Genomic DNA, 69602 nt, shown 5'->3' with positions numbered 1-69602 from the left:
CACGTACGTTATCCTTAACTTACTCCCAAACGAAATTACTGAAGGGATGCAAGTTCGTCCCGGGGGGCTGGTTTCTAGGTGTATGTGGCACACAGTCAAGAGGTGGCCGTTCCACAGCTTCCGTCTGCAGTGTTGGGACTAAGTACTTCGGCTCAGCCTTTTCATGAAAACCGCTGCGGTGCTGTGCTTCAGAGGGGATCGCAGGATGAAGTGTTTAGCCAGGCAAGCTGCTGCTATTCTTAAGCCCGTTCAGTTCTTGTGCCAAGCATATAAAAGACAGCTGGCTGGAGTCCTGGTGGAAACATGCTGGCTGTTGCTGGAGCATTTTCCTCGTTTCCTGTGATGGAACATTGCAACTTGTCCTGTTCCCTGGTAACCGGGGATGCAGTCAGCTGGGTCACTCAGTGTCCTTTCAGGGTTGATTGGTTTTGGATTAGTATTGGTGGTTTTTGTTGCTGCTGTTGTTGGGGTTTTTTTGTTTGTTTGTTTGTTTTTTTGACAGCTAAGTTGTGGTCAGCTTGGACTCCAGCAGTCTATGGGTCTCTGAGGCAGAGCTATAAGCTGTTACCTACCTGACCCCTCCAGAGCTTGGGAACCCAGCCTCAGCAGGTGACAGAGCCTGAAGCTGACAGCCCTATCATCCCTCCGGCGATGGCCGCCACCCAACATGGTGGCTACCTGCTCACTGGACTTCATAGGATGATTTTCCTCCTCATTAGTAGACGCATTCTCCCTATAGCCTGTGGAAACGAAATTGAGGGACCGGGATGCTCAGAAGAAGTTTTGCTATCATAGGCCCAGCTCTTCACAATAAACTGTTTTGCCCCATTTAGTTACACCCTTTCTCCTTTTCTCCAGGGCAGAATCTAGTCTCCTCAGGGAATTTCCTCAGCCTTTGGGCTAGTATGGCCATACCCTGTGCCCTCTCCTTCTGCCCAAGCCAAGCCTAACACCTTTAGTTTCTAATTTTCCACGCCAGCCTTGCACCCATGCTCTCTACTATTCCCCTCTGGGTCTCAACTACCGTCTGTTAGAGTGTGGTTTTCCTCACAAAGCTAGCTTCTAGAGAGTTGGTTCTCAATCTGTGGGTCACAGCCCCTTGGGGAGGTTCAAATGACCCTTTCACTGTGGTCTCAGATCAGATATCCTGCATATCAGATGTTTGCATGATGATCCATAACAGTAGCAAAATAACAGTTAGGAAGGTAGCAACAAAAATAATTTTATGGGCTCTTTGCCTGTTCGCCCTTGCCTCGTCCACACATCTGTTCCTTCACTGCATGAGAGCCCCATTCTTCCGGAATCCAGCACATACTGAAGACCCGCAGACACATTCAGCCTTGTGGACTGAGCAACTGCTGCATTCTCAGACTTTGTGTTCACAGCCCGTCATTGTGGAGTTACCTGGACGATAGCCTGTGTCGCGTCATCCCAACTCTCTGCCCATCCTCCTTGAGAAGACTCTGAAGGCCTCTGTTTCAGTTTGGACAGGGTTTCTGGGAGCCAAGATGGCCGCCTCCACCGCCCAGTGCCGAGTGACAAAAGCGGAGAGCAAGGCGGCGGTGGGGCCGCGCGCGCAGGGGGTGCCCGGGAGCGCGCGACCACGGGGGCGCCCTCGCCAAGTTCCCCGAGTCCAGGCCCGGTGGTTCTCCCGGCGCCGCTGCCTTCGCGGGACGGGCCCAAGGCCGAGCCGGAGCAGGGTCCCAGGCCCGTGCCCGCGCCCGGCCTTTGTTCTGAGGAAAAACACAATGGTGGCCATGGAATTGGGGTCTCCCTTACTCCCAAAGAAGAGCTTGCCTGTCTCTGGGACCCTGGAGCCCATGGCCAGTCAGCTGAGCAGCAAAGTGGCTGCAGAGGTTCCTCATGGCAGCAAACAGGAGCTCCCAGACCTCAAGGCCCAGAGCCTGACCACCTGTGAGGTCTGCGGTGCCTGCTTTGAGACACGAAAGGGCCTGTCCAGCCACGCGCGCTCCCACCTCCGCCAGATGGGTGTGACTGAGTGGTCTATGAACGGCTCACCCATTGACACACTGCGGGAGATCCTGAAGAGACGGACCCAATCCAGGCCAGGTGGACACCTCCACCCACCAGGGCCTAGCCCAAAAGCCCTAGCCAAGGTGGTGGGTAGCGGAGGTCCTGGCAGCTCACCAGAAGCCCGCAGTCCCTTGGATCGTCACATTTCACCCCTGGCCAAGAAGTTGCCACCGCCACCGGGCAGTCCCCTGGGCCACTCACCAACTGCTTCTCCTCCTCCCACGGCCCGGAAGATGTTCTCAGGCCTTGCTACTCCTTCCTTGCCCAAGAAACTGAAACCTGAACAAATGAGAGTGGAGATCAAGCGGGAGATGTTGCCAGGGGCCCTGCATGGGGAGCCACACCCTTCTGAGGGTCCCTGGGGCACGCCTCGAGAAGATATGGCACCTTTGAGCCTATCATCCAGGGCAGAGCCAGTACGTGACATCCGTTGCGAGTTCTGTGGTGAGTTCTTCAAGAACCGCAAGGGCCTTTCCAGCCACGCTCGCTCCCACCTGTGCCAGATGGGTGTGACTGAGTGGTCTGTCAATGGCTCACCTATTGACACACTTCTAGAGATCCTGAAGAAGAAGTCCAAGCTGCGCCTCATCAAGAAAGAGCCTCCAGCTGGAGACCTGGCTCCTGCTCTGGCTGAGGATGGCTCCCCGACAGCAGCTCCTGGGGCTATGCATTCCCCACTGCCTCTGTCACCCCTGGCTAGCCGGCCTGGAAAACCAGGAGCTGGGCCGGCCCAGGTTCCCCTGGAGCTTAGCCTGTCGCCCATCACGGGGGCTAAGCCTTCTACCACCAGCTACCTGGGCCCAGCAGCAACCAAACGGCCCCTACAGGAGGATCGCGTCCTCCCTGCAGATGTCAAGGCCAAGACCTACGTCCATACTGAACTGCCCTTCAAGGCAAAGACTCTCCATGAGAAGACCTCCCACTCCTCCACTGAGGCCTGCTGTGAGCTCTGTGGCCTTTACTTTGAAAACCGCAAAGCCCTAGCCAGCCATGCTGCGGCACACCTTCGGCAGTTCGGTGTGACAGAGTGGAGGGTCAACGTCTCTCCCATCCAGACGCTGAGTGAGTGGATCAAACACCGGCCCCAGAAAGTGGGTGCCTACCAAAGCTACATCCAGAGTGGCCGCCCCTTTACCAAGAAGTTCCGCAGTGCTGGCCATGACAGTGACAAACGGCCACCCCTGGGGTTGACACCTGGGGGCCTGTCCTGGGTTGGCCGAAGTGCTGGGGGGGAACTGAGGCCTGAGGCTGGCAGGGCAGCTGACAGTGGTGAACGGCCTCTGGCAACCAGACCACTCGGGACCTTGAAGTCAGAGGAGCACCAACGGCAAAATATCAACAAGTTTGAACGCAGACAAGCCGGCCCACCAGATGCCTCTGCAGCTCGGGGTGGTGAGGATACCAATGACCTGCAACAGAAGCTGGAAGAGGTGCGGCAGCCCCGACTCCGGGTCCGGCCAGTCCCCTTCCTGGTGCCTCGCCCCCCACAGACATCACTGGTCAAGTTTGTGGGCAACATCTATACCCTCAAGTGCAGGTTCTGTGAAGTGGAATTCCAGGGCCCACTCTCCATCCAGGAAGAGTGGGTGCGGCATTTACAGCGGCACATCCTGGAGATGAACTTCTCCAAAGCAGACCCTCTGCCCGAGGAGCCCCAGGCCCCACAGCACAGACAGCAGCTGTAGAGGCGCCCTAACATACATGCATTCCAGATCCCCTCTTGTGCCACCTGTCACCTCCTGATTCTCTGTGTCCTTTCCCATGTCCCTCTTTCTTTTCCGTTTCCAAAGGAGCAAGCCAAAACCTCAAACCGGCGCCCTTTGGGGGCCGGGCACACTACATCCTGGACGCCGGGAGCCAGCTAGCCACCTTCCCTCAGCCTGAGGACTCTGGGGCCACAAGGGTACCCTCTTTGAGCCTACCTGGTTGGTCCAGCAGGGGCAGTAGCCAGGCCTTTGGTGGTGGCCAATCTGGTTACATGGGAGAACAGCACTTCCCTGTGTCTAGCAACCAGGCAGGGCTATGTCTGCCATCCGTCTCCATTTGCAAAGACCCCACAGACCCCTGTTCCCTTTTGCCCCCATCAATATCTATTCTCACTCATGCACAGGCAAACATACACACACGCTCACCTCGTGAGACCTGGGATCTGCCCTAGCCCCTACAGTTCCCAAGTCAAACAACCACATCATGCCACGGTGCTTGCTCAGGGGAATCCACACTCCCTCTGCTAACTTACTAGGGCTTGGGAGCCCCCACTGAGCCCACAATGCCAAGGAAATTCTTGCTGGTTGTCCCCCCCCCCCCAAAGGGGGCCTTCCTAGCTTGGAAGAGTTCAGAGCTGATAGCTGCCTCCTGCCATGTCAGAGCCTCAGGGGCTCCAGGGCTGGGACAGGAGAGTCCCACCCCTCACTCCACCCTCCCCCTTTTCACTGTTGCTTTCTATGTATAGCTCCCTAGATCTTTCACTTTTTTTTTTTAATAAAAATGCGTTTTGTGTAGAGAATAAAAAAAAATAATAATTTTATGGTTGGGGTCAGCACAACATGAGGAACTGTATTAAAGGGCTGTAGTGTTAGGAAGGCTGAGAACCATTGTTCTAGGGGCTCCCCATGGTATTTCTCCCCCGAGTTCCCATTGCCACCATTTTGTGCCTGAGTGGTACCGCTGGCCACCTATTTATTGCAATGGCCCACTTCTCCGCCACTGTGTTGTCTCTGACAGGAAATAGACCCTGCTGCACCACTACCACTCATGCTTCCGGCGCAGCCACCACTGCTTCCGGCCCAGTCTGCAAAAGCAGGGGCTCAACAGAGATTGATAACCAGGGAAAGAAAAGATGAAGGGACTCCTGTGCTCATCCAAGATCCCGAGGAAAGTAAAAAACAAACCAAAACAACAACCAAACAAAAAACAGGCATCCCACAACTCCAGAGAAGTAAAGGAAGTCTTCAAGCCCTTTGAAGAAATCTAAGAAAAACAGTATCCAAATAAGTAGGTCTTAGTGGTCCACACTTTTAATTCCAGCACTCAGGAGGTAGAGGCAGATGAATCACTAAGTTTGAGGCCAGCCTGGTCTACGGAGTGAGTTCCTGAACAGCTAGGGCTACACGGTAAGACCCTGTCTTAAAAAACCAGGGAGAGGGAGAGACCCAGAGAGAGAGAGAGAGAGAGAGAGAGAGAGAGAGAGAGAGACCCAGACCAAATGGATTAAGGAAGAGAAAGTGCCAGTCAATAACTGTCTGACAGCAAATTGTGGAGCTAATGGTCAGGGGAGTAAGGCAGGCCATGTCTTCATGTCTTTCCCCAACTCCAAGGTGAGGGAGGTAAACCTGACATTTACATCAAGTCAGAAATAGATTTCTTAGCTAATGTGGCCCAGTTCCCAGCAGAAGAAAAAGCGAACTTTCACCGCTGAAGGCTTTCCGCAACTGGGGCCCTCAGTTTGCCACAGACAACATAAAACCAAATATAGGTTTCTACAAAAATCAGTGTACCTGGAAGTAAGTCACCAGAAGAGCTAGCACAAAGAGGAAACAGATGTAGATACCCCTAAAGACTTCATATATACTAGAATAGGAAACAACTATACACAAAGTGCTTAAGGAAATACACCATGAAGCGGAGCATGGCGGTGCATGCCTTTAAACCTAATACTTGTGAGGCAGAGGCATGTGGGTCTCTGGGAGTCCCAGGACAGCCAGAGCTACACAGTGAGACCCTGTCTCAAAGAAAAATAAAAGGAAAGAAAGAAGAAAAGAAAAAAATCCATAATGGAATAATAATAATAATAAAAGGGACAGGCAAAAGGCATGAATAACATCGGGGTATATTTGAAAAACACCAAAGGAAATTCTCAGAAAAATATACGATTGAAATTAAATACTCAGTGGATGGGTTGAATGGTAGATTAGAGCTGGCTGAAAGAGGAATGACTTAACGCAGAAGTTTGCAGCAGAATTAGAATAGGCTGCCTTTCTTCGTGGCTTGCTGGCTGCGTCTGGCTTCCAGGCAGCCTTCCTTCCCAAGGTGCCCGACGTGGAGGCTCCCTGTAATCCAGAAAGTACCATCAGAGCTGCCTGTCTTCCTACTTGAGGATGCATGTGGGACTTAAGTAAGTAATGCCTTGAAGAAGGAGGTGGCAGCCTTGTAGGATGTGGCCCTAAAGTGGTAGCAGTCTGCCAGTAGATAGGAGCTTATAGAAAAACAGACTTGAACACCAAATGCTCTTGGAATCAGATCTCTTCAGGAGATAGTGGTGTTTCTATCATTGGAGTGATACAAGAAAAGACCAGGCCACCAAAGGCTAATGACATCCGAAGCGGTGTGGCAGAGACAATCTCTTTAATCTTCTATTGTAAATAGGACTATCTCTTTCTTTTTCCTTTCCTCCTCCCTCCCTCCCTCCTTCCCTCCCTCTCTCCACTTCTCCCTTCCTTCTTTCCCCCTTTAGTTTTTTGAGACAGGGTCTCATTATGTAGTCCTATCTGGCCTGGAACTCACTATGTAGACCAGACTGGCTTCAACTCAGAGAGATCCATCTACCTCTGTCTCTTTCTCTTGCACTAAGGGAACAAACACCATGCCTTGTTGTAATGAGGCCCCTTGTTTATGTTTCCCAGCTGCTTGGCAGCTTAGACCCAAAATAGTCACACAGAAACTATGTTATTTAAAACAGAGCTTGGCCTGTTAGCTCTAGCTTCTTATTTGCTAACTCTTACATCTTAATTTAATCCATTTCTAGTAATCTGCGTATCGCCATGTAGCTGTGGCTTACCAGCTACAGTTCCATCTGGCTCCAGCAGGGCTACATGGCTACTCTCTGACTCTGTCTTCCTTTCTCCCAGCATTCAGTTTAGTTCCCACCTAGCTCTGTTCCCCTATAGCTTTGCTATAGGCCCCAAACAGTTTCTTTATTAACCAATGATATTCACAGCATACAGAGGGGAATCCCACATCAATGCCTGACAGAAATCTCGATTTTAAACCAATCTATGACTAATCCAAAGAGACTGCAGGTTGGGGTGGACCTCAGTGACAATGACACTGGGTTTGATCCCCAGCTTCCCTCCTCCGAAAGCCAGAGTCTAAAAACCACAGTTCTCAATCTCTCCAAGCAGCTAGGTATAGCTCGTATGATTTAAGCCATTGTTGGACTACGGAGATGGAAAATGTGCTTAGTGCACAAGTTTGGAGACTGAAGTCCAATCCCCAGAACCCATGTAAAAAGCTGGGCATGGCAATGAACACCTGTGATCCTAGCATGAGCTGGGCAGAGAGAGGAGCACTGAGATTTCTCTGGGTTGATGATTCAGAGACCTCACTTTGAGATCCACTGGCCGTGGTGATCCTGGGACTCCTGTGTTTAGGTCACTGCTATATCCTAGCATGCAGACTATCAAATACCTGGTATGCTATAAATGATCATCTGCTCAGTGTCTCAAACACCTTGGGAAAAGTAGTGCTACTCCCCATGTGTTACATGAAGGTAAATGGTTTCAGAGAGATTAAGCACCTACTCCGTGTACACAGCTATTGAAAGTAATATGATCAATAAATATGGGCTGAACCGGGGCTAGAGAGATGGCTCAGCGGTTAAGAGTATTGGCTGCTCTTTTCAGAGGTCATGAGTTCAATTCCCAGCAACCACCTGGTGCTCATAACCATCTGTAAAGGGGTCTGATGCCCTCTTCTGTAATGCAGGTATGTATGCAGACAGAAACTCATACATAACAACAAACAAACAAATAAATTAACAAATATTGCCGGGCAGTGGTGGTGCATGCCTTTAATCCCAGCACTCGGGAGGCAAAGGCAGGGGGATCTCTGTGAGTTTGAGGCCAGCCTGGTCTACAAGAGCAAGTTCCAGGACAGGCACCAAAGCTACAGAGAAACCTTTTCTTGAAAAAAAAAACCCAAATTAACAAATATTTAAAAAGGAAGGAAGGAAGGGAGGGAGGGAGGGAGGGAAGGAGGGAGGGAAAAAAGGAAGGAAGGAAGAAGGGGCAGAACCAGAGCTCAAACCTCTATGTCCATAGACATATACCCTTCATTACATCACACCACATCATCTCTAGCAGGCTGGAGTTCAGTGAAGGCAGCCTGCCATGGAATTCATGGGAGAGGAAGACTTTGGGTGACCCGGCATCTGCAGGTCGATGGTAATGTACCGGTTTGAAGGCACCTCAGTTGCTATGAGCGTGTAGCCGTCTTCTATGCACGACCACCAGGTGGCAGCATTGTCATGACAGGAAGCAACCTGCCGTGCCGGCTCCGGAGTTGATTCTGTGGCTCATGGCCATTTCTCTGGACAGGAATTTTTCCTCTTTTCAGAGAGGAGGTTGGAGCTGTGTAATATCCAAAGAGCTTCAGTTCAGCTCTAAAAGCAGTAAGAAAGGTTTGGAGAGAGATGCTTCCGTGGTTTGACGCACTTGCTGCTCTTACACAGGACCGCAGTTCCTCTCCTAACACCCACGTGGCAATTCACAGCTGTCCACACTCTAGTTTCAGGGAATCCAACGTCCTCTTCTGACTTCCACAGTCACCAGGGAGCATGTGGCGCAGCTACAGACAAGCAGGCAAAACACTCATACACATAATATAAAAATAAAATATTGCCTGGCACATGTCTTTAATGCCAGCACTCGGGAAGCAGATGCAAGCAGATCTCTGTGAATTTGAGGCCAGCCTGGTCTACAGAGGGAGTTCTGGGGCTGGCTCCAAAGCTACAGAGAAACTCTGTCTCGAAAAACAAAACAAAACAAAAACAAAAAAAGAGAAGGAAAAAAGAAAAACAAAAAATAATATTGCATCTATTATAAATAGATGCAATACATCTTTTATTTATTTTAAGGAGGTGCTGGAGAGATGACGCAGTGATCAAGAGCACTTGTTCTTGCAATGCTTAGTTTGGCTCCCAGCACCCACATGGTGTCTCACAGTCATTTGGGATCCAATCCCATCTCCTGACCTCTGGGGGCACCATGCACAGGTGTGTACAGACATACACGCAGACAAGACATTTATACACATAAAATAAAATAAAATAAATAAGTCTTAAAAAAATTAAGAGAAAGCTGCAAGGAACAGATGAAGCCAGTGGAATTCAAATCTTACTTCTCTTGGGCTGAAAAACAGCAAACTCCAGTAGAATTAGCACCAAAAGAAACATAGTACAGGGGTAATAAGATGGCTTAGTGGATAAAAACTCTCGTGTCACACCTGACAACCTGGGTTTGCTTTACAGAATTCACAGGAAAAAACTGACTCCCCAGCACTTACCGTCTGACCCCTTTCTACAATGCACACAGCAATGTGTACCCCTTTCTACAATGCACACAGCAATGTGTACCCCTTTCTACAATGCACACAGCAATGTGTACCCCTTTCTACACATGCACACAGCAATGTGTACCCCTTTCTACACATGCACACAGCAATGTGTACCCCTTTCTACACAAGCACACAGCACATGTGTACCCCTTTCTACACAAGCACACAGCACATGTGTACCCCTTTCTACACATGCACACAGCAATGTGTACCCCTTTCTACACATGCACACAGCACATGTGTACCCCTTTCTACAATGCACACAGCACATGTGTACCCCTTTCTACAATGCACACAGCAATGTGTACCCCTTTCTACAATGCACACAGCACATGTGTACCCCTTTCTACAATGCACACAGCACATGTGTACCCCTTTCTACAATGCACACAGCACATGTGTACCCCTTTCTACAATGCACACAGCACATGTGTACCCCTTTCTACAATGCACACAGCACATGTGTACCCCTTTCTACAATGTACACAGCACATGTGTACCCCTTTCTACACATGCACACAGCACATGTGCACCCCTTTCTACAATGCACACAGCAATGTGTACCCCTTTCTACAATGCACACAGCACATGTGTACCCCTTTCTACAATGCATACAGCAATGTGTACCCCTTTCTACACAAGCACACAGTACATGTGCACCCCTTTCTACAATGCATACAGCAATGTGTACCCCTTTCTACACATGCACACAGCACATGTGTACCCCTTTCTACACATGCACACAGCAATGTGTACCCCTTTCTACACAAGCACACAGTACATGTGCACCCCTTTCTACACATGCACACAGCAATGTGTACCCCTTTCTACACATGCACACAGTACATGTGCACCCCTTTCTACACATGCACACAGTACATATGTACCTTGCACTCGTACACATGTAATAAAATAAAATTTAAAAAAAAACTCTCAAAACTGCAAATGCAAAAGCAAAAAAGCATGTGCCTGCAATCCCAGTTCAGTAAGCAGAGGCAGGAGGACAGAAGTCGAGGCTAATCCCAGCTACACAGAATATCCAAGGATAGTCCCTGTCTTACAAAGGCCTAAGTAAGGGCTTCAGGGACAGCTTAGTGGGCGAGGGTATGTCCCACGATGTTCACAACCCACAGCCTGAGTTCAATCCCAGGGAAGCACATGCTGGAAAGAAACAAACAATTCCCGCAAGCTGTCCTCTGACTTCCATAAGTGCACCGTAGCATCCACACATACACACACACACACACAATAAATAAATAAACAAATGTCATGAAATAATTTTAAATCCTAAACAAAGTACAAAAGTGCCATTAATTTTAAAGATATATTGTCACTATATAATCAATATAATTTATTTTATTTATTTATTTATTTATTTTTCGAGACAGGGTTTCTCTGTGGTTTTGGAGCCTGTCCTGGAACTAGCTCTTGTAGACCAGGCTGGTCTCAAACTCACAGAGATCCACCTGCCTCTGCCTCCCAAGTGCTGGGATTAAAGGCATGTGACACCACCGCCCGGCTTATAATTTATTATTGTGAATTTAAATTGTGTGTTTTTGAGATGCAGGCTCTCCATTAAGTCCTTGCTGTCCTGGAATTCTCTATGTAGAACTGGCTGGCCTCAAACTCACAGCTATCTTCCTGGCTCCGTCTTCCAAGTGCTGGGATTCAGTGCGTGTGCTACCATGTGAGGCTGAGTTTTGGATTTTTTTCTTCATCTTCTTTATTGTCATTCTAGCCCTGACAGTAAGTGCTCAAGATATGCAGTCAGGGGTGGGGGGCCTGCTGGCAGGGATTCGAAGCAGGGACTGCAGGAGCTGGGGACAGGCAGGCTTGTGGGGGCAGGAAGAAGGCCTTGATGCTGCCCTTCTCCTCCTCACATATCTGACAAAGCTTGCCTGGCAGAGAACCAGAGACTCAGTAAGGAAGAAATCATGATTTTAGGGAAATCATGTTTGGGCAATAACAGCTTGAGGGTTGGAGGGGAGGGAGAAGAGCTCTCGGTGTGTAAAGTGTTTGCCTTGCAAGCCTGAAGCCGATTTTCATCAGAACGGAGATAAGCTATGCCTTTCACCTGGGCAGCCTCTGTCTTTACTGTGTTCCTCAGAAGCTGGGTGTCCTCTGCTGTGGGGAGTCTGTCTCCGTGGAGTGTGCAGTGGTACAGGAGCTGGGAACATAGAGACTGAGAAGGGAAGATGACCTGCTGATGAGAGTCGTTTCAAGGACGCCTGGAACTACTTACTTCATTCTCTTCCCCAAGTCTCTCCCCGACCCTAAATGGGCCTCAGAGAGGGCTGGCTGGAGAGATGGCTCAGTGGCTAGTTGCTGACTGATCTCCCAGAGGACCCAGGATCAGTTCCCAGAAACCACACGGCGGATCACAACCATCTGTGACTCCAATCCCAGGGAATCCGAAGCCCTCTGCTGTCCTCCCTGGAAGCTAGGCGCACAGGCATAAATGCAAGCAAAGCATCCATACACACAAAACAAATCAACTGATCAAAAAAGTGTCTAAGAAAGACTGCACAGGAGAATAAGGGGCCTACGCAAGGCAGTGTGCGTGGTTGGAGGCACAGTGAGCTCTACAGAGAGACCTGGATTCCAGTGCTGCTTCTTGTGCTTAGTACCGCTGAGAGCCACAGGGCTGTGTTGACAGGAAACCGGGAGTAATTCACACCCCACCAAAGAGGTGGCATGAGCTCCCCAGGAGGGAATGACAGCTACAGCTGGCCTGTATGAATCCACAGTCAGCTTGTCCCTCCAACTCTCTGGGCAGCGTGTGGAATGAGGCACGGAGATGTTCTGACTCCTGGAGCCGGAGTGAGGAGGCGGGCGGCAGACGTCTTGATTGGCTGCTGGGAAAGTCACTCTGGGGCCCAACTAGAGCTGTTCCTGTGTCCTCCCAGCTGGGTCTGTGCTTCATCTGTGAGACCCCCTTTCAGCCCCCATTTCAAGCATGTAACACATCTGAGTTCCTTATTACGCCGCCCGCTCCTCTCATCCCTCACCCCTGTCGATGTCACCCATTCTCTGTGCTTGCTGGCTTGTTCTCTGGGTTGTTTGACATGGGTGACCATTCATTCTCTCTTTGGGCCTCTATGAGGATTCCTGAGTGTGCCCTGTCCCATCCCTCCTCCCGCTGCTCAGGGTTACTCTCCCATCCAGACTCAAAACAGGGGCTCCTTTCTCATGGTTTCAAAGGCTATCTGCCCGGTGACAGCTCCCAGATGACCAGCTCGTTCTTTTCAAGTTTCACGGTGGTAACTTTCCTACGTTGTCTACTCCATGTCCCAAGCGTGTGCACTGCTGTCACAGCGGAACCTAGCTGGAAGAAAACTCTGGGTCCCACCTATTCCCATTACGCCAGTCCTCCCAACCTCAGGAAATGCCATCACTGTGGACCTCCATCCTTGCCTCCCTCACCCTTCCTCTCTTCCATGACACCCCTCCCGCAGATCTCTCCCTCTCCACTTGAAGCCAGCACTGTCTCCAATCCCTGACTCCCTCTCTAGCCCTCCTGGGACCTATAGGTCCCAATACATCTACTCCCAACATGAAGAAGATCCAGCTTCCCTGCCCAGTACCTCCTCTAGCTAGTATTGTTTTGGAAATCATCTGGCCGGGACTCAAGGCTCAGGATTCGGATCTGTAAAGTCCAAAACCTCCCTCTACTCCCCCCACCCCGGGGGGGTGGGGCTCGCTGCCCTCAGACACACGGCACTTCTTTCTGTTCCTCAAATGTGGCAAGGACATTCTGCTTTTATAAACAACATCACCCTTCTCCATCACTCAAGCGAGAAAACTCAGTAGAGTGTAGATCCCACTTTCTGCCTGTGACCAGGTACGAACAATGGCACCCACTTGACCTGGTACTCTCCCTCCCTTCCTTATTCTGTCTGAGCCTCTCACCACCAAGGCCCTCCCAGTAGCTTCCTAGCTTCGATGAGCCACAGACTTCTGATCTCCACTTCCAGCCCCTGGAACCTGGGCCACAATCAGTACCCGATTCTTGCACAGACTCAACTGTTACCCCCCAAGGACTCCTGTGACTCCAAGGGCCTCGGGGGCCCTCCTGGTCCCTTTCCGTGCTGGAATAGAATTGCTGCTTCACTAGGATTGTTGGATGAATGGATATGGATACCAAAGGAGAGATTCAGGAATTGTCCAGAGAGTCATGCCTTCTTCCTACCTGCCAGATGATACCTCCCGCTGAGAAAAGTGGGGAGCCCCAGGTTGTAAACTGCCTGTGGAGTATGTAGCTCTGGGAGAATCCTGACTGGGGTCTGGACTCAGGAACCCATTCAGCTGCGAGGGAATGACCAGCTTCTCTCTCCCAGAAACAGTGTGGCTACCGAGAGACCTTTTACTACAGGGCCTCCCTAGTCAGTCTCCCCTTTGACCATAACTGGCCCATGAGCCCCTGCGGCTATCTCAGACTCTCAATGGGGCAGCCTCCTACAGTACAAGTTTGATGAAGGTCCTCCTCTGCTCAAGACCTCCCCAGCTACCTGTAGAGGAAAACAAAAGACATGTGGGTGCCTGGGTAGCCATGCTGGCCACAAGGCTCTCCTCCAGCCGCATTAGACCCTGTATCACCATGTAGCCTTTGTTCTGACTGCAGCATCTACCTAGAGCTTGCTTTCTGCAGACAAGTATGTTAGCTGCCTTACCTTCTTCAGTCCTGACCTTGAGTCTGACCTTGTCAACCAGGCCCATTCACTTCCCGTGAACACAGCAACCTGGCCCAATCCTGCTTCTCCAGCATCCTTCCTTTTTGCTTTGGCATGTACCTCTCTGTAGCACCTAATATAATTTGCTTGTTTTCCTGCCTCTAAAATATACTTCTGCATGGATGGGGACATTATGTCCCTATGCATCCCAAGAACCTGGATCAGTGCCAGGCCCAAAGTAGACACATTGGTAGGTGAGCAAAGGAAGAGAAGTTCCATTGCCTGGGACCGACATATCAGATACAGGGCTAGAGCCCAGGCCTGTTCCCTCCCGCAAAAAGACCACCTTTCCAGCTGGGCAGTGGTGGCGCACGCCTTTAATCCTAGCAGGTGAGAGGTAGGCAGATTTCTATAAGTTCGAGGCCAGCCTGGTCTACAGAGTTAGTTCCAGACAGTTAGGGCTGTTACACAGAGAAACCCTGTCTTGAGAAACCAAAAAAGAAAAAAACAAAAAGCAAAAAAAAATCACCTTTCCAGGGCTGGAGATGTTGCTTCATTAAGAGAACGTGCTGCTCCTTCAGAGGATCTGGGTTTGGTGTCAGCACACATGAAGGGCTCACAGGCACCTGTCACTCCAGCTTCAGGGATCGACACTGTCTTCTGGCCTCCTTGGCCTACATACATGTGGTACACACAAACAAAAATAAAAGCAGATCTTTTTCTTTTAAATTTCACCTTTTCAGATCCCTTATCAGGGCCAGACATGTACTGGGCTTTGCTGGGGTCTATATACAATCACCAGCTTGGGAGGTGGTGCATAAGATCTGGGGATAGGGGATGGGGTGCATCATCAGAGACTGAGGGCAAGGAGGCGAGGCCCTGGGACTCTCCACCTGCTTACCCTAGCCAAGGTAAACTGGAAGAAGTCACACTTTGGGGATTCTAAGTGCCAAGACTAGGGAAAAGCAGGCATCTTAGTAAGTCACTCAAACTATCTCATGGGTGACAGACAGCACAGGACCAGACAGACACCAGGAAGGTCCAGAGAAGAAGAGGGCGGTCCTCCCTTTCTCTGTTGAACAGTGTCAAATATTACGGCAGGTCCCACAGTCAGACTGAATACATTTGCTGGGAAAAAAAAAACTGTATCACTCACTGAGCAGACTATGACTTAGGGCATGTGTGCATTTAACCTGTGCAGCGACTCACTGAGATAGGCCTTACCATGCCCATCTTATAGGTGGGGAAACCAAGGCATGGAAGGGTTGGCTCATCTGTTCCAGATCCCACATCTATAAGTGGTGGGACTGAGGCTGTTTCGCCAAAAGAAAAACTGACAGTCACTGGGAATTTCTAGAGGAATTAAAACACACATGTCATGCTGCGGAAGAGTCCTCATCTCACATCAACATAACAAGGATGTGGGTGTGGTAACACACCTTAAATTTCAGCACTGAGGGGAGAGAGGCCTGCAGATTTCCACGAGTCTAAGGTCAATCTGGTCAACAGAGAGCTCCAGGCCAGCCAGGGCTATGTAGGAAGACCTTGCTAATCAAATCAAATCAAATAATTGCTATTTAGCTGAGGATGGTTTTGAACTTCTGATCCTCTTGCCTCTCCCCGCTGAATGCTGGGATTCCAGGCATGTGCCAGCATGTTGGTTTTATGGGGTGCTGGGGTCAAATATTTCAGAGCTTCATGTATGCTGGACAAGGGCTTTGCTAGCTGAGCTCCACCCCCGGGCCCTCACATTCTACCTTTCCCTCTGCTTCCTTGTCTTCAGAAAGAGCTTTCCCTGGACAACTGAAATGGAGTCATAACTGTCTATGGAGGCAGGCAAATTATTCTGTTGCAGTATGTCTTTGTTCTGAACGTGTCGGGCAGATGTCCCTTTGGGCTGGTCCCGGGTCCTTTTAATAAGTCCCAGGAGCTAAGTATTTGGGGGTTTGTGAGGAAAATAGATGCTACAGTCACCCACATTTTCTCTTTTCCAGCCAATTCTTACTGACTCAGGCAATCTGCCGGAACCCCTGTGTTCTTCCCACCAACACACTGCGGGGACCAGTTCCTGCTCTATGGGTCTTGCTGTGTGGAAGGACTCAGTTCCCCTTCCCTTTTTGAGTCAGACTCTTCCCTACAACACTGGAGAACTGGATTCTACCCTCCCCACCCCACCCCCATGAGGGCACAACATCCAAGTCTTCCTGCTTCTGGGAACTGCTTCCCTCCCGGGTAGGCAGGAACCCTTGAAGCAGGGGACTCTCACTGGGCAGTGGGTCTGCAGGACACCTGGTGGGGCTGTGACCTCTGGTTCTTCTAGATGTCTTACAGGAGACTGTTGTCCAGGCCACCCTGGGTGTTGGGACTGGACTCAAGGAGAAGAATCTGGGTTTCATTTCATCACAATCAGCTCAGCATCTATGGACTTTGAAATATTTTTTTTTTTTCGAGACAGGGTTTCTCTGTGCTTTGGAGCCTGTCCTGGAACTAGCTCTTGTAGACCAGGCTGGTCTCTAACTCACAGAGATCCACCTGCCTCTGCCTCCCAAGTGCTGGGATTAAAGGTGTGCGCCACCACAGCCTGGCTGAAATATTTTTTCTTTATTCTAAAATTTAGTTTTACTTTGTATCACAGTTACCAATTCAGCTTGTTTAAAGAATCAAACATTTCAGCTGGGCGGGTGGTGCACGCCTTTAATCCCAGAACTCAGGAGGCAGAGGCAGGTGGATCTCAGTGGGTTCGAGGCCAGCCTGGTCTACAGAGTGAGTTCCAAGACGGTCAGGGTTGTTACACAGAGAAACCCTGTCTTGAAAGACAAACAAACAAGAACAAAAACAAAACAAAGCAAAAGAACAGGTACTTCCATAAGCCTAAAGTTTCCTGTGAAGACAGCGGGCCCTTGCTGACTTTCCACACAGCCTTCACGCGCTCAGCATCTCCCTTTGGTTATTTATCCCGTGGCTCTGAAAACTTTTTGGTACTGTTTCGTCCTGAATTTTTCACTTTAGGCATTTTCTGGATAGCCTTTTTGTTTGTTTTGTTTTTAGAGACAGGGTTTCTCTGTGTAACCCTGGCTGTCCTAGAACTCAATGTGTAGATCAGGCTGGCATCAAACTCACAGAGATCCACCTGCCAGTGCTCCTAACCTCTAGCCCTCTCCCGGCCCTTATTAACATTTTCTTCAGTTACTTTTATCAGGTATTTTCATGACTATAATGAGAAACTAATATCGTCTCTGTGATGATTTGCCTCAGTGAAGACTTTAGGATGGAAATGAGTTTTCCTATAGGATGTTGAAGGCATTACTCCATCAGCGTGGTTTCCAGAGGCATAATTAAGAAGCATAAAAGTGTTTTGAGGCCGGGCAGTGGTGTCTCACACCTTTAATCCCAGCTCTTGGGAGGCAGAAGCAGGAGGATCTCTGAGTTCAAGGTCAATCTGGTCTACAGAGCTAGTTCCAGGACAGTCAGAGCTATTACAGAGAAACCTGTCTCAGAAAAATAAGGGGAGGGGGGATTTTTTTTTTTTTTTTGGTTTTTCGAGACAGGGTTTCTCTGTGGCTTTGGAGCCTGTCCTGGAACTAGCTCGTGTAGACCAGGCTGGCCTCGAACTCACAGAGATCTGCCTGCCTCTGCCTCCCAAGTGCTGGGATTAAAGGCGTGTGCCACCATCGCCCGGCGGGGGGGGGGGGGGGGGGATTTTGATATCAGAATCTTTGAGTATGTCTTATCTTCTCTTTCTGAAAATTTGCAAAATATCCTCAGTGTTTACTTTTCTGAAGCTTCATGGTGATATGCCTTGATGTGAAATTACTTTTTTGTTTGTTTGTTTTTTGAGACAGGGTTTTTCTGTAGCTTTGGAGCCTGTCCTGGAATTAGCTTTTGCAGACCAGGCTGGCCTTGAACTCACAGAGATCTGCCTGCCTCTGCCTCCCAAGTGCTGGGATTAAAGTCTGTGCCACCACTGCCAAGCTTCTATTTTCAATTTTTTTTTGATTTTTCGAGACAGGGTTTCTCCGTAGCTTTTGGTTCCTATCCTGGAACTAGCTCTTTTAGACCAGGCTGGCCTCGAACTCACAGAGATTCGCCTGCCTCTGCCTCCCAAATGCTGGGATTAAAGTCTGTGCCACCACTGCCAAGCTTCTATTTTTAATTTTTTAGAGTTCTTTTTAGAGAGCTGGGATTAAAGGCATGCATCACCACTGCCCATCATAAAATTACTTTTTATCTTGTCCTTGGTACCTACTGGGTCCTTTCAGTTTGGAAATTCATGTCCTTGACTTCTGGGAATTGTAGTAAATTACTTCACTGGTAATTTATTCCCCCTCTATTTTTTTTCTGTTCTCTGTTTCTAGAACTCTGGCATTTGGTTATTTGCCTTCCTAGATTAGTCATTAATTTTATTTTTCAAGGCAGGGTTTCTCTGTGTGTTCCTGTCCCTGGCTGTTGTGGAACTCACTCTGTAGACCAGGCTGGTCTCAAACTCACAGAGATCCACCTGCCTCTGCCTCCCAAGTGCTGGGATTAAAGTGTGTGCCACCACTGCCAAGCTTCTATTTTTAATTTTTTAGAGTTCTTTTTAATTTCTCCAGGAGCACTCACACTTCTTAGGAGTCTCTTTTTGATTCTAGATGCAGCTCCATCCTTCACCACATTGGAAGGCTGACGAGTTTCTTTCTTCCTTGTGTTTTCCCCACCTGTGACTGTTATGCTTGCTTCTTCTACGCTGATGCGTTTCTCATGACCCTCGGTTTTCTGAAGCGGAGGCTGTGGCCCACGAGTGGGGCTTGGCTTATTCAGAGAATGGCCTGCATTGGACCATTTCCAGACTCTTCAAATGTTCTCCCCTGTGATGGTCGTGGCCCCCAAAGAAGTTTCCTTCAGTCTATGACCTGGAGGAAGAAAGCCTAAATCCCGGTATTCTCTCCACAGGAGAAGACAGATTCTTGGCATCAGAGTGTGCATGTGCCTTGCTGTGTCAGGGGAGGAGACTTTCAGTCTGCTTTATGGGAGGAATGAATTAGTCTCTTTTGGGTCACTGTGACCCAGAAACTATCTGTGGGAGGAAAGATTCATTTTGGTCGATGGTGGAAAAGTTGTAGTTCATCATAACAGGGAAGATCGAACCCAGTGGCTCAGGCATGACAGTTGGGGTGGGGGACAATGGTTATTCACATTAGATTAGGAAGCGGAGAGAGAAGGCCCAATTAGGAGCATGTAGAACCTTCAAAAGCCACCCTGTAGTGTTCTATTTCTAACAGCTAGGTCCCAATTTCTAAAAGTTCCACAGCCTTCAGAATAGAGTCACAAGCCAGGGACTAAGCCCTCAAACAAGAGCCCATGGGGAACAATTTAGATTCAAACTGTGTCTTAATTACTGTTTCATTGCTGTGAAAAACACCTCAAAAGAGGCGACTCTTAAAAAAGAAAGCATTTAATTGGAGGCTAGGTTACAGTTTCAGAGGGTTAGTCTGCAAACATCATGGCGGAAAGCAAACAGGCACGGTGCTGGAGCAGTAGCTGAGGGCTTTGTATCCTCATCTGAAGACAGCAGACAGAGAGAGACTGGACCTGCTGTGGGCTTTTGAGACCTCGAAGCTCACCCTGAGTGAACACCTACTCCAACAAGGTCACACCTTCTAATCCTTCTCAAAGAGTTCCACTCTCTGGTGACTAAGCATTCAAATCTATGAGCCTATGGGGGCCTTTCTCCCCCATCACTCATTCAAGCTATCACAGAACAAAAAAAGGGGGGGGGGCACCCAGGGAAACACTCTATTTTCCAGTTTATTCTAGGAGAGCCATATGAAGAGGTAAAAGATACGTGGCGTCAGGCGGTGGTGGCGCAGGCCTTTAATCTCAGCACTTGGGAGGCAGAGGCAGGAGGATCTCTGTGAGTTTCAAGGCCAGACTGGTCTACAAGAGCTAGTTTTAGGACAGGCTCCAAAGTTACAGAGAAACACTGTCTTGAAAAACCTAAAGAGAGAGAGAGAGAGAGAGAGAGAGAGAGAGAGAGAGAGAGATGGCGTGAGGTATGTGAGGTGGGTCCCTGGCACAGCATTGTCTGTTGTAGTGTTGAATATGCCACTCTCTTGAAGTATGGAAGCTATTCAGACCCTGTCCACTAGATTTTTATGGAAGTTCTGCTTCTGAAGATATGATTGAGTTATTTGTCAATGTGATTGTGCTCAATCTTTATCCTTCTCCCCTCTGAACAGATTTCAAGCTCTCGTCCTCTCATCAAACGTTTGCTTCCTCTGGCAGCAAAGCCCTCATCCTAATTAACATATAAAATATACCCTGTCTTGAAAGAACGAAATTGCGCTGGGGATGTAGGTCAGAGCGTTTATCTATCGTGCAAGAAGCCCTGGATTTAATTGTTGCGGGAATCTTTCCAGCATAAGCACTGAACACCAACTAGAGTAGAAGAGAGGGGACAATGCAGTGGACCAAAGCCAGAAGGGACGGTACCTCCCTTTGATACCGGGTCCCGTTTGTATTCTCGTTTTATACTCTAGAACCACAAGGTGGGTTGGGCAAGCAAGCAAATAAGACTTTACAGAACCGTACGTGACAGTCAGCAGGTTAGGGGCAAAGACCCACGGTTCCAGCTATTTCTCTAAGTCTTTCTGTTTCGGGTAGCAAGGGAAGTCACTTTTGGCAACAGGCAGAGCAAGCAGTGAGTGCTTTACCTAAATCACTGATAAACCGATAAACTCGCATGTGATGATAATAACTGGCCTTTTCTACCCCACTCTGCTCCACGGTCCTCAGCACCGCGCCAATGTGGTGTGGCGGTGCACGTATGTAACCCCAGCAGTCAGGAGGTGGAGGCAGGAGGATCCCAAGTTCATCGTTAGCTACACAGTGGGTTTTATGCCAGCCTGGGCTACACAAGACCCTCTCTAAAACAACAAAAAGCCCTTAGCACTCTTGACCCCAAGGCCTTAGTGGTTCTTTTGACAGAGACCAAGAAAAGGGCTAAAGATCTTGCTTCCTATGTACTTACAGTATAGGCACAGATGTGGTTGCTAAACACTTGCCTGTACAGCTAAGTCTCCATGGCACCCCCTTTGAGCCTCCCTTTCCCTGCTCCTTGTCACACTGGCACACATAATCTGAGCCCTGGGAGGCAGAAGAGAGTGGGACAGAATCTGGGCTCCATCTATCCCTGCCTGCATGTATGAGGCTAGGCACACACAGCCTCTCTGCCTCGTGGTCTCCACCCAAAACACGGGGGACAGAACACTCGTCTAAGGCACTGCAAAGATCCTATGGCCAGCTGTGATTCGATCACGGTACCTCACAAAGATGGTTGTGATGGCAAGTGTCAGCTGAGAGCCTTCACACCATGGCATGGGGTAGATAGAAGCAGAGGGGACACCAGTTCAACCTTCATCTCCACTTTGGAGAGGACATGCACATCAGAGAGAAGGGGACTTGCCTGAGCCCCTTTCTTCCCTCACTTATCATGGATACGGTGGGTAAACAAAGGCACTTTCTGCTTCAAAACGATTTCTTGTCTAGGGAGTCTGCCTGTTTCTAGAAGCATCCAAGGAGCCTAATGAATCCAGAGGTCTGCCTAGAAACAAGTGACAAGAGCCCTGGCCAGCCAATAAGATCGTGCCGGACTTCTACCTGGTTAGGGAACTCCCCCTCATCCTGCCCAGGGAGGGCAGCTTTGAGTGAGTGGGGTATTTCCAGATTTGTGGCTTTCACTTCCACATCTACCACGTGGGCGGAGTGACCTGCTGTGGACGAATCAGGTTCCTCCCAGCACCAGCTTCAAGAGGTGATCCTGGGGCTCAAGGGTCCCAGACGAAGAGGAGGAGCGGCGGTGGCAGCAGCAGCAGCAGCAGCAGCAGCGCCTGTCGAGAAGACTAGAAGCCAGAGCCATGGATGACCAGCGCGATCTCATCTCCAACCATGAGCAGCTGCCCATGCTGGGCCAGCGCCCTAGAGCCCCAGAAAGGTATGTGTGAGTACCAGCAGGGAGCCCTCAGTTCTGGAGGGCACAGAGTGTGGGTCTGGGAAGGGACATGGCATTGAATTGCAGGAAGGCTGCCTTTTAAGCACTGACTTTTTGACATATAAACATATATGTAAGGCAGGGTCTCTCTCTCTATAGCCCTGCCTTTCTACATAATGAAACTCACTCTAGACCAGGCTGGCCTCAAACTCACACAGATCCACTTGCCTCTGCCTCCCAAGTTCTGGGATTAAAGGAGTGCACCTTCACACCTGGCTCTGAGTATTCTCGACCCCCTCCCCCCAGCTCCCACCTGCTAAGAGTATTGACTTCCCATATCTGTAAACTGAGGGGTTCCTTGAGGATGTGTTAAGTGTTAAGAGAGCCCTGGGTTCACGCCTCAGAGTTCCACAGACCCTCTGCAGCTGGGCCATGACTCTAGGCTGAGACGTAAGACCATAGTGTTCCTCCCTCGGATGAGTTCTCACTTTTCCTCAATAGATCTGTCTGCTCAGATCTGTAGCCTCAGATTTTGGAAAAGTTCCGATGCCAGTGGAGATACCATTTCTGAGGGTAACAGAAGCAACTTAGTCTTTCCTTAATGGCCAGAAGGCTTGTAGGAGCCTAGATAATCAGTCTGGCTATATCCGCATCCATACCTGAAACAGGATTAGCCTTTCTTCGTGTGTGGACGCTGGCTGCCATCTCAGCGGCTGCCGAAGAGAAGGAACACTTGTTACATGAGTGGCAGGGACTCAGCGCTGTAGCGGGGTTAGACCCATCTGCGAATCTCTTCCTGGCTCTGCATCAAGAGGCTGCCCCAGGCATCCACGTAGCCCAGGGTTCCTCTCCCAGACCCCAGATGACCTCAGCCTTGTGCCCTCCACCCTCCAAAAACCCAAACAGGATTAGAATTCACCTGCCCTCTTGTGCTCCTTCCCCCACCCCAAGCTCTCAAACCTGATTTGCTTGCTGTCTATGGGGGAATCAAAAGCAGAAGTGACGTCAGCTGTTTCCAGGGCAGAAGGGGATTTGAGAGAGCCTCTGAGAGACTGTAGGGGAATTGCGTTCTGGAAAGAAGGTAACCAGATATAGAGCAGGAGAGCAGTGGGGACTTCCAAGGCAACTTTCACTGCTGTCGTCGATGACCACAGAAAGGTCACAGCCTCTTTCTGGGTCTCAGCTTAAAGGTAACAGGTACAGTCCACCTACCGTACGCTCTTCAGCAATCTTGGGTGCCGTTGACTGCCATCAGAATCATAACCAAGCTACAGACACTATCTTCATTCTTACAGATGCTGTAGCTAGGAGTTGGCCTTTTCTATTATTTCCCCCTGCCCTTGTCTTTTTCTTTTTTCTTTGAGACAGGGTTTCTCTGTAGCTTTGAAGCCTGTCCTGAAACTCACTCTGTAGACCAGGCTAGCCTTTGAATTCATAACGATCCACCTGCCTCTGCCTCCTGAGTGCTGGGATTAATGGTGTGTGCTACCACCACCCTGCTCTTTTTTCTTTTCTTTTTCTTATGTCGCTTTGGCTGGAACTCACAGTGTAGCCCAGGCTGGCCTTAAACTAATAGATATTTGCTTCCCTCCCAAGTGTTAGGATTAAAGATGTGTGCCACCATGGCCAGCATTTCCCCCATTTTTACACAAAAGGAATCTGAATCCATCCTGGTAACTAAATTTACAGGTTGTCTCAGCTAGTGAGTGTTGGATAGAGCATTTGAACCATGACTCATCTGAGCTTGTTCTCCTATGTGGGTCCTTTAGAGGCATCATTTGTGGAGAGGGGAGGTGGGAGCCCCCTGACCTCAGGCCACTCAGGGAGGGCTGTGTTCAGAGATGGTGGCTTAAGCTCTCAGGCCATTCCAGGCAGGGTTTGACTTGGGGCATTTTCCGTGAACACTTCTGCCTGGCAACATCTGTGTCATGATTCCTGATAATTCTGATTGGCTTCTGACTTTAGTCAGTTACTTTTTTTTTTCTTAATTACATAAGAAGGAAGTACAAAGGAGGAAGTAAAACCAGAAGGTGACAGAGTTGGCACTCAATCAAAACCAAGGGCCAGACAATCTAGAGACAAAGAGGCTGGGTGTGATTGTGCAAGCCTATAATCTCAGCATTTGAGAAGTGGAGGCAGGAGGATCAGGAGTATAAGGCCAGCCTCATCTACATGAGTCCATCTCATAAAAACAAAATAACAGTAAATTTAATAAAAGAGGAAGGAGGGCAGATGCTAGATTTGAAGTATTATTGATAGAGTAAATGTGTTGGGTGTTGGAGCCAAGTGTTTCATCTCTACATTATTTTTATTTATTTAGGTTTTGTTTTGTTTTGTTTTTTGAGACAGGGTTTCTCTTTGTAGCCCTGACTGCCCTGGAAGTCAGTCTGTAGACCAAGCTGGCCTGGAACTCTGGGATCCTACTTCCTCTGCTTCCCAAGTGCTAGGAATAAAGGCGTGCATCACTACTGCCCCCTCCATCTCTGTGTTAATTAACAACCTCTCATCCCAAGCTTTTACCCATTTCACATATAGAAGGGTCAGCTTGCTCACTCACACCCCCCAGAGCTAGGCCAGTGGAAGAGCTGGGATGCCAATTACGGCTACCTACTCTTGTCTACTAGATCAGAGTACAGGGCTGAAGAGCGGCCCAGGGGTTCCGCGAGTCACCCAAGTTGATAATAAAGCAGAGGACCTTGAGCCCAGGCTACATCTTCCTTCAGAAGGCCAGGAAGGAGAACGTACTCCCCTTCCTAGTCTGACCTCCCTTCCCCAACAAAGAGGTTTTGCCTTCTCCTTCCAAAACAACTCTTCCTTGGCTCAGCTGTTGGCTTAGAAAACACAGAGTCAGCCAAGCAGAGAGCTAATGAGAATTAGCTGTGTCTGTGACATCATAAGTTACTAGGCAGACAGGTCTTCTGGTGTTTCCTAAATCTCCCTTCCTGGTTGCTGGAGTAGGCAAGACTAAGACTGATTATGACAATTTCAAGTGGAGTCTGTCTTAGTCTGAGTTACTATATTATAATACATGTTTAATATATAAGATATATATATATATATATATATATAACTATAAATACTATATACAGATTGGGAGATATGTGTCCAGAAATTTATTTCCCACAGGTTAGGAGGTTGGGAAGTCCAAGATCAAGGTGCTGACACCTGATGATGACTTTCTTGCTGTGTTGTAAATGTTGGAGCCCAACTTCTTTTGTTAAGCCTTTTTTTATTTTTTTTTTTATTTTATTTTATTTTTTTTTTTGAGGCAGGGTTTCTCTGTAGTTTTGGAGCCTGATCTGGAACTCACTCTGTAGACCAGGTTGGCCTCAAACTCAGAGACATCCACTTGCCTCTGCCTCCCAAGTGCTGCAATTAAAGGCGTGTGCCACTACTGCCTGGCAAAACCCTGTCATTTTAAAGGGGACAAGTTCAAACATCAGCAGAATACTGATAGTTCTTTCCATCTAAGGGCTAAGTGGAGGAAGAATGGATGGGAACTTTCCAGGTCTGAAGTTATGATCCTTATGTTCCATACTGTAATATGGGCATGCACCCTCTCCACCCCCTCCCCAGACAGTAGTCAAAGCATCAAACTGTAAGCAATCACTGAGGTCTGAGGGTCTGGCCACCCAAGAGCGTGACACATTCATCCAGGCCTAGCCATCTATGTTGCTGTTGAATTCCCCCCAATTGGGTATCACTTCAAGGTGCTTCTATGGCCATAGGAAGATCTGTCTCAAAGAGAACTGTGCTGGGGAGACAGCTCAGCTGAGAAAGTTCTTGCAACACAGGCACAAGACCTGAGTTTGAATCTCGAACACTCGTTTGAAGAACAAATGCTAGTCCTAGTGTTGGGGAGGCAGAGACAAGAGGGTCCCTGGGTTTGTTGATGAGGCAGTCTAGTGGAATCTTTGTGCTCCAGGTTCAGTGAGAGACCCTGCCTCAAAACATAAGGTGGAGCGCAATTGTGGAAAACATCCGAAGTGAACCTCTGATCTCCACATATATGTACACATGAGCACCCATATGAATACGGATATGCAACACATACCCCCCACCACACTGACACACACATCCTCCCCCACATACTTCTCCCACATATAACATACACACACCCCATATACTATATACACACACCACACACACACTACACACATCCCACACACACCACAACACACATACCCCCACCACATATAACACACACACACCCTGTACACTATACACACACAATACAAACACACATCACAAGCCGGGCGGTGGTGGCGCACGCCTTTAATCCCAGCATTCGGGAGGCAGAGGCAGGCGGATCTCTCAGAGCCAGTTCCAGGACAGGCTCCAAAGCCACAGAGAAACCCTGTCTCGAAAAGACAAAACAAACAAACAAACAAACAAACAAAAAAAACAAACACACATCACACACACCACACACACACATACCCTCCACCATATATAACACACACACACACACTCCACACACGATACATACACGCCACATACACCCACCACACACACATACCCCTCACCACAAACACCACACACACATACTACACATACCACACCCACACCCACGGGTTGGGGAAGAACCACATTTTAGAATTGCTGGGGTGAGACCAACTCGTGTGACACTTGACAAAAGCTAAGAGACTGATGGAGATTTGTCCAGAGATTCCTGGAGACTGGCACATAGGCTGTGTCTCTGGAGCAGTGGCACCTGGCCCTGTTCCAGCCGGATAATCTCCTCCTCCCTTGTAGTCTAGGTTCTACTTCTCTTTGCGGTCCACGCCACATTGCCTTCCCCTTTCTCTTTAAGTCTGACGTCACTGCAGGGACTGGGGATAACACGGGGGGGGGAGGGGGGGGGGGGAAGGAAACTCTTCTTCCTCTTACACAGTAAAAGCACCTATCTTTTTCTGCTAACTAAAATACATAAACAAACAAACAAACAAAACCAAATTGTTTTCCCCTGAGGGTAGCTCTGATCCTCGGATATCCTGGGCAGAGGGAACCTGGGTAAAAGAGAGAGGACAGGCCATTTTACCCCGTCACTGTACAAAGGGGACACAAAACCCAGAGTAGGCAAGGAACTTGGCTCATTTTTTTCCCCATAGAAGTTGGGCCCCAGGTGGATCTAATTTCTTCCCAGGAAGCACATTGGTGGTCAGCTGGGGCGGGGGGCAGGGGATGTCCTCACACACACCTCTCTGGCCAGGGGAGTGGGGAAGGCTTGACAGAAGTCCGAAAGGGCATGGGTGAGGCCATACGTCCCCACTCCCAGTCAGCCTCCAACTCTGGCTCCTACCTTTACTCCCTCTTCACAACAGGTGCAGCCGCGGGGCCCTGTACACCGGCTTTTCTGTCCTGGTGGCTCTGCTCTTGGCTGGGCAGGCCACCACGGCTTACTTCCTGTACCAGCAGCAGGGCCGTCTAGACAAGCTGACCGTCACCTCCCAGAACCTGCAACTGGAGAGCCTTCGCATGAAGCTTCCTAAATGTGCGTGTCCCCCGCCTCACAAGCCCCACCATTTCTCCATCTAGCCCCTCCCCCGCCATTCCCGGGTTCCAGATCTCAACCCCTGGCCCCCTACTCCCTTGGACCTGGTCTCATGCTGTCTGTCCTCCCTGCCTCCTCACAGCTGCCAAACCTGTCAGCCAGATGCGGATGGCTACCCCCTTGCTGATGCGGCCACTGCCCATGGAAAACATGCTCCACGGGGTAAGGAAGGTGGCAGGAAGGAAATGGTAGCTGGGCTAGGCAGAGAGCAGGTGCCAAAGTGGAGGGGCAAAGAGTAACGGCTGGCCAGGAAGCAAGGTCCTAACTGCTGGAAAGGAGCAGGGGCCACCTCAGAGGGGCTTGCCAGGGAGATGGAGGTTACCCTGATGGGGAGAGGACAGGCCCACAACTCTTACCGGCCACAGCATCGTACAGTCCCTCGCCTCCTCCAAGCCTCTGACAGCAGTGTTGCTCATGAAACTATTGGTACCTTCCCCAGGGAAGAGCATGCCAATTGGTAGCATTATATGAACTAGACTATAATTAGGAAATATAGTATATACATAAACATATACTCAAGCAATAACAGTAAATAAAAAAGAGGCCATGAATTTGAAGGAGAGCAGGGAGAGGCATATGGAGAGATTGGAGGGAGAAAAGGAAAGGGAGAAACGTGGTAATTAAATTATAATCTTGGGCTGGAGAGATGGCTCAGTGGTTAAGAGCATTGCCTGCTCTTCCAAAGGTCCTGAGTTCAATTCCCAGCAACCACATGGTGGCTCACAACCATCTGTAAAGAGGTCTGGTGCCCTCTTCTGGCCTGCAGGCATACACACAGACAGAATATTGTATACATAATAAATAAAATAAATATTTAAAAATAAATAAATAAATAAATTATAATCTTAAAGTTTATGCCAGCCTGACCAGTGGGGACATGGAGGCAGAAAGGGGGTGAATAGCTGGAGCTCCCATGTTAGGAGGTGACAGAGCTGAGCTGGTGAGCCCATGGACTTGATTCTTTCTAGACTCCAGCTGCTGTGTTCTCCCCTCGCTGCCCTTCCCACTTCTCAGCTAACAGTGCTGCTAACCCTGTTCCTCTTCCTACAGCCTGTGCAGAATGTTACTAAGTATGGCAACATGACCCAGGACCATGTGATGCACCTGCTCTTGGTGAGTGTCAGAGTCGGTGGACGGTCCCGTTCCACGTGGGACCCCGATCCCCGCTCACATGCTAGGCTCACTACAAACTCAGCACTGCTCACCCCAAGGACTAGAAGGTGGTCATTAAATACTTCATCCAGTCCAACCCCATTCCCATCTTCAGATAAGTGTCTGTGTAGCCCTGGGACTGGCTGTGCTACGTAGACCACGTTGGCCTTGCACTCGAAGAGACACGCCTGCTTCTGCCCACTGAGTTTTGGGTTTAAAGGCGTGTGTCATTACACCAGGCTCTAGCTTTGTCACTTTTGGGGTGGAAAAATTAAGGCCCAAATCTTGCATGTGACTTGTCATGATACTCCGTTCTCCTTCCGAAATTAATATCTCACACGCCTGCTCTGGTCTGGGTACTACACAGTTCTCGGTCTGCAGCAGGGGAGCAACTTTAACAGACCAGTGATCAGGTGATGAGGGACAAGCGCTGGCTATGAGGACAGTCAGAGGACCCAGTCTAGCTAGGGGTGGTCAGGTCTTCCGGAGATGAGACCTGCAAAACAGGCAGGCATCAGCAGGGAGAAAATCAGTGGTGCTGGTAAGGTTGGCCTGGACCCTGACAGGAGCTACACAGCTGGGTGGCCCGTACCCCTGCTCTCCACCACCAAAGCCAAGGTCCAGGCTTGCTGTGGCGAACATCCTTCCTCAGCACAGTGTGCCCATTTCCCCTTGCCGATCATGGAGTTCTTTGTAACGTTCCTCTTGCTCTGCCAATCTGCAGAGGTCTGGACCCCTGCTGTACCCACAGCTGAAGGGGACCTTTCCGGAAAACCTGAAGCATCTTAAGAACTCCATGGATGGTCTGGACTGGAAGGTGAGCAGCTTCTGTCCACCTCTTTCTACGGCAGCCTCAGGACTAGAGTGGCAAGGGGTGGGCAGGCTAGGGGAGCTGTTCTCTGGGCTACAGGGGGCCTTCGAAATCCACAAAACCCCTGTGGGTCTTCAAGAGGCACCCAGGCTGCAGCTGGACTCCAGATGTTGGGCCTGTCTGATCCTCCAAGTTTGTCATCAGGGTAAAGTCTGGTAGGAGGCAGTGTTGACTTCTGACCCTGATGGCCTGCCTCTGTTCCCATTAGGTCTTTGAGAGCTGGATGAAACAGTGGCTCTTGTTTGAAATGAGCAAGAACTCCCTGGAGGAGAAGCCCACCGAGGCTCCGCCTAAAGGTACCAGATGGGAGCCTCAGGGTGCCAGGGCCCCCTGGAGCTGCTGAAGTTAGGGTCTCCAGCACTCTTAAAGGAAACTTGCTACAGCATCCCATCCTCTCAGCTCACTGTGTCTTCTTGTTCGTTCCTGACATGTCCGTTGGCCTGTTCTATCACACACACATGCCGAGTATAGAGGCCTCTTGTCTCTCCTCTTGTCTTGGAGCAAAACCAACTCGAAACATACCAGGCATGGGTCCTCGGAAGGACACCTCCCCAGCAGCACACCTCAGCACTTGAGGAGCAGAGGGTCATAGAGTCAGCGAATGCCCAGGACCCTAGGCACAGCTCACCTCACCAGCCATGCCGGCACACAGGAGGCTGGAGACCTAAAACATGGGGAATGATTTTTTTACCCTGGCGCTGTCTCTTAACTTGCTGTGCAGAGCCGGAGAGCCGGACAAGTCTGTCCTGCTGGGCTTCTCTGTCCCACAGATGGAAGGCCAATGGCCCATTCTTCTCTAGACCTGCTTCTCTGATACAGAAGAGAGCTCGCCTGTGATCTCAACCAACTTCTAGCTAATTTTTTAAATCACCTCTCCAGCATCCCCAACAAATGACAACCTCCATTTCTACTTGGGTCATCCAGGTAACAGGAAGGTCAGGTTCCCAAAGGTGCCCATCTGCAGAAACCAGAATCGCAGGAATAATCACCAACTGTAATAAAGTCTGAGTGCTGGAAGTAATCATTTTGAGGCAAATGATCCAGCCATGCTTTTCCTTTTTGGAAACCTTCCTGGTTTCAGCCTCCAGCCTCAGTTTCCCCATCTGTGCCATGGGAGGAATGAGAAAGCAACTTGGACAGGCATTAGGCCCATGGCCTAATGGTGTGTGGGCCTCTGCTCTGCTGAGATCCTGGCCCAGAGCCCACTCACTCACTGTCTTCATCATGCCTGTAGCTTCAGGGCTGACCAAGTGCCAGGAAGAGGTCAGCCACATCCCTGATGTCCATCCGGGTGCGTTCCGTCCCAAGTGCGATGAGAACGGCAACTATATGCCGCTCCAGTGCTACGGGAGCACTGGCTACTGCTGGTGTGTGTTCCCCAACGGCACTGAGGTCCCTCACACCAAGAGCCGCGGGCGCCATAACTGCAGTGGTAAGCAGGGGCCGCTATGTCAGTAATCTAAAGCACTAGGAAGCATTAGGAAGGCTGAGGGTCCCGAGGTCCCTCTTAGTAAACATGGGGGTCAGGACATGGGTTGGCTGTGCCAAGGACAGCCACTGTTAATCATGCATCTGGCCCTTCATCCACCTGGGCACTCTTGTGTGTCCCTTGCTCTCCTCTCACGTTCTCCACACACACGCTGTCCTACAACCTCCCCCCCCCCCATCTCTCCGTACCCCCTAACCACACTACATACTGTGGTGCCTCCTTTCCTGGGCTCAGGGCCATACCTGATTGGGAAATATGCCTTTGGGCACAATGGCAACCAAGTGTGTGGTGGGCTAAGGATAGCATGATGATTCTTTTGCAGAGCCACTGGATCTGGAAGACCCATCTTCTGGCCTGGGTGTGACCAAGCAGGATATGGGCCTAGGTAAGGGGGCCTGTGGAGGGTATAATACTGGGCCGGCTTTTACAGAATGGGCTGGTGGTTGGAAACAGAGTATCAGACCAGCAAGGGGGGAATGGGGTCCCTTGACTGCTCTGCAGTTCCAAGATGCTGGGAAGAGGCAGGTCCAGCAGGAGAGCCAACCATATTAACATCTGCTTCCCTTCCCAGCCATGTGAAGACAGAGGCTGGCTCTGCACAGCGACAGCTTTCCTGCTCTCCTGTGGTGCCCCAGCCTTCCTGCCTTCCCTGACGGTCACATTCCACTTCTTGTCTCCCTGCACCTTGGGGCTTAAGGCTGGTTCTGCGTCATCATCCCTGGACACGATAAATAAAATCAGAACAGAATGAGGATGCTGGAGGGAGGGCCCTGCTGCCCAGCCCTATCTAAAGGGACACAAAGCTCAGAGTGGGCAATGCTAGGTGGACCCCATTTCTGACCCATTAGCAGTCTCCGGTGTGGGGCTTTGAGATGTAGGCCCACAGACAGGGATAAGGGGTACTCAACCCTTAACCCACACTGAACACCTCTGCTGTCTTCTCAAGGAAGAACCCAGGCCCTCCTCCCAGCAACTCTTCCTCACTTCCTGCCAAACCCCCCGGGTCCCTTGCTCAGCCAAGCTTATCAGCAGCCTGTAGGATCATGGCTCATGTGACAATAAAAGGTAGTAAGTAGAACATTCTTGCTCCTGGTTCTTCTGTTGGGATCCAATTAGTTTACCCTAAGAAAGTCAATGACAACCTTAACCCTAATCACCTAGGTCCCCAGGGCCTGAGGAGTCCAGGGTGATGGGCCACAGGCACTCAGTACCTGTTTAACATTCAGAACAGATTCTTGCCCAGTTTAAAAAGCACAGCTCATCGTGTCCCAGCTTCCATTCCTCATGTCCCCAATTCCATTTCTGTACTAAGAACAGCGTAAGTGTGATGACAGATGGACACAGGGGCCTGGGTGTCTGCGCAGGACCCATGGCTATTCAGCTCCAGTCCACTGTCACCGGAAAAGGGAGCAGACCCCTTACCACCCAGGAGTCCAGCATGAACAGTAGTGACAGCGTTCCGTTTTTTAAGTTTAAATACTTCTGTGAGCGCTCAGCACAGCCGTTGAGAGCCTTCTCTGCAGTCTGATCTGGGCCAACAGTGGGAACGAAGGGAACAGCTGTCCATGTCGGGTGGTGCGTCCCAAGGCTCTGCACACAGGGTGCCAAGGGCCTCCGGCCTTTGAGGTGAATGCTCCGACTTCTGGCGCTCCACAGACTCTGATTATGCAGAGGCAGCCAGACTGATTGCCACTCTCCTCCCTCAGTCTACCCCAGTTACTGTCCCAACATGTCGCCGTCAGCTTTGTTCCCTTCTTGCCTTCACCAGCACGGAACTGTTCCCTGGACAGAGGACAACTCACGGCCTGGCTTACTGGTTCTTCTACCCTTCCCATGCCAGCCACCAACGTTTCCCTTCCTTCCACACCATCCTAACCCCCAAACTTCCAAAGGCCCCTGAGCCATCAACTCTGGCATCTGACCCACCTTCAGCTCTCCCCAGGCTCAGTGGCCATCTCCTCCAGGGAGCTCTCCCTACATCAGCACCTGGGGAGCTTCACCAAGCAAACTGTCAGACTCACAGTAACATAGGCCTTGGCACACAGGCAGGAAGGAAGGAGCTCTGAGTGACCTGTGCTCCTCCAGGGTCACCAGTCTTTCCTAGTCAGTAACAGTTCGGGGACAAACGCACGGGGAAACTCAAATCTTTACATTTAAAATCTTTTATTTTGAGTTCTTAAAAAAAAAAAAAAACCAAACAAACCCCAAACAGCTGGAAAATTGATAGGACAAGTCCTTGGGATAGGTCTGGAATCCAGGGAACAGGATGAACTACAAGCAGGACCGTGTGGGTCTGCAGCGCAGAGATGGAGGTCCTGAGGCCTTCGGGCATGTTGGATTTGAAGGGAGGGAGGCAGTCACTTAAAAAAATATATATACTGTACACATCTCATGCAGCACTCGGAGGGGGTGGGCGTGTTTCATCCCACTTCCTCCTGGGACTGCCGCCCCTTGCAGGTTCCGCCTTCCAAGTTCTCCCTTGCAGGTCCACCGGCTTGGCCGGCAGTACATGTTGGAGCTGGCCATCATCTTCTGTTGAGGGAGGCAAGTTAACAAGTCCAGTCCCAGATTACACTGGCCAGAGCTCAGAGGTCAGGGAACAGTCACACTGACAAAACTCTAGGAGAAGAAAACAAGCCAGGCCAGGAGGAAAAAGTCAAGGGAGAGGCAGCAGCTTTGCTCAGGGCGTTCTTTGCATGCTGCTGCTGTACCCGCTACCAGTGTCCCTCAGTCCCACTGACCCCAGGGAACGGAGTTGCTGTCTCTCTAGCTCCCTCCATTTGGGCCCACCCAGCTATCCAGAAAGGCAAGAAAGAGTCAGGTACCTGTTCTATGTGCTGGCCCTCACACGGCAGGCTCGGCTGTCTTCTTCTGTGAGGAAAGAAGGACAAGAAGGTCTCAGTGCTGTGGGTCCTCACCTCATGGACTGTCTTAAGAGCCACACTCCTGGAGCTCCCACTGCTAGGCTGTCCTGTGCTACCAGCCCTGGGCCAAACAGCCTTTGCCTCATGAAGCGGATGGCTGTTTCTTCAGTGAGCACCCCTCCTGGCCAGGTGTTGGGTGTTGGAATGGGAAACATTGGAATTTCTGGCCCAGGAGCTCCCAGGAACTCACTCTCACCTTTTTTTTCTTTTTCTTCTGTATTGACTCAGGGTCTTTGGCTGAGGTCTTTTTGCCTTTCTTCTTTTCCTTTTTTTCCTTGTCTTTTTTTTCTGAGGGAAGAAAGACAACTTCCTGAGCAATAGATATTGACACCGAATGGGTTGATGTCAGGAGGCCAGACAACTCCCAGCTCTTACACCATGGGGAAACAGGCCCTGGTGGGGCCAGGGCTCCATTCTTCCTGCCTGTGACCACATAATCTAGGGCCTCAATACTAGTTATACAAGTTCTTTATCACTGAGTTATAGAGCCAGTCTTGAATTAATTCACTTTAAGAGCCCCTCCCCCCTCATTTATTTTAAAATAAAAAGACAGGAGCCCTATAGGTTCTGGACATCAAGGGGTAGCAGACCCTCACACAGGGCTGGGTATCTCTTCTCCCCCTCCTGTCATGGATGGGCAGGCAGTGCTCAGGAGGATTTCCATGCTGGGTGTGGTGGTACCCAGGAGGCAGAGGCAGGTGGATCTCTGTGAGTTTGAGGTCAGCCTGCAAAAGTGGCCTTTCCTTCTCAGGGCCTGTTTTCCACTTAGAAAATGAAAACAAAATACTCTCACTGCCCAGGGTTGGCAAGACGACTGGAAAGGCCCACTGGGTGCAGGCTCCAGCATGGAGGGCAATAATGGCAGCCTTCCCTGAGGAACTGCATTCTAGTGGAAAGACAGCTCCAGATGAGGACAGAGACACGTTCCGTACCTCGGGAACTGGCAGTGGATGTCTTGTGTAACTTAGGTTGGAGAGGAGTGCTCCCTGTTCTCCATCCTTGTGAAGTGCAGTTGAGCCTGTGCTTTCTAAAAGCCTGAGGCGAACGTGGGTGTAAATGCCGGGCCCTATAAGGGGCCTCCTGAGTGGGGAGGGCTGTAGCACCGGCCCAAGTGCTCTGCAAACTACTTTTGGCTCTGCAACCAGACGCCTGTCGCTCTGGAAAATCCACTTCCCAGGTTCTTACTCTTTGTGGAGAGTGAGATAGAGAGGCCTGCTACCCCGCCCTGCTCCCGCAGTGTATGCCCAGGAAGGCAGTCACTTACTCTTACTGGATTTCTTCTTGTCCTTCTTGCTCTTTGAGTCACTCTGCTCTCGGCTCTCAACCTTTAACCCCAGCTCACTTTTGGGCTTCTCCTTAGCCCCTCGGGAGCCAGGTGACCCCTTCCCCTTGCCATCAGCATTCACTTTGTCTAGCTTGGATTTTGCCTTGGAAGTCTTTTCTGAGGTGATGGCACCGGCTCCATCCTCCAGATGCTTCTTCTTGCTCTTTGGGGCCCCAGCTGCTAACTGGTCCTCCGAAAGCTTCCGCTTCCGGTCCTTCTTCTTATTCTCCTTGACGATCTCTGTGGCCTTCTGCCTTTCCTGCTCCAGCAGTTCTGTCAGGACCTTCACCACAGAGGCCTGCACCTGCGCCTCGCTCAGGGGCCAGGGCTGCTCCCGGAGGCGCTGGGTGATGCTGTCCTGTAGAGCCTGTGTGGGTGTTGCTGGGGTCCAGGAGCTTTTCTTGGCCTTTTTGGACTTCTGAGGTGTGGAGCCTGAGGAGGGCTCTTTCCTACCTGTGGATCACAGGTCTCGGAGGTCACAGGTCTGGAAAGCTGAGGGACAGATCTTATACAATATATGAGAACTGAGGGGGTGCACCTCCTTACAACTAGAAAGATGGGAAACTGAGGCCCAGGGGTCATACTGCCACATCTACCTCCAATGCTTACGCTTTAAACAGGGATCTCACCTCTAACTTCCAGCCCTGCTCTATGTCTTCACACCAAAAACTCCACTCAGTTATAGTTGGGGATGGGCAGTGTCCCCAGAATATTAGTGAGATGGAGGTGACAACAGGTGGAAGTGAGTCACTCAGGTTCTAGGTCTGCCTTTACCAGTTTACTGTAAGGCTTTGGCCAGGTCACAGTCCTGCAAGGCCTGTGTCCCACTGTGGAACAAGCTAGAAAAGCAATGGTATTTTCTGCCATGACCTGTGGATTTATAACACGGGAGAAGGTCCTACGGGCTGCTGTTCAGCTCCTGTCTGTGGACATACAATGGGTCCCTGGCCCATCAAGGCTGGGGCAAGAGGCAGATCGGGGAACTTTGGGTATGCTGTGTATGCATGTGGTGGCTGACTAAGCAGGTTTACTGCCTGCCAGAGTGACTTCTGGTGCAGCCTTTGTTTAGAATTTTCCACGCCTCTGCTTGCCTTTGATAATTGTGTGCTGACTACATGTGTAAAAAAAACCTTCCACAGCCCCCTCGAAAATGTCTCCCTGTCGCACCCGCCTCTCACATAGACAAGAACACTGGGGAAGAAAGTGAGCAACAACTCCGCCTCTGACCCAGCGCAGGAAAGCTCAAGTCACAGCCCAGAGTTCTCAGTCCCATCACCACTTCTAGCCTCCCAGGTCACTTGGGCAGGTCTCCACCATTCTGTGTACATTCTGAGTACAGAATTCTGACACTGTGGGTTTAGGGGCTGGACCCTAGTAATGTTTGCCTCAAGGAACTCGCTCTGTAGACCAGGCTGGCCTCAAACTCACAGAGATATGCCTGCCTCGGCCGCCTGAGAGTTGGGATTCTTTAATCCATGTGCCACCACCCCCTGGTGACAATTTTCTATATGATATACTTTTGCCAGTACACAGTGGCATTACTCTTGCCTTGCATGGTTAAGACATAGGCTCCCAGGAGCTTTTGCTACAGAGTAAGTCAGAGCAGCCCCAGAGACCAATCCATCACCTAGGGTGTCCTCTATATACAGAATCCTCCCAACAGGACTGCTGGCCAAGTCCGAGTCATTCTGAGTCCCTATACCCAATACCCTGGCCCACTAACTAAGAAAAGTCAGTAGGGACAGCTAGGGGGCCGAGGCCTCCTCCACAAGCCAAAGAAGCTTCACTAGCTCCAAAGGGGTGGATATACCCTCTCCCAGGGTGACGAGAGCCCGAAACCTAGGCCTGGCCTCCAGCTGTGTTTTGGGGTACTCCAGTCCCCACAGAGGTAGCCTTGCATTTGAGAGACATAGGCAAACACTGGCGAAACTGTTGCTGCTGATGGCAAGCAGGGACCAGCAGCCTTGCCCCTCCACGTCCTGCTGTCCCCCGACTCACCGGTTTTGGGAAACGTGGAGTCTGCTGCATTCTGGGATTTTGCTTTCTGCTTGCCATCTGGATTATCTTTGGTGACCGGAGCAGAGGAAACCAAGGGGTTGGAGTCTGACCTAAGAGTGGCTTTTGAAGTCTGGGAATCGGCCACAGTCACCCCAGGAGTCACATAACCTGAGAGGAGAGACTGACGAAGCCCAGTGTGAAAGACGCAGTGAGCCCCTACCCTTATCCCCAGAGGCAAGGCCTGCTCTGAGGAAATCAGTTCAGTGACCCAAGATCAGGCCAAGACAGTCAGGCATCTCTGTGGCACCGAGCCACAGAGCCCAAAGACCCTTGGGGCATACCTTCTAAATCCATGTAGTTGGAATCAAAGTGGAATCATATTCAAAAGGGGAATTTTTTATTGCCAATGGACCATTACCGTAATGGAAAAGCATTAGCATTTTGGACCGGGAAGATGGCTCCGAGGGTAAAGGCGCTTGCCGTGAGCCCAACAGCCTGGGTTCCACCCAGTAGCCCACATAAAAGTGGAAGAAGACAACAATGGACTCCACAAAGTTGTTCTGACCCCCACAAAGGAGAAAATCATCACTGTCTGTCCTTACACAGATGAGCCTTAAGACAGATCTAAGGGGTAGTTTTATCTGGGCGTGTCTTAGACTTCATCTGCATCTCTTCCCTAGACCCCAGGGCAGGAGCTGAGGCTCCATTCTGCTAAGGGCATCCCGGAGGCAGGATCTTGCCCAGGGCCCTGAGAATAGGATTTTAGACACTCGACCCAAGGAGTAGCTGAAGTCTAAAGCTGCAGCTACAAGTTCTAGCTCTACCCTGGCAGTTACCTGTGAGGGGGCCACCAACTCATCTTCACTGGATTCAGCTGGGGTCTCCTCCACCACAGTCTCCTTCTGGGAAAGGCCCGGATCTAGCACAGAGCAAAGGTCTGTTGGTGTGGGTCCCTAGTGGCCCTGTTCATCAGGTTAGGCAGAGCTCCTCAGGAAGGCTGCAAAGCCTGGGTCTTCCTATGTTCTTCACCCTCCCGCACAGCCTCCCATTTCCCACCCATTGATGCTATCCAAAGCGCTCTGTCTGACGCATCTGAATGCCACGGTCTTCCTTTCTGGTTCCTGAGGCTCCCATTTCTCTGCTTTCCACTGTTAAGGAAAGCAGAGTCCCGAGGCTTTCAATAAAGGGAGTCTGATACCAAGAAGATGCCGAAGGTCAAACAGCAGTCAGGTCTTTAGTTGTGGACAAACAGGCCCAGGCTGGGCTATGTCTCATCCCCTGCCCTCTCTTCTAGAATCCTCACCCAGTCTGGGGGCTGACTTGGCCATCTGGGGTCTCTTGGCATCCTCCTCGCTCCCTGAAGAGATGTCACTGCTGTCACTTGAACTTGTGGAGGGTCTGGGATAGCCCGAGGGAGGCTGCTGCTTCTCAGGAAGTTTGGGTTTTCTGAGCTTATTGGCTGCTTTGGACTGGACAGGTTTGCTCTGGGGAGTCACAGGGAGTGTTTCCAAGGCACTGCTGATCTGTTCGGTACAGAAAGAGCACAATGGAAGTCACAGCAAGAGGGACACACCACGGCCAGGCCCTATGTGGGAAGCACCACACGTGGCTCCCATGACTTTCCCCACAGCTCTCTGGTGGGCACTGTAGTTTCTTAGCATGTGCCAGGACATTAAGGCCCGGAGACATAGAGTAAGGGCTGGTGGTAGGACACACAGTCATGCTGGGCTCTCACTGACATACAGCAGAGAGAACCCAGTTATGGGTGGAAGGAGAGCAGGGTCAAAATGGTCCACACAGTTCCCCAAACACAAAGCACTTGAAGGCTAGGTACTGGTTGTGTCTCACTGGCTGTGTGTGCATAGAGCGTGTACACACATACACACACATGCTTTAAGTGCACACACGCTCATGTTGAAGCTGTAACTAAAATTCAGGAGTTGTTCTCAGGAAGCTATTCACCATGTGACCTGGGCTCACCAATTAACACTAGGCTGCCTGGCTAGTGTGCCCCTAGGGAATGACACATTTTAGTCACTCAGTATTGGGATTACAAACCCCTGCCACCATGCCTGGCTCTTTCTTGTACTGGACTGACCCTGGTGGGATGCACCCTCAGTTTTATTTAAACAGGGTCCACTAACCTTGCCCTACTAATTAGCAATACACTGAAATGGGCGATGGCTAGGAGAAAATGCTAAGGAAGGCAAGCAACTCGTATTCACAGCATTTAAAACCAGAGCTAGAAAACGAATTCAGAGTCCATCAAGCTGGGAAGAGAAGGGATTCCACTTGCCTTTGGATCTCAACCTGCTCTTCCTGACAATGCCGTGGGGATTTGGGAGCTTGGCTCCAGGACCAAATGACAGTACTAGGGTGCTGGGAGCAAGCCACGGACTGCCAAGCAACACCAAGGTAGCAGAGTGACCCTACCACAGCCCTCTCTTACCCGACAGTACCTGAGTGGACGCTGCCTTTGGTTTCTTGCCTTTTGGCGCCCGACTAGACTGCTCACTTTTGTTGGGCTGGGGGGCTGTCCGTGGGAGGGACGTGGGCACAGTCACCACATTGGCTCTAATGGCTGAAATGGAGAAGAGAGGACAGGCACATCAGGGTACAGAAGCCCTGTAACTCCCCAGCAAGGTATTACCCAATTACCAGTTCTTCCCATGGACCTGGTGCTCGGCTTAGAGATCATCAAGCAGATGCTGGCTTGCTTTCTGCCAAGCCTGCCAGGCAGCAGCTCTCATGTCATTTGACAAGGCTCAGGGCCTTCAAATGGCTCCTGTGGCAGTGACTCCGAGCCTTGTCCTCTTGAGCAGGCTGCTACTCCTAAGCAACAAGCTAGACCATGGTGCCAGAGACTCCTCAGTCAGGAATCAGTGGGACAGCCACTGGATGCTAAGGAAGATATGCTTATCACAGCCCAACAAGGTCACATGTCCCCATCATGTACTAGTCAAATCACAATACTGTTTTGCTGCCAGTAGGAATCTTGCTGTCTCTACTTAATGAGAGAAATGTCACCGTGTCCTGATACACAATTGCAGATGTCTGAGCTTCCAGAGGGCAAGCCACATACAAATACACTAATCTACCTTAGGTTTGGGGATGAGACCAAGTATAAAATGTTACCTGTCTTCTTTTTCTATGCTACAAGGGATGGAAGCTCACTGCCGGCCTGATAGCCTACCGCACAGCCAGCTGTTTACAGCAGAGCTGTCTTAAGACTAGCCTGGTCCCTGAAACCTTGGGCTCTCAGGCTTGGAGACGACACACAGAAGCTTTGAATGTAATTCCTTCAAAACAAGGTAGTAACGCAGGGTCCAAGGCTGAGCTCCTAGTCTTCCTGGCCAACGACTCTGCTAAGCCACTTGGCTAGCGTCTGGTCCCTTCTGGTCTCAATGGGGAAGAGCACGCATGGCAGCAGCCCTCCTAACTGAGCAGCTCAAGCAGAACTCACCAGGAATGGAGGGTTGTGTGGCAGGAATCATGTCCTCATCCTCACTTTCAGAGGAGGAGCTCTGGGCTGTGGAGCCTGAGGCCTGGGCTTTCCTCGAGGTGTTCACAGCCTGGATTTGTGTGGGGGTAGCAGTTGGACCAGCTGGACTACGATTGGGGTTGACAGAAATCAGAGGGGATTTAATTGCCTTGAAAAACAAAAACAAAACACATACACACTCAGTGATTAAAGGCTTGGCCAGGGGGAGGGAAAGGGAAATAGGTGAGGGAGGGTTTTATAATAAGGCAAGAAGTTCAAGGCGCTTGGGCACTTGTAGCCCACTCCCACCTATACCAGCTAACACCCAGCACAGCAATTCATAGGGGCCCAGCCGACCTTCACAGTGACCCCCAGAGTGTAAGCAGTACCCACACCACTGGACAAATGAGAAAATCTTAAGTCCACAGAGGAAGACACACAGGCAGCAAGGCAAGAGTTGGAATATCTAATTTAGCCTCTTTCTTCTGATGACATCAGATGGCCACCTGCTAAGTGGGGAGTTCTAAAAAGCACTTCCTAAAGCAGTCTGGCTATAAGATATGATTTTCCTGGAGTCCCATTGTCCCCTCCCCCAGAGACCCTGATACAGACTCCCTGAGGTGTGGCCCAGCATGCAGCTCCCAGTGATACCAATCCAGTTTCCTTAGTACCTAAACTGCCCAGGGTAAAACCACCAGAAAAACCAACAGATTAAGAAAGGGTTCAAGACTTTAATGTGTGTGTGTGTGTGTGTGAGACAGTCTGGCCTTGAATGAAGAGCTCTACCTGCCTCTGCACCCCCACTCACTAACCTTATCTGGACTCTAAAACAGGAGGACAAGCATAAAAAATGTTACTCATCAGATACTTCGGAAAACAAGCACACTGACTGCGGGTCAGCTTGCTAGCTGTCACACTGTTTTGTGGTTATGCTTAAGAGGAAAAGGAAAAGCCCTATCATTTTGAGCTGCATACTGAAATCCTGGCGGATGAGATGACATGCTTGAGGCCAGCAGGTGTTGGAAAGCAAGCAGAGTGTGCACAAAGCCAATCTGCTCAGGACCGAACTGGTGAGGGTTGGGACCGTGTGTAGGGTGCATCATTTTACTTTACATATTTTAAAATCCTGAGACAGGGTCCTACTGTGTAGCCCACCAGGCTGGCCTCCGACTCTTGACCCTCCTGCTTTGTCTCCTAAATGCCGAGATTACAGACATGTTCTTGCATGCATGTCCTGACTCATCATTTTACCTTTGGGTCTGTTTTGCAGGTCACTGAGATGGTAAAGCAGCGTCAGACTCAAGACAGGGAAGGCTAGCTGAGCAGTGAACCACAGGTTCCCAAATGTGTCACTGCATCAAGGGACTCTAGGTCTATTTCCTTCCAAAGCCCCAGCTGACGAAGGCACAGAGTCAGGAGACAGGGGATTGGAAGGCTGCTCGCGTGCTCTGGCCAGCAGAGGGCTGCATGAGGCCCACAGAGGGACAGATAGTCAGGTCCACTGCAACACCCTGCCCACCTGCTGCGCTTCATCAGGCTCCCACCACCCCAGGGGCTGTGGGACAGAAGGAGAGCAACAAGCTCAGCACTATGGTACCCACGAGTGTGGCAGCACTGTTGCACTCAGGCCCTTCCTACCCTGCCAAACAGCCTCCCCCGCGGCCGCTCTGATCTGCCACTTCCAGAGCCTTCCTTCCCACGTGATGAAAAGGAGAGGGATGGAAAGTGGGAGAAGGCTTGTGGTGGAGGGAGGGGGATCTATATATATGTGAGAAGACAGAAGAACAGATTGTTGGGGACCAAGAGAGGCAGCAAACCCACTGAGGCAAACAATAGCGTCTTGGGATGTTAAAAGCAGCTCCGCAGCACAGCCTCCTCCAGTTCCACCTGCCCACACCACCCCAACCCAGTGCAGGGAGAGCAGGAGAGGGAGGTGGTAGTGGCCTGGTTGCTGAGGGCAGGCTAAGTACAGGGAGCAGTACTTAGGCCTGAAGCATTTGTTTCCCACCCTGTTATCATGCCCTGTGTGGTCAAGCCCAGCTGCCCATCTGCTGAAAGGTGTGCCCACCTTGAGGAATGCACAAAGCCCAGCACATGTGGAATGCGCTTTGATCAAAGAAGTCGACAGAGGCAGAACAGCGCAAGAGGACAACACCTTCACCAAAGCCCCTCACCCTGTGGGTACTGAGAGCAGAGTAGGTATGGGGATGCCCTTCCCCTTTGCAGGAATGATGCTTACATAAGCAAACTTGGGGTGCTTTGGGCAGTGCCTATGGCCTGTTGTCTCAGCTGGGCTCATACCTACTGTGCCCTTATTCTGTAAATCTCCGGCAAAGTGGGGAGGTGGGGCTGGCTGAAGGGACAACACTAGGAGCTTTTCTCAAAGCTGCTTTGTGGGGCTAGAGGAACAGTTCAGCAGCAGGGTATGTCCTCAGCACTCATGAGGTCCTGGGTTCCACCCCAGAACCACCAAAAATAGAGGGAAAAAAAGAGGAGGATTATCGTCATCACCTGGGGGACAGCTAACAGACCCTCGGGGCCAATCCTACCCAAGGACTTGGAAATAATACTTTTGGGGGTATAGCTAGGAGATTCGAGGTTTATTCTCCCCCACACCCTACCCCAAGAGCTGAGGCTGATGCTCAGAAAAAGCAAGCATCTCACTCAGGAAGACCAGAAAACTGTTTTCAGATGTAGGATTGGAAGACAACTCTCCAGGGACCAGGCAGGAGTTCCCTCTAGACATAATCATGCAAGCCCTAATACCACAATTTAGATTTTTACAAGTTTCTTGTTCTCTGACTCAGGACAGGGCCCATGCCTTTGTTTTGGCAAGAAGACAGAGGAAGTAGCCTTTAAAATAATTAAGAGGGCTGGGGAGATGACTCAGGTTAGAGGACTTGGGTTTGATTCCTCATCTTCAAACAGTGGTTCACAACTATCTGTAACTGCTGTGCCCACTCCCCTGAACCCTTCTGAGAATCTAGACACTACAGGCTCTGCTTTTTCCAAATAGAGACTCCAGATCTTTAAGCGTAATGTACCAATTTAACAGTAGTTCCAGCGGCACTTGCTTTAACTGTGAGTGTGAGTCCACTCCACTCACACAGACAATCAAGGCAGCCTTCCCTCCGAGCTGTGAGCCCACTAGGAGGGAGCTGACCCAGAAAGGCTGCGTAGCACACCGACATCCTGACGGATGAGACGATGGGCCCGAGACCAGCAGCAGGCGTTAGGACTGAGCCAACCTGCTCAGAATCGGGACCACTGAGGTGGGGGTGTGAAAGTGGAGTGTAGGGCAGCTGAGCAGGAGACCGTGCAGACCACCAGGATTTAAACACCATTCCCAGAGCTCTTTTTGAGCCACAGTCCCCCCTCCTCAACAAGAGGGCAGTGCTGTCTCTAAAAAGCCTGGCTTCGTGGGAACATGTACCATCTTGCTGGATAGAGTGGGCCTCTGAAGCCAGAGAAGGTGCCCTGGGCCTCATGCTCGGGGACAAGGCCAGGTAGAAGCAGGGAACAGCAGAAAATGAGGTGCAATACGTTGCCCAGGCTTGATCTGGGGTGAGGCCCATAGATTCCAGCTAGGCTTGCAGGGGAGGCTCTAGATTTCCAACAGTACATGGACCAAAGGGGCTATGGAGCAGTGCAGCGTTCAAGCCCCTTTATGAGAAGGTAAGGAAGGGGGTCTTAATCCCTGGCCTGGCAAACAGGGAGCCGGGACAACCTGCCCTCCCAACAGTGATCAGGCATTCCTACTCAGGAAGGGGACTCAGCCAAGGACCTGGGCCACTTGTATCGTTACATAGTCACCATTACCAACTCCATTTTACACGGAATACCTGAATCATAAGAGGACCCGGGCCAGCATGGGAGGGCTGGGGGTGTGAAGCCTGCACCCTACCATGTTCTGTGGACTGTCCATGTCAGAAGAGTGTATCAGAAGACAGACAAGAGCTCAGAGGCTGTGAAATGCTGTCTCTATGTGGTGAGATATCCCCTACACTCTTTCCGAAGAGTGACACCCTGGCTCAGCCAGTGAAGGCGTTAGAAAAGACACGACCTACCTGGGCGGACGGCAGCTCCTCATCACTGCTCTCTGAGGACTCTTCTGTGCTCTTCTCTGGGGGTGCTGGTGCTGGGGTCCTGCTCCGGGCAGGTTGGGAGGTACCATCCTTTGGAGGGGACAGGACCTGAATGAACATGTGACAGGGAAGGGAGCCCAGTGGAGGAGGAAACATGGTACCTCTTGTGCTGAGGACAGTGTGGCCTATCTTTTTTTTTTTGAGACAGGTTTCTCTGTGTAGCTCAGGCTGCCCAAGAACTAGCTCTGTACACCAGGCTGGCCTTGAACCCACAGAGATCTGCTGGCCTCTGTCTTCGGTGGCAGACAGTGTGACATGTCTGCATGAGCCTTTTAGGAGGCTTCATGGACCATGTGGTCAAAAACCATAGAACTTGTCAATCAATGAGGAAGAGCTGGTGGTGACGCCAACTCAGAGGGGCCCAGGGAGGGCTCTGTGCCTCTCAGCATGGGTGGGACTGTCCTCACTCAGCAAGTAGGACCTAGGTTGCCAAGTTTCTCAAGAGAAGCTAGAATATCTCAACTTATATGTGACACTTCCTACTTTCTATAAAGTCATGACTGGCCAAAACTGACAGGGACCATTTTTTCTGATGATCTCAGCTGCCATCTTCCTAAGGTGCCACCTCAGATGCCATCACCTATCAATTCTACCAGGTTGCATCAACAATGTCTGAGCTCAAACCAGACCTGTCACCAGGTCTCTCTGTGTAGCCCTGGCTGTCCAAGAACTCTTTCCCATTTCCTGGGCCCACGCTTCACTGAACTAGACAGGCCCTCCTTAGACAAGACTGGCAACATAGCCCAAGCTCCCTGTGGCTCTCTGATAGGGGTATCTTTGTAGGCTGGATTCATACACCTTGGGAGAACCTGTCTCGGTTTGCACAGGAGTGCTGTGGAGGCCCTGTGAGCTACAGGAGAATCTAGGATGGTCTTGGTTAGAGACTTACAGCACATTTCACCAGGGGACATGGCGGCCCGGGGAAAAGGGATCCTGGAGTTAGAACTTCTATCTGCTCTTCCTTTTCACCAGACCAAGATCAGTTTATGACCAAGGAGTTGGTGACAGCGGCTCTCAGGCCACTCACCTTAGCTGGGGTGATAGCTGATGGCATCTGCCCGTCACTGTCGGATTCCTCACTACTGCTCTCCGAGTCCTCCATCTTCTTCTTCTGGGCCTGGGTAGCTGTAGGTCCTGTCTTCTTGGCAGTTCCTAGTTGGCCCCCTTTTCTAGGAGACTCCTTGGCAGGGGCTGAGGCAGCTCTGACCTGAGAGGTCTTCCCCACAGGTTTTATCTGAAGAAACAGCAAGGGGAGAGAGCTCGAGGACCCAGGTAGATTCTGAGGCACACCGAGCTGTGCTGAGGGGCCTGGGCCAAAACACACCGCCATAACTCCAGCTCCGTCTTACCTGGGTCGGCGCCTCTTCCTCACTGTCTGACTCTTCACTGCTGCTCTCTGAGCTCTTCCCCACTCCTGCTCCAGCCACTGGCCCTTTCTGTGCTTGGGTTGCTGGAGCCCTGGCTTTTCCTGCAGCTGGAGCCGATCGCTGGCCCTTTGCAGAGATAGCACTGTTCTGAACAGTACTAGCAGGTGGTTTCCCCTGGATTGAGAGGTGGCAATGGCATTAGAAGAGGCTATAATAAAGGATACCCTGCTTCTGCAGAGTGTCATCAATGTTGGATCACTGCTGGACCCCTGTTAGACTTATCCCATCTTGTTTTGTGGTTTGTGGTCGCACTTGCCTTGGAAGGGACCTCCTGCTTTGCTGCAGCACCTGCAGTGCTCACTTTCCCAGAGGCAGACACTGGTCCTTTGGCTAGAGATGTCTTAGGTGGGTTGGCTTTGGCCTGAGGAGATTTCTCCAAGGGCTTGGCCTGGAAGGAAGTAGGGGAATTAGTAAGGTGGAAGGTGACCTGAAACAGCAATAATCCATGAACTCTGGCACTGCAGACACTGCACTGATACTCTTCCCAACTATCAGCAATGTGAACTTAAGAAGTCACTTGAGCCAGGCGGTGGCGGCATACACCTTTAATCCCAACACTTAGGAGGCAGAGGCAGCAGATCTCTGTGAGTCTAAGGCCAGCCTGGTCTACAGAGCAAGTTCTAGGTAGGACAGCCAGGGCTACATAGTAAGACGTGTCTACAAAAACAAAACAAAACTACAAACCACTGAAGCCACTTAAGCTTAGTAGGTCTCACTTCCCCTGTACAAAAGGAGTATAATAAAATGCATCTATGAAATTTTTGCAAAAATCAAATAGGAGATTGAATGTTTAATACAGCGCCTGTCACTAACAAATACTCAAATTCTATACTGTAAAACCAGTAGGTATCATCCTACCTAGACAAAACTGTTTTTAGGCTCCCTTTCAGCTAATGTGCCATGTCATTAAACTCTACTTATCAGAACGGAAGCTGAGCACCATATAAACTCTGCTCCCTGGAATGCCGAGGGAGGTGGAGCTCAAGCCACCTTGAGTGCAGTAGAACTGAGTAGGAGGTAACAGAACAAGACAGAAATTTCATTTCGGTTTTTTGTTTTGTTTTCTGTTTAACTTCATCCTTTTTCCTTTCAAAGATTTTTTTTTTTTTTAATGTGGATGAAAGTTTGCCTGTGCATATCTACATGTCACCTCACGCCTGGTGCCTGTGCAGGTCAGGAGTCAGATTCCCTGGAATAGGAGTTTCGGACTGTTGTAACCACCATGTGGGAACCAAACCCAGGTCTTCTGCAAAAGCCATCTCTTCAGATGCTAATTAACCTCATCTAACTACTATCTAGAGAAGTCCTAAAATGTTTGTTAGGGCATCTAGCTTGTACAAATTCACAGGGGCCAGAGAAAAAATGAGAAATCATTCTAGAGCACGTGCTGTGCTGGGGATGGAACCCCGGGCTCTGTGGACAGCAGCTAAGCACTCTACCAATAAGCTATGGAAGGCCCCAGCAGGCGTGAGACAACTGACAAAGACTTTCAGAGCAACCCCTTCACTGCGCAACAGTAAGGCATGCAGCAGCACTTCAGGCCCTGACTTATCCAGAGGTCATCTGGTCATGACTTAAGGAAGGTCCCCACAGTGCAGACTGTGACAAGGCCATCTTCATTTCCTGTCTTCCTGGACCAGGGGGTACGGCTCTCAATTCTGCCACCAGCAGCCCAGCCCACCAGTAAGACAGGTTCCCGGGCAGTAGGTGGGCAGGTGAGGTCCTACCCACACCCACCACAAGGGTGGATTTCTGACAGGAGGGTAGCCAAGGCCCCACGAATAGCACCACCATCCATGAGGATGGACCTGCCTCTGGCCACTGCCACTTACCCTGCTTGTGGTGCTACAAAAGCCAGCTTGCTTTGCTGTTTTGTGCCACTGCCTCTCTGTCTGAAGCCTATCTTCTACCTCACCAGGTGACTTTCAGTTCCTCACTGATCCGGCATTCCTCTTAAACATCTGAGGCGCCATGCCTGGCCAGCCCTACTGCTAAACACCCCAGAACAGCCCCACCGTACCCTCCTGGGACAGTGTGCACGCTACCACAAAACTCCTGCCCAAAACAGCAGTGGGCAGAGTGCACAGGACACATCCAGATCTGTGAGAACCTAGAGACGGGGGCTCAGGAAACAGAGCGCAGGGGAACTTGAGGCCCAGTCGAGTCTGAGCCCCAGAACTATCAGCTGAGCTATCCTCAGTCTCAGTCCAGGCTGGCTCCTCACTACCTCACCTGTGCTGGGGTCTCATCTTCTTCACTGCTGGATTCTTCCTCGCTGTCCTCTGAGTCTTCCTGAGTTGTAGCCCTGACCTGGGCAACTGCAGACCCTGTCCTCCCAGGGTGCACTGGGGCCACCCCCTGTCCCAAGGCAGCTTTCCCCTGGAGGTCCTTTGCGACAGACTTCCCCTAGAACGACAAGGGGATAAAAGGGTTTCACAGGGGCCTGAACTGCCCCCGTGAGGGACAGCAGGGAGCCACCTGGGCAAACGCAGGCTTCACCTGTACCTTCATGGTACCAGGAGCAGCTCCTGACTCTTCCTCACTAGAGGATGAGGTGCTCACTTGCACAGGGGCAATCATGGTAGATGCAGGGGTGGCGGGGGTGCCCTTCCTAGGAGAAGCCTTTGTCTGTTTTTCCAGAGCTGGTTTGGCCTGTGGAGAAAGTGCAGACGGAGGCTGGAGGAGACCCCTTGATTCACAGGCCACATGTGTTGTGAGATGCAGCTCATCCTGGCCTCCCTACCAACAGAAAGGAGGGTGTCGATGAGGGCGGGATCGGCAGCGAGGTTGCTTCCCCTCTCTGGTCCCCACCTGAGCCGGGGTTGGAGCCGCTGGTGCTGTTTCCTCCTCACTGTCACTCGACTCCTCGCTGCTCTCCGAGTCTTCTGTGCGCCTTTCAGTCTTGACCTGGGTGGTCACGGACCCCACCTTCTGAGGGAGTGCAGGAGTGGCCCTTGTCCCCAAAGCCTTTGCCTGGAACGAGACACGTGAGATCAGTGGGGAGCCTCAGGGAGACAGCAGAACCTGGAGTGAAGGGGCTGGGGCTGGCAGGGCCTGGAGACCCCCGTGCCGAGGCCGTGCAAGGTCTTACCTTTGCTGCGGCCACAGCCCCATCGTCAGACTCCTCCTCACTGCTGCTGTCTGAGTCCTCTTCGGCCTTTCCCACCTGGACCCTGACTGCTGCCGAGCCTGCCTTCCCAGGGCAGGGTGGATGGGCGCCTTTTCCTGAGGACCCCAGGCTGACAGCGGAAGCAGGTCTGACCTGGGGGCTTTTCCCCAAAGGTTTCATCTGTGAGTGACAAAGGGCAAGATCAGGGGAAGACACACTGGTTTTGAACAGAGGATCACAACCCTGTCTAGGCAGAGCATAAGCTCCTGGCCTCACCTGGGCAGGACTTGTGCTTGGGGCCACAGCCACTGGTGTCTTTACACTGTCGCTCTCTGACTCCTCGCTGCTGCTGTCCGAGTCCTCAGGCTTTGCTGCCCGGGCCTGGGCTGCTGCAGGCCCTGCCTTCCCCGGGGTGACTGGAGGAGCCCCTTTCTGGGAGGACCCCTTGGCAGGAACTGAGGTACCCCTGACCTGAAGGTTCTTCCCGGAAGGCCTCGCCTGCTGTGAGACAGTGAGGAGTGAATCAGAAGGAAGAAAGGATGGGGGCCGGATGAGTGCAAAGCTCTGATGGAGCAGACAGGCCTGGCAGGTCTATGTCTAGGCTTCACCTGAGTGGTCACAGCAACTGGCTCCTCATCCTCACTGTCAGAATCGTCCTCACTGCTGCTCTCTATATCTTTCTCTGGCCTTCCTGCCTTGGCTTGGGTGGCTATGGGCCCAAGCTTCTCTTTCTCTGCTGAGATGGGCCCTTTCCCAGAGATCCCCTTGGCAGCGACTGAGGCAGCTCCGGCATGAAGAACTTTTCCAGAGGTCTTTACCTGGTAAAAGAGAAAGAAAAATTCATTCTTCTAGTTCCTCTGGTGGTGACACTAGGAGAAAGCCCAGAGGCTCCTGAGAAACCAGTTTCCTGTCTCCCCTTCAGTGGTGCCCTAGCTGTCCCAGTCCCCTGGTTCCTTAGCAATGACCAGCTCCATATCCTCTTAGCACAGAGACCTTCCCATTTCACCTCACCACACCCCCCCACCCCAGTGATACCAGTATGTGGCTTTCATTCTGGCCATGGACAGTCTCAGTGTGTAAGAGGTCAAGTCCTTAGCTGGAAAAGTCCGCTCTATGGGTACAGGCACCGGCCTTTGTCTGGCAGGGCTCAGGGCAGTAAAGGGATATGCAAAGGTAGTTGTTAAGGCACAGTCTGAACACAGGAAAGAAGTAAAGCTTCCCTAGGCTTCCTAGTGTAGACAGCAACAGGAGCCCAGAGAGCCTCTCCTCTATCTCCTAGATCCAGTTCCCACACTAGCTTCCTTTGTCCATTCTCCCTACTGCTCTCAAAGGCTCACCACTGCCTCTCAGGTTTGGCAGGGGGGCCATAGACCTTCCAAGACCTTCTGTGAGGGGCAGTGACTGCCCATGAGCTGCATGCAGCACATCTCCACAGAACCAATGCTGACGACGCAGCCCTGAGAAGGCAGGGTCTGTACACTGTAATTTACCTCAGAGCCTCAACACCCAACTCTGCTCCCTGCCCCCTTCAACTTCAGGTCTTTGGTCATATCTCCTTTGGGGTCCTTCCCTGGCCACTTCAGGTTGTTAACCACCTCTTCTTTAACATCTTAATAATGGCCACGCACACTTCACCCCACTACGAGCCCTGGATATGGACTGTTCCTCCTCGCTCTAACTCTTAAGAGCTTCCTAGCTCCTTCTGCATGTCCCAGACTGTGCTCAGGGCTATGATATTGCTAGCTGAACTACACTCCAAGGGAAAGGCCCCCAAAGAGGAACAGAATGTTCTCTCTAGCGTTTGATTGCTCAGGGTCTGGTACGGCTGGAAAAGCTAAGGCGAGAACAAGAACTTAAAACTTCTCAGGACTCACCAGGACCCGTGTGGCGGTTTCAATGAGCCCCCAGACTCATAAGTCTGAATACCTGGACCCCCCACTGATGGAACTGTTTAGAAGGATTAGAAGGCCTTGTGTGAGGTGTACCACCAGCTCTGAGGTTTCAAAAGCCATGCCATTCCCGGTTAGCTTTCTCTCTGATTGTGGATCATATAAAAGTTCTCAGTCGCTACTCCAGCCCCATGCCTGCCTGCCACAATGCTCTCTCCCTTGATGGTCATGGACTCTAAACACCTGGAACTGTAAGCACCCAATTAAATTTTCCTTTATAAGTTGCCTTGGTGATGGTGTCTCTTCACAGCAATGGAAAAGTAACTGAAGACAGTATGATAGTACATGCCTGTAACCCCAGAATTTGGGAGGCTAACACGAGTGAGAGGCTGGGCTGGACTACAAGGGGAGACTCAAGATGAAGAAACCGCAGGTCTCTTCCTAGCATGGCCACCAATGTTGAGGACAGTAGTATACTCACTATGGAAACCAAGGCAAAAAAATGCAATCACCAGAGCAGGTGTAGTAACTGCCCCCCCAGGAATCTGCCATTCTGGGACAGTGCGGGTCCAGAGGGCCATTTCCAAGTACTAAAGCCCCCTGGCCAGATGTCGTCGTTTTTCACTTTCGTTTTTCACTTTGCCCCTTCTTCTCCCTCACCATGAACTCTAGAATGGGTCCTCTTACACAGACAGCATCCAGAGCCCCAGGCAGTGGGCTAACCTGGCTGGGAATCCCAGCAGGGGGCTCGTCCCCACTCTCAGAGTCCTCCTCACTGCTCTCAGATGTCACACTCCCTAACTTGGTAGGGCCTGGGGCCGTTTTTGCTGGAGACTCCTTGGCAGGGGCTGAGGAAGCTTTGGTCTGGGCTGGTTTTACTGAAGGCTTCACCTAGAAGCAGGAAACAGAAACAGCAAATGAAGAACCATTTCCCCTTTATTGTCAAAGGGGTGTCAAGCTCATCAGGCAATGTGAATGAGAAAGGCACCCTTAGGCTCGTGTTTGAACACTTGGTTCCCACAAGGTAGAGCTGTTTGAGAAGGGTCGAGGTAGGTTTAGGTTTCTGAAGACTCACGCTGTTCCCAGTGTTCTCTCTCCCTCCTGCTTGTGAGCCACCAGTGCCTGCTGCCATATGCCTTTGCTTCACCTTCATGGACTCTAGCCTTACGAAACTTTAAGTCCAATTAGACTCTTAAAACTTGCCTTGGTGTCTCAGTCAGTGTTCTATTGCTGTAAAGACAGCACGACCAAGGTACCACTTGTAAGAGAAAGCATTTAATTAGGAGCTTACTTACAGTTTCAGAGTGTGGTAGTTTGGGTGTAATTGGTCCCCATAAATTCATAGGGAGTGGCACTATTAAGAGGTGTGGCTTTGTTGGAAGAAGTGGGGTGGGTCACTCTGGTGGCAGGCTTTGAGGTCCCATATATGCTCAAGCCACACCCAATGTCTCAGACCACTTCCTGTTGCCTGCAAGTCAAGATGTGGACACTCAACTTCTCTAGCACCACATCTGCCTGCACACCACCATGTCGCAGCATGATGATTATAAACCAACCCTCTGAAGCTGTAAGCCACCCCAGTTAAATGTTTTCTTTTATAAGAGTTGCTGTGGTCGTGATGTCTCTTCACAGCAATAGAAACCCTAAGACAAGGAGGTTTAGTCCCTTATCATCAAGGCAGGGAGCATGGAGGCACGCAGGCAGGCATGATACTGGAGTAGTTCAGAGCTACATCCTGATCCACAGGTAGAGAAATGGGGTCCGGCATGGATTTCTGAAATTTCTGAAATCTCAAAGCCCACTCTTAGCAGTGACACAATTCCTCCAACAAGGGCACACCTAATCCTTATAATCCTTTCCAACAGTTCCACTCCCTGGTGATCAAGCACTCAAATGGATGAGCCTATGGGACCATTCTCAGCAAAAGAAAAGTAATCAATACAAGCCTCTTGCAAAACACACATGCTCACCCAAAGGCAGGCGGAATCTTACACCCTTTTCCCCAAAAGGCACAGATGTTCAAGGGCAGCACAAAGGCTTATATATAAGGCCCTTAGCTACCTTTGGGGCAGAACTCAGCCACCATGCCTATCTATCCACTGACACACAAAAAGGCCCATCCTGAACTAAAAACTAAAAAGCATTTGCCTGCGGTAGCTATCCAGGGAGAGGTGCCCGGTATCTGCACTGGCACGAGCGTCTTCCTGAAAATTCCTTAGTGTTCCAAAATCCCGACACAACTAAAGTAGCTGGTAGGTCAGTCAGCCTCTGCTCTACTTCTGCATCTCATGCCCAACACGACCCTTCAGTACCAGGTTCTTCCTAAACACCTCACTGCCGCCAGAGCTCCACGGTGGCTTCTTCTGGCCCACCAATGCACTATATTTAGGTGGCAGATGTCCAGGAGCAAGGCACGGAGTGAAGGGATCCAGGTGTCCTTATATATTATTATACTCGGGGTCCAACAGCAAGGGAGAAGGTAAGGGCAGCCTGTGGTCACGTCCTGGCTAGACAGGGTTGGTGGGGCGGCACCCTAGGCACCTGGCTCCTGCTGGGACTCCCTCTCAAATGTCCAACCTTTTGACATTAGGTGACAACACTGTAGTTTACAAAGTTCATGCCCAGGATCCAACAACTGAAATAAATAAAACACCCTCATGTTTTACATAAGCTTATGGCTTTGTTGAGCTGTGGCTTGGCCGTACCCGCTAACCAAACTTCTAAATGGAACACCTTGGTTCCTGCCATTGGCACCGTGTTACTATTATCACAGCCCTCTAGTGGGCTCTGCTCACCAGGTTTTCCTTCCCTGCTGCAGTTAAATATTCAATGGTCCCCATGAAGCAAGGAGCTCTGCCTACCTGGCTCACTTTGTATTCTCAAGGTCTGGTATTAAGTGCTCAAAATTCAGAGACAAGGCTGCAGACCAAGGGTCCTGTCCAATCCTAGTCCAGTACCTACATTTGCCATTAAGCACTCACCACTGACCACACCACAGTTATACTCCTACTCAGGGTCTCTGCTCCTGTGTCTTCCTCTCCCACCCAGGAAGGTGTCTCCCCCTCCTAACGCTGGACCCCGATGTTCTGCACGTCCTGAGCAGCACTGTGCTCTTCATTCCACAGCTACCAAGCCTTGGCCATCACCGTTCCAGCTGCTGAGGATCCAAACACTAGCAAGGCTTCTGGGAGGGTGGCAGTTACCTCTACATCTGTCTCATCACTGGAGCTCGAGGTGTCTTCACTGGAGCTGCTGACTTGGCTGGCTGACAACATCCCTGAGGGTAGACACAAGGGTCTGAGTACCTTTCCACATCACCTCCCTTCCCAGAGCCCCCATGACAGTTGCTAGTCAAATCGAGGTGCCGAGAACTCCTTCTCAAACCTGTACAGGATTAGGTGTCTGCCCTGAACCAAAGCCCCCCAACTGGGGTGGGTACCCTCGCTAACCATTTCTGTGTATCTCTGAGGCCTTGGTAAGGCTCACAGCATCTGAAGATTAAGCAAGTCACTCTTTGCCATCACACATGGGGGACAGACTGGGTGTCTATTCTGCCTAAGAAATGAACTGTCCAAGGGGACACAGTGGTCCCATAGAGAGAAGCCAGGAAATGCTGCCCTCTGAAAAGCCCAAGTCTTGTCTGGACAGCTGATCCAGGAGGTCAGGGAAGGGGGAAATGGCTGTCTGTGTAGGACCCTGACTGTCAAGAGACAAATCTGTCTTCAGCATGTCTCAAATAGCTTGGCAGTGCTTAGGCCTGCCTCCCTGTCTCCGGCTCTGAGGCCTCTCACCAGGCTTGGTAGTGGCTCCGTGGGCTTTGACGCTGCCCTCCTCCTCGGTTTCCGAGGCCAAGACAGTGTTTACCGAGGGATCTGCTGACTTCTTGGGTAACTTCCCAGAGAGCAGGTGGACCACTGCCTTTCCTGATGCGGGGTGCAGCACGGAGTTCACCATCTTGGTCTTTGCCTACAGAGTTCAAGAGATAAACTCTGTTATCAGAGGACGGGAAAGAAACAAGAGCCCCCCAACTGAGATCCCAACACGGCCACTTCCTCCCTCCTTCCCTAGCCTCAGGGCAGTCATCTCTGGCCTGTAATGGCTAACTGGCATGTCACCTCATCTTTACAGAGGACGAAGACACGTTTCTCAGGCACTGAGTGCATTGCCGTTCCTGGGTCACAGTGGCTCCTGCTCTGCATTAAGCAATAGTTCATTGTGGTAGCATTATTTCATCGTTACTTTTAGATATTACTGCTATGTTCTGGTTTGGGTGACACAACCATTTATGAGTCTGCGGTGGGGTTTACAGATTACCGACAAATGACATTTTCTAAGTACTTTCTGATTCAGAGACTCTGCAGAGTGCATAAACACAGGGGTACTTAGTGAGCAGGTGAGTGTGGGGGAGAGGAAGGGAACTACCCATGTGCCGTGGAGCTTGAGGTAATGAGTGCCATTTCTATTTCACAGAAAAGCACCATAGGCCCAGGTAGATGAAGACACAGACGGAGCCTTACAACCGTATTCCAACACAGGAGACTACGTTCACTGGCTATAACTCCCACGGTAATAAGTAACTCGGAAATACTCACCTGGGCCTTTTCCTTCATGCTTGATGCTAACTCTGCAGCTGTGGCTGAGGAATTGACAGATGTCGGTCTTGGGGCTGGAAGATATAAACACCGTGCGGAAGGCAGGCTCCTCTCATCTGAGAATGGCGGTCAGAGTTCACCTGGTCTCACAGTCCTACTGGTACTGGCCGCTTGGCGCTAGCGTGAGGATCTGAGGCTAGCCCAGGGCCTCGGGGAAGAGCTTTGTGTCGCATCAGTTTGCTGACCATGTCTGCATCCCCGAGGGACTCGGAGGCCCCCAGAGTGAAAGGACAGGCTTACATTCCTACCACCTATTACCACAAAACATGTCCAACTCTGGCCAGTGCTTTGTGTAGGGCGCGAACCCTCAGTACTGACAGTTACCAGCAGGCGGGATGGTGATCAGGAGCCGGCCTCAGGTGACAGAGAAAGCTATGTGGAAGTCAAGTGGTTTCTTGGTGGAAATGGTGCTGGGCCTTGTTGGAGAGGTTGAGATTCAGACTATTATGGATTGTCTTAGGGAATGATAACCGTAGATCTTGGTATTCAGGGGAAGTTATCATTAAACGGACAACTGTTGAAACAAACAGCAGGACTGAATTCTTTCCTGGGACTTCAGTGCTCCCTTTCTGCACTTGTGCTAAGTTTTCAAAAACCCAGCAGCACAGAAGAGGTACACGGAAAACACCTAGCTCCCGCGTTAACTGTAACTTCACATCAACTCGTGGCCAATCATACTGCCTCATTCTCCCCTTCACATCACACGTTATTTTGAAGAAAATGCTTGACATCCTGTCATGCTACCCACAAATACTTCAAAGAGGACTCTGCTGATGGACTTGTAATTGACTTTTTACATTTTGGGTTTTTGTTTCGGTTATTTTTGCTTAGTTCTTGAGACAAGGTCTTGCTATGTAGTCCGGACTGACCTCAAACTGAGGAACATCCTGCCTCAGCTTTCTGAGTACTAGCATTACAGCCATGTGCCACCAGATCTGGCTTAAAATTAAGAGTTCTAAACATTGATTACTGGCTCAAGAGATTGTAGCGTGGGGGTGGGGGTGGCACACATGGGACAGGACCTACTACTGTTGATGTCAAATTGCTCCTGTGTGTGTACGTATTCATCACTCTGCAGCGGGTAGCAATGCAGAGACCCATAACTTGTCGTGGTCGAGAAAGTACCCACTGAGCCCTCCATCCTAAATGGGACACAAATCAAGCCAATGAGGCTCAGGGAACATTACAGAAGAGCAGGTAGAAAGAATGCAAGAGCTGGTGAAATGCTATCTTAAGAACATGACAAGGTCATTCTCATGAACTCACCGTAGCCATACGAACTACACGAAACTGGTCAGCATTCTAGCAGGCAGTACTAATTGGACTCAGTGGATTGATTACAACAAAAAACAAACGTGAAAAAGGGATATTAAGGTGGGAGAACACACCAGGGCTGTCCTGGGGGAGTTACACTGTACACATTTGATGTGGGATTCCCCCTGTACAATGTGAATACCATTGGTTAATAAAGAAACTGTTTTGGGCCTGCACAGGGAATAGAGGTAGGTGGGGAAAAACTAAACTGAATGCTGGGAGGAAGAAGGCAGAATCAGAGAAGCTATGAAGCTCCGCCAGAGACAGACACTGGAACTTTAGCTGGTAAACCACAGCCACGTGGCAATACATAGATTAAGAGAAATGGGTTAAATTAAGATGTAAGAGTTAGCCAATAAGAAGCTAGAGCTAATGGACCAAGCAGTGATTTAAATACTATAGTTTTGTGGGATTATTTTGGGGCTGAGCAGCAGGGAACTAACAAGTAGCCTCCCCCAACACATTTATGAAATTGTCAAATAAATAAAAGATATTTTTAAAAGTTGACTACTATCAAATACCTTGTCAGTACAAACATTTGAAGCAGCATGTAGGTCTGTCCACAAGTCTGACTGGAAGAAGCTTACAGGCTGCCTGCCCATCAAGAGACATGGGTAGGACGTGATGGGGAGGAGAACAGGAATTCCCGTGTTTTTCTTCTGTATGCTTTTTATATACAAATTGGACCTGCTTTGTATTTATAATTTAAGATTAAGATATAAAATATATATTCAACATCCTCTCAAACATCTGGCACAGTATACACAGGAAAAATAAACAAAAGACAAGACTGCAAGAATAGTAGGTGGTAAGAATGTGGGCGATTTCTCCCCTGCCTTCTCTTGAAGCAAATTTTCAAATGTTCTATAATGAACCCTGTATTTCTTTTATAATCAGAAAACCTACATAAAAATCAAGAAACTGTCTTCTATGTAAGCAATACGATGCCTTCGAGACATGGAGACACAGCAATAGCTGCCGCCAGGAGAGAAGACTGCATTAGGGCCACTCTGCTATGGGGCCTGTCACATGGGCCACTCTGCTATGGGGCCTATCAATCACATACTGCCAAATGGGGAAGACCAGTGAGGTCTGAATGGAAACATAACTGAATGTTTGGTTCCCCACTGGTGGATTGTTTGGCAAAGATAAGGAGGTATGGCTGTATTGGAGGTGTGTCGTGTGGGCAAGGTTTCAAAAGCCCCACACCAACCCGTCTCTGGCTCTCTGCCAGCTGCCTACATAGCAGGATGTACTTGCCACCACGATGATCATGGACTAACCCTCTGAAATTGTAAGCAAAAGTCCCCTAATGAAATGCTTCCTTTTATATAAACTGCCTTGCTCATGGTGTCTCTTCACAGCAACAGTAACTAAAACAACCAACAACTCTTGAAGCAGCCCCAAGGCCACTCACAAGTGGGACCACCAACACCTTCTAAAGTGGTCCCAACACTTGCACAAATGTGGTCTCCTTCCTGTCTTTAGCAGTAGCATCGAAAACAGCCCTTGGTGAGTGACCTGAACAGCTGTGTGGGCCCTCAATTTTTTTTTTTTTTTGAGACAAGGTCATAGTTCTTATTAGATTGGAATTTACTATGTAGACCAGGCCACAGAGATTCATTTACCTCTGTGCTGGAGATAAATGTGTGTACCACCACACCCAGCCTTCTGGGATCTTACGATTCTCCTTAAACCCTTAGAGATTGGGGTCACAATGTCTGCTACACAGGAAGGGCTCTCTGGTACTTCCTAACCTCCCTCTGAAAAGCCCCACCTCTTCTGGCTTACGCTAAAGGATGATTCAGAAGGGGAGACTGCTGTGGAGCAGACTGACATCCCACAGCTGTCCCTGGCGCGGGCCCCAACTCCACACACCACCCGGCAAGGGGAGTTCTTACTGGCATTGGCAGTTTCGGTTTCTGCCTCCTCTCCTTCCTCCTCCGAGCTCTCCGAGCTGCTAATGGGGTCTGACACCCGGGACTTCTTGGCTTGCAGTGCAGCATCGTCCTTTGCCTTCTGCTTCTGGCCAAGCTCTGAGGTCCTGCAGGACATGGGAGACGGGACATATCCATGAGCTCTGGGAGGTCAGACTGCTCATCTTCTCAGCCTTCACAGGACATGTGCACACAGGAGAGTTTAAATAGTGACCCCAACACAGTGTGGACTTATCTGTGCTCTGCATCCACAGCCATTCGTAGTGTCCGTGGGGCACTGGACAGAACCATCCAGGTTCTCTTCACCCTAGAACTGTGACCTCCTCTTGTACAGGGGTTCTTGTTCTCCCCTTCCTGAACTTGAGTTTGGTGTAAAGCATCTTTGCTGACACCCCTCCCTCACAGTACTCTGCCCTGCCATTCAGTTTCATTTCCTTCTCAGCATTCTGCCAACTGCTTTCTGGATGAGTCCCCTACACTGCACAAACAGGTCCCAGAGGGAAGGACAGCAACTCACTATAGTCCCCCAGTGCCTGACATATACCCGGAGAAAGGATTCATGATGGAACTGGCCTGGGGCAAGGAGGAAGTGGGGTGAGGTGGGGAGTGTGTATGTAAGATGTAAATCTTTACTGAGGCAGCTTAATCCCCCATTTTGACCTCACTCTCCCACCTGCAGGAAGCCACTGTCTAACCCCTTTTCTTCCCAGCTGGGTTTGATGCTGCTCTGTCAGTTTGAGATATGCTGCCAAGGTCCCTTCTTCCTAGGAAGGACACTCCTCAGGAAGCTGCTTTTGTTACATGTATCAGTTTGTTTCACCCTTCTCCTTCCAACAGAATTCGAGTTTCACAAGGATAGAGCTTCTTCTTCTTGGTTGTTTTTCCCGCTGTATCAAGAATAGTATCTGAGAAGAATACTAGGGCAGGGTTTTTATTGGCCAGTTTCAGGATTTTATTAACTAACAGACCACTACGTTGGAGCTTCACAATGCGATGAGATAGTAACGTTCACTTCACAGATGAAGATATTCTAGGAGGTCCCAAAGTTGCTCAAGGCCATTCATTTGAGCTAATTTCTAGGCCTGATTTTATAGCCTAACCACTGGTCAAGGCTGGCTTGGTGGGTGAGCTCTCTGGTCCACTCTGTACCCCTCACCCACAGCGGGAGCCAGAGGCAGGAAATAAGAGTGTGGCACAGCTCAGACATAGTTTGCTGGGGAAGGAAGTAAAGTAAGCAACACCCACACACCTGGGCAAGACAGAGAGGGCAAGGGCGCATGCCCCGCCTTCACCAAGCAGCAGAGGAGTATTAAGCATGGAGGGGAGGGTGACCTTAGCTCTCCCCCAGGGCCTGGTATCCCCTACCTTCTGAGTTTCATAACGGAACAGTCACTACCAACCTCACCTTTCAGTAGCTTGGAAAAGTGCTCGTGTCCAGTGCCAGGCTCCTGCCTTCACCCGCCCTTATTAACACGAGTGCCACCTTTGACCTGTGCCCACCTGCCTCCTTGATCACAGTATGAGTGAGAAGAAAGAAACCAGCCAGGGGGCGGTGGCCCAGGCCTTTAATCCCAGCCCTCGGGAGGCAGAGGCAGGTGGATCTCTGAGCTGGAGGCCAGCCTGGTCTACAGATCGAATTTCAGGACAGTCAGGGTTACAGAGAAGCCCTGTCTCAAAAAACAAACAAACAAACAAAACCCTAAAAGCCCAAACAACAAACAAACAAAAATAAAACAAAACAAAGAAAGAAACCAGCTGTATTAATTCTTTTTTGTGAAGGGTCTGTAGACCAGGCTGGCCTTGAACCCAGAGATCCTCTTGCCTCTGCCTCCCAAGTGCTGAGATTAAAGGTGTGTGCCACCATGAACTTTTATTTTTAAGAGATTCAGCTTTCATTGAGTGTGATGGGACGTTCCTTTAGTCCTAGAACTGGAGGTCAGCCTGGTCTACAGAGTGAGCTACTGTCTCAAAAACAAAACAAAACAATGAAAAAAAAAAAGAAAGAAAAGGAGAAAAGAAAAAGAAAGGTGAGCTCCAGCTGATTGTTTCCCCCTGTGATAAGCTACACACAGAGAAATACCCAGACATGTAACCTGCCTTCTGAAAGTGACAAGTATGTCCACACAGTGGGCTATCAGGCCATATCTTAGGCCACGTTAGAATATTTGCTGGTGGCAAAGATGATTGGTTCGGGTAACCCTGTTCCATCCCTGCCATTCTATCAGACTTACTGCTGCCAGTGTGTATAGATGTCCAGAAGGGTGACGGGCTGAGTCAGGAAACTCTTCTGTAGAGAAATAATAAGTAGAGAGTTGCAGTAAGTACCCAGCCCAATAGGAATGTCTCCTTCCTGGGCCTGCAACAGATGTTTCAGAATATGCTCTGTTTGCTCTTGGGTATCCACTTGGCATTACCAGCACCATTCTAAACCTTGCAAAGTCAAGAAGGACAACCAGTTCCAGTTACAAACCTTTCAATATAATACAATGGTAAGAGGTACCTTTGAGAGGTGGGCACGGGAACAGTTCAAGCCAGCATGACCCAATAGCCCTAGCACAGCCAGGGATGGAAACCATATGGCAGAGCTTTCCTTACTAACCTCTTAGATGGTTTTCAAAGGCCTGGCTAGTCAGTCTCCCCCAAACACAAGATAGCCCAAATCCTGAAGGCGTCCAGGGGACATACTGGAGCCTACTAGATGTCTGGAAAGACACTGAGCCCAAAAAGTGCAAGGGCCATTTTTCTTTTTCTTTTTTTTAAGACATGTTTTCTCTGTGTAACTGCCCTGGCTGTCCTGGAACTCGCTCTATAGACTACGCTGGTCTTGAATTTACAGAGATCTGCCTGCCTCTGCCTCCTGAGATTAAAGGTGTGCACCGTCTGGTGGATGCAAAGGCCTTAGTTAAAACAGAGGAAAACAATTACCAGGCCCAGGCAGAAAACACACTGTGTGAACATCAAGACCGGACAGCCAAAGTGCTCCAATGGGAGTTAAAAGAGCCACACGCAGGGGGAAAAAAACAAGCCAGCATCAAACAGATTGGCCCAGGTTCAGGAAGAGCTCCTACTCACTGGCTGAACTCATCCTTGCTAACTCCAAGATCCTTCTCCGCAGCTTAGTCAATGTACGATGGAAAGGGCTGTTGTCAGTCTGAAGGGGACCATCTAGTCAGCCAGCTTCATTCTGCCCCACCCCAGTCACATAAAGTATCATAATAAAGTAAGTCGGGCCACCAGTTCCTAACAGGGCTTTGCCATTCTTGTTACTAAAACGTTCTCTCTCTTGTCAACCACACAGCTCAACTTTTCATTTCCTTCTAGACTCTACTTCAAGGTCATCTTCTCCATAAGACTTCTCTGACCACCTTAGTTGTAACTGGAGTCTGACATTCCATATCCCCCTTGCTCGCCTCACTGTGGCCAGCACCTGCCACAATCTAGGCAGGCTAGCCCACAAACCACGAGGATGGGAACTATGTCCCGCTCCCCCCACCTATTAAGTTATATGGTGGGAGTACAGATGGGAAGGGAACCGAGGTACGGGGAGGTTAGGAAAGCCACAGATAACATCTTAGGGCCCAACAACCTTCAGTTTTGAGTTGTTTCTGAGGCAGGGTCTAACATTGTAGCCCTTGGTTGGCCTTGAACTCACTAGGCAGACCAGGCTAGCCTTGAACTCACAACAGATCCACTTGCCTCTGCCTCTAGTGCTGAGATTAAAGGCATGCACCACCACACCCAGTGGCCCTTAAATTTTCACTGTAGCCAAAGTGGTATTGACTAACTCGGTCAATATCCATCTCACTACTGTTCTTCTGGAAGATTAGCCATGGATCATTCCAGCCTGTCTACTTTGCCTCCATCTTTCTGGGAGACTCCACAGTCGTGTATTTCAAACTTTAAACACAGCAAGGCTATAACACTCAGATGTTCCACTCCAACCTCCAGACATCAGCACCTCTAACTATCCAACTCCCTGGAGCTCTCAAACCAACTACTACATCCTCAGGGAAGCAGTCCTGGGTAGTCCTCACCCAGATTCCGGAGATTTGAGATGCCAGATGTTTTAGGATCTCAAATCTCCCATTCTACAGCTTAAGACAATGTTACTGTATTCTTTTGTGTCCACTATTAGGCTGTGAAATAGGCAGAGGGGCCTGAGACTGGCGTTACCCATCTCATTATCTGCACCTCAGAGCCAAATTAAAAGTTGCCAAGTTTAAGAACTTCGTAATCACTGCACCGCACCACGAGTTCGAGTCTTGTCATAATCGACAAGGGGCAGAATCGACATGCAGAATCCAGATCGTCAACTAAGGGGGCCTTCCTCTCGGTGTTCCCAACAAGAGTGGTGACAATCCACCCCGAGACCAGCTGCTAGTTGGGTGCCCTTGGAGAACGGCATAGAGCCACGTGGCCTGAGACTAGGGAAACAAACTTGCGGCTACCAGGAACCAGGGCGGGAATTACAAAGCTGCAAGACTCGGATCAGAGGTTCCGGCCCGCCCACTGCACCGATGAGAAAACTGAGCCCCGGGAAGAGGCTGGAAATCGCAGGGGGGTAAGGCAGAGCTTAAAGCTCCTCCTGTACCCCTGGCCCCCATTTCAGACCCGCGCTGGCCGAGCCTCCAGGGAGGGGCGCGGGCTACAGTTCTCTAGGTCTTGCACTCGGTCCTCCGACGCTTACCTGGCCGCTCTGCTCCTTCACTTCCCGCGCCGCGCGGACGTAACCAGCCTGCAGCAGATGATTGTAGATGAGGGGAAGCAGCTCCCGCCGCTTCCTGGCCTCGGCCATGCCAGAGATCCGGCCAGCCTATTCACGTGCACGCCCCCTCACCCCCCGCCAGCCTCTTCCCTCGCGCCCTAAGACCTCATGTTCCTCACTTCCGGTTTTTGCGTCACCCAGCCGGGAGGCGCGCTGGGAAGTGTAGTCATGCAGCTGGAGTGGGCCATTCCCGTTCTAGAGGGCGGAGCCACGAAAGCAAATCAGCTCTGCCATTGGCTCGAAGGCGTGGCCTGATCTGATCCTGCCCTCAGGACGGCCATGATAAACAGGTCTCCTTCATCTTGAGTCTGGTTTACTCCTTGAAAGGGTTGCTGTCCTGGTCTTTTGTTACCTGCGACATCTTTTCTTTTTTCCTTTCTTTCTTTCTTTCTTTCCTTCCTTCTTCCTTCCTTTCTTTCTTTCTTTCTTTCCTTCCTCCTTCCTTTCTTTCTTTCTTTCTTTCTTTTTAGACAGGGCTTCTCTATAGCTTTTTGGAGCATGTCCTGGAACTCTTTCTGTTGACCACGCTGGCCTTGAACTCACAGAGATCCTCCTGCCTCTGCTTTCCGAGTGCTGGGATTAAAGGCATGTGCCACTGCATCTTGGCATACCTGTGACATCTTTATTCATCTTCGAATTACCTGATCACTGGCTCCAGCTTCCAGTTTACTAATTCATTTCACATAGTGTTTAGACCCATGAAGCCGGCATCAGCTGTCATTAGTGTGTTGAATCACTAAGTAAATCCTTACCTGACCCCCATATGCTAGGCTAGGAGCCAGCTATGCTGGGGATATGTAAAGAGAAACAAAACAAGGAGTTGACCTCAAAGATCACCCAGTCGGAAGATACAGTGAATCACAGACAATTACAGTTCCTATGTCTGGTGCATCTTGTGGAGAGAAGGCTGAGCCCATGGAAGCTTGGAGGAGGGGCACCTAACTCCAAAGAGACTATGAGTTTAGACTCAAACTTTTGTTGTTGTGGGTTTTGTTGTTGTTTTGTTTTTTTGAAACAGGGTTTCTCTCCAGCTTTAGAGCATGTCCTGGAACTTGCTCTATAGACAGGCTGGCTTTGAACTCACAGAAATCCACCGGCCTCTCTGCCTGCCTAGTGCTGGGATTAAAGGAGAGTGCCACCACTACCCAGCGACAGCAGAAACTTTTGCACACTGAGGAGAGGATAAACTAGAGTTACTGCCTGAATCAGAATGTGGGAATCCACCTTTGGTGTTTGGTAAGGGAACCCCAAGCAGAGCTCTGTACTGCGAGGGTCCAGAACACCAGAGGATGGAGAAGCAGGCTTATAGTGCCATTCTCCCCGCAGAGTTCTGACATACTCCAAGGAGAATATAAAACCAGGTGTGGTGCCCATGCCTTTAATCCTAGTGCTCGGGAGGCAGAGACAGGCGGATCTCTGTGTGTTTGAGGCCAGCCTGGTCTACAAAGTGAGTTCCAGAATGTCTCCAAAGCTACAGAGAAACCCTGTCTTGAAAAACCAAAAACCAAACCAAAACAAAACAAAACAAAAAACTCTCCAAAACAAAAAAACGAAAACATAAACAAAAAACAGGTGCTAGTAGGTGAACCATGCCTTTAATCTTAGCACTCGGGAGGCAGATCTCTGAGTTTGAGGCCAGCCTGGTCTACACAGCCAGTTCCAGGACAGCCAGGGTTACATGGAGATTCCTTGTCTCAAACAAATAAACAAAGAGCCCCAATGTGGGCTACTGTATTTGATGAGGGGACATTGACAAGGAGAGAATAGGAGTGTCTTGGGCACAGTTGAGACAGCCGTTTTTAATTTTATGGACGGGCTGGACATCTGCTGATAGCTTTTACTCTAGGAATGTTGTATGTGTAGACATCCATTTCTACCCAAATTTAGGACCCACATAAGCATGTAGGATGATTAATCTTCAGTGGTGACTGGATTTTAGAATCGCCTAAGAGATACTCCCATGGGCGTGTCTGGTAAGGCATGTCTGGGTAGGGCAGCCAGCCTGGAAGCCTAACAAAGGCCTGCCTGCATTTTTCTTTCTCTGCTTCCTGGCCTGCTGACTTGTAGCTGAAGTTCCTGCTGCCTTACCATTTCCTGCCGCGATGGGCGGAGTCCTGTGAACTGTGAGCCAGACTAAAGCTTTCCGATTTAAGTTGCTTCTTGCCAGAGATTTGGTCATAGGAACAAGAAAAGCGACAAAGGTGCATTCTAGGGAGAAACACAGAGGACCAGGTGACCCGAGTGAATGCTGTGCGTGAGGAAGCAGACTAATCTATTCAGACACTGAGCAAATGTTTATTGAAAACCTGCTATTGGAGACCAAATGGTCTGTACTCCTGCAGAGCTTGCAAGGCAAGCGAGGCAGACACATGCTAAACAAATAGCCATAACATACACTGAAGAGCAGGATAGCCTTTTCTTGGGGAAATGGTATAGTATTTGAAAGCCACACTGAAGTCACCCTATCTAGGTTTAAATTTTGGCTTCTTAATTAAGTGATCTTTGCCAGTTCTATAACTTCTCTGTACCACCAAGAAGTGGAGACAATTACCCTATCTGTCTCATGAGGGGGGATAGAGTTCTAAGGAGAAATGTTTAGAAAGCCCCTTAATGATAGAATGGAGTACCTCAGCAATTACTGTAAAATAACAAGAAGGAGAGACGCCTCTCTTCTTAGGGGAGGTAGAAAGATTCCCAGAGAAAGTGATTGTCATGAATATTTCAGTGCTGGTGTGTGGGTTCATGCGGGTCTGAGAAATGAAGACTCAGAGACACTTTGAATGAACGTATGAACGTAGCCTTTGCGGCTGCAGGGGGCTCAGTCTCGGTGAACTGAAGCACCTTGCCTTCACCTCCCAGCATCTTTATTTTTGCTCATATTTACACTTTAGCTAGAAGATTTCCGTATCTCAAAACAAACTGATAGAAGTTTCCGACAATACAATACTAGGTGTAAATACCTGATTTGTGAGGTACCACAGCTTTCCAGGTTTCCCCTGAACCAAGTTTTGCATAGACTTTGTATTCATGGGAATCTCCCAGTCAAGATTCACATAGGACAACAAAAGTAACTCAAAAGAAGGCCTGGGGGCTGTGTGAAAACTCCGGAGCCAGGCCAGGTATAACCTAGCTGGGTTTCATGACTAGTGAGGGTTACTTGCTATCCTTTTGGCACCAGGCCATTGGGATATTCTGCAACAGATACCCTTTTTTTTCTATACAAAATTTAATTTTTTCAAAGGTTATGCAGCCTCACAATATATACAGCTTTTTTTTCTCTCTATCTGACTTATAATCTTACATAAGTAGGCCAAAACAAGTAAGGCAAGACCATGAGCAAGAGCAACACCTACTACAATAAGAATTCTATTAAAATTATTCATAGGGTTGAATGAAGCTATGGTATCTGCAAGACTTTCCATAATATCCATTTCCATCATATCAGGTAACTTTTTTAAAGAGAAAGAAGGCAAGAAAGAAGGTGGTACCAGAGGTGGTTTTGAGGCGTGTCCACAGGTTGGAGCTGTTCAAAAGACAAGCCTGCTGAAGCTGAAGAAACAAGCCACAGGGTGGGCTCCTGGGAGGGAGCTGAGCGAGGAGTTTCAGCGTTGTTTGGTGGGGAGTGCTCTAAGATGCCAGAGGAGATGGACCTGAATCCCGCTTGGTGAGAGGACCATCATGGAAGATTGACTCAGGAGTGCTGCATGCAGAGCAGGGAGGACGGTGGAGCTGCTTGGCTCTTGGGAAGTTTCGTGTGGAGTGGAGAAAAGAAGTGTGTGTGTGTGTGTGTGTGTGTGTGTGTGTGTGTGTGTGATTTGAGGAGGTGTGTTTTGAGTCGGGAGAGACCTAAGTTGGTTTAAAAACTGATGCAGACTCGGGAGAGAGCTGTGGGGTGCATTTTTAGGTGGAAAAGCTGGGGAAGGAACTGGGAAGTGATGTTCAAGGGCAGGTGGGAGGGAGGGATGGGGTGTGGGTGGAGGGCTGGTCTGAGAGAGGGGGAGGGAGGACGTCAATAGAGCCCCAAAGCCGGAGCCTGGATAGAATGGGCGCACACATGTGGATGTAGGTTTGGCAGTGGGATGCTATGGGAGCTTTCATCTTGAACTTCTATTTTTCTCTTCAAAGTGGGAGGCGAGGTCTGCTGAGAGTGAAGAAGAGGGGGTGAGGAGTTGGAAGGAGGGAGAACAACCATTCAGAGCGTCAAGAAACTTGCCCACAAGATCCTTGCTAGCCTGCTGGATCTGATGACCCAATAGGGCCCGAGAGTGGCCAGTGTGCTGTGTCCTAGCCTGTCTTGCTGAATGATGTCTGTGGCCAGGGCTCACCTGCCCAGATGCAGGCAAGGAAAGCACTCAGAGAGTTTTTCCAGGGCCGGGGTTTTGACAAATGGCCAGGAGACAAAAGCACGTGGGAGGGTCTAAGGTGTTCCCAAAAGACCATAGTGCCCTACCCCTAGAGCCCAGGAACTAAGCCAACAGGGGAAGGATGTGAAGGGATTCAGCCTTAAGTTTGGAGAACTAGAGACCAGGATCTAAGAAAGCTGGCAGTGGATGAATGACAAGCCTGGGATTCTGCTTGCTTGCTTAGCTGGTTGTGTGATGGGCATGAAGAACGAACAGATAAGATCCAAAGACCTGTACTATTTCTTACTACCCTCTCATCCCATGTTTCTCCTCCTCCAGGATATTCTCACCCCAAATGATAAAGAAAAGGTGATGAGCAGTTCCCCTATGTATGATGTGAATATCATTGGTTAATAAAGGGACTGCTGGGCCTATAGCAGAGCTGTAGGAGAACAGAGCTGGGGGAGGGGACTAAACTGAATGCTGGGAGAAAGAAGGGCGGAGTCAAGGAGAAGCTATGTAGCCCTGCTGGACACGGACACACCAGAACTTTACCCAGTAAGCCACAGTCTCGTGGCAATACACAGATTACTAGAAATGTTTTTTTTTTTTTTTGTTTTTGTTTTTCGAGATAGGGTTTCTCTGTGGCTTTGGAGCCTGTCCTGGAACTAGCTCTTGTAGACCAGGCTGGTCTCGAACTCACAGAGATCCGCCTGCCTCTGCCTCCCGAGTGCTGGGATTAAAGGCGTGCGCCACCATCGCCCGGCTAGAAATGGTTTAAATTAAGATATAAGAGTTATCCAATAAGAAGCTAGAGCTATGGGGCCAAGCAGTGGTTTAAATAATATAGTTTCTGTGTTATTATTTTGGGTCTGAGCTACTGAGCTGGCAGGAACCAACAAGCGGCCTCCCTCCAACAAAACACCGTTGAAAGGGCCTTGTGATGTTGTGTGGCTGTGCACAGTAGGCTCTGGTCAGTAGTGGTGAGAGCCTTGAGAAGAGGTCAGGATGCCTTCCACCAGCAGGAGTGTGAGCAGAGAAGGAGCTGGGCGTGTATCCCCAACTGACCCTGGAAGGAATGGAGAGCTAGTATTAAATTAAAAAACCAAACCTACCCTAAACCAGAGTGCTCTAATACCTCAGTCTGGCGGCAGGTTGTTTTGTTTTGTCCCTAATAAAATTCATCGTCAGATGCCTCTTTGGTGGACAATTTCTTTATTTCC

General features: G+C 50.1%; 3 protein-coding genes across 7 annotated transcripts; 2 read left to right on the top strand and 1 right to left on the bottom strand.

The window, feature by feature from the left end:
• The first annotated feature begins 1508 nt into the window (after positions 1-1508).
• On the top strand, positions 1509-3730 carry LOC121445250 (protein Wiz-like). Its single transcript, XM_041647293.1, is given in 4 exon segments — positions 1509-1571; positions 1574-1741; positions 1743-3699; positions 3702-3730. Coding segments are annotated over 4 exon segments (2217 nt in total).
• An 18056-nt stretch (positions 3731-21786) lies between these two features.
• On the top strand, positions 21787-32149 carry LOC121445236 (H-2 class II histocompatibility antigen gamma chain). Of its 2 annotated transcripts, XM_041647274.1 has the most exons (9): positions 21787-22008; positions 27330-27499; positions 27642-27721; positions 28610-28672; positions 29436-29528; positions 29791-29878; positions 30817-31014; positions 31394-31456; positions 31643-32149. In XM_041647274.1, exons 1-9 carry the CDS (start codon positions 21932-21934, stop codon positions 31648-31650), a joined length of 840 nt encoding a protein of 279 aa, XP_041503208.1. In that variant the 5' UTR covers positions 21787-21931; the 3' UTR covers positions 31651-32149. The 2 variants fall into 2 exon arrangements, with proteins under 2 accessions (XP_041503208.1, XP_041503209.1); XM_041647275.1 differs by lacking the exon at positions 30817-31014 and having other exon boundaries at positions 21801-22008.
• A 1074-nt stretch (positions 32150-33223) lies between these two features.
• LOC121445253 (treacle protein-like) lies at positions 33224-64129 on the bottom strand. 4 transcript variants are annotated; one of them, XM_041647297.1, is made up of 26 exons: positions 63959-64129; positions 61503-61558; positions 59236-59378; positions 55961-56034; positions 55160-55334; positions 54572-54645; positions 52092-52259; positions 50088-50297; positions 49756-49980; positions 49462-49659; positions 49182-49343; positions 48870-49022; positions 48603-48776; positions 46627-46758; positions 46293-46484; positions 45971-46177; positions 44866-44991; positions 40781-40967; positions 39777-39898; positions 38621-38840; positions 38154-38236; positions 37318-37498; positions 35260-35772; positions 34192-34283; positions 33897-33942; positions 33224-33690 (listed from the first exon to the last, which is right to left on the bottom strand). In XM_041647297.1, the coding sequence occupies exons 1-25, from the start codon at positions 64064-64066 to the stop codon at positions 33916-33918; spliced, it is 4002 nt and encodes a 1333-aa protein (XP_041503231.1). In that variant the 5' UTR covers positions 64067-64129; the 3' UTR covers positions 33224-33690; positions 33897-33915. The 4 variants fall into 4 exon arrangements, with proteins under 4 accessions (XP_041503231.1, XP_041503232.1, XP_041503230.1 ...); XM_041647298.1 differs by having other exon boundaries at positions 44866-44973; XM_041647296.1 differs by having other exon boundaries at positions 33897-33944; positions 34193-34283; positions 48876-49022.
• Between the last annotated feature and the right edge of the window lie 5473 nt (positions 64130-69602).

Source organism: Microtus oregoni, unplaced genomic scaffold, assembly GCF_018167655.1.
Source record: "Microtus oregoni isolate MIOR12 unplaced genomic scaffold, Mior012 000168F_ref0000490, whole genome shotgun sequence".
Taxonomy (NCBI): domain Eukaryota; kingdom Metazoa; phylum Chordata; class Mammalia; order Rodentia; family Cricetidae; genus Microtus; species Microtus oregoni.
Note: the sequence above shows the minus strand (reverse complement) of the source record. Positions and strands in the feature narration are given on the sequence as shown.

What these genes read in the sequence shown, in the direction of transcription:
- LOC121445236 (XM_041647274.1), top strand. Translation starts at nt 21,932, where the DNA reads ATGGATGACCAGCGCGATCTCATCTCCAACCATGAGCAGCTGCCCATG. An exon ending in CGCCCTAGAGCCCCAGAAAG is followed by an intron (nt 22,009 to 27,329) that starts GTATGTGTGAGT and finishes TCTTCACAACAG; the next exon opens with GTGCAGCCGCGGGGCCCTGT. An exon ending in TCGCATGAAGCTTCCTAAAT is followed by an intron (nt 27,500 to 27,641) that starts GTGCGTGTCCCC and finishes GCCTCCTCACAG; the next exon opens with CTGCCAAACCTGTCAGCCAG.
- LOC121445253 (XM_041647295.1), bottom strand. Translation starts at nt 64,066, where the DNA reads ATGGCCGAGGCCAGGAAGCGGCGGGAGCTGCTTCCCCTCATCTACAAT. An exon ending in CGGCTCCAACCCCGGCTCAG is followed by an intron (nt 49,023 to 49,181) that starts GTGGGGACCAGA and finishes CTTTCTCCACAG; the next exon opens with GCCAAACCAGCTCTGGAAAA. An exon ending in AGGAGCTGCCGTCCGCCCAG is followed by an intron (nt 40,968 to 44,865) that starts GTAGGTCGTGTC and finishes TTGTTTTTCAAG; the next exon opens with GCAATTAAATCCCCTCTGAT.